The sequence below is a fragment of the Notolepis coatsorum genome (genome assembly GCF_963971535.1).
Source record: "Notolepis coatsorum genome assembly, chromosome: 18".
NCBI classification, from domain to species: domain Eukaryota; kingdom Metazoa; phylum Chordata; class Actinopteri; order Aulopiformes; family Paralepididae; genus Notolepis; species Notolepis coatsorum.
Window position 1 is genome coordinate 47,035,379 of NC_140182.1, and position 72,089 is coordinate 47,107,467.

The following is a 72,089-nucleotide window of genomic DNA, read 5'->3' on the forward strand; positions in this document are numbered from 1 at the left end:
ATGTATGACATATCAACAAACCCTTTGGCACAGAGAAGCAGGATATAGATATGAATAAATGTGGAAAGTTTGGTGTGTGTAGATGGTAGAGAAATTGTACATGTCTACCCTTTGGGAAAACGCCTTCAAAGTTCTGTATTGTAAAATGCCATAATTTTTTTTTTGAAACCGCTATTTACAAACACAACACCCAATCAAACCATTAGTAATAGACAACCTAAACACATGCCTGATAACTGAATAACATAATAACATAATAATAATGATGTAGTAGTAGTAACAGTGTAGTAACAAACAACACAACCGATTACTGTACCGCCTAATAGGAGATTTTTTTTGAATAGATATCACTATGAAACTTCCCCAGTTTGTTATGTACATATAAACTAAGAAAAAATACATTGCATGTTTTCTGAATTTTATGTTTATATATGCAAATGAGGCACTTCCCCATTTGATATGTGCACATTTATGGATGTAATCATGCAAAATGAAGCAAAATAAGCAACTAAATATGTTTTTTAGTTTTCTTGTCACTAGTTTGAAAGAAGACATGTAATGGGGCAACATTATAAAAAAATCTCAAAATTGCCACAAAATCAGGAAAATGGTATTTTAGGTGGGCTGTCTCCCCTTAATTGTGTGCCTACAATACTTTTCTTTTTTAATTTGAACTGAAATGTAGTGGAACTGAAATCTTTGGAACGCTGTGCGCCTGGAGAGAAAAAGCCAAACAATTTTGTTTTTCCTCAATATCTCTGCGACACCTGCAAGTTACAAAACACCGGTTCTCCGTAACTGGACAGGTCTCTCCTGCATAGAAATAATATCTGAATAATTTTTTTTTATAAAAGAATAAATAAATACTCTTAGTACACTTACTTAGTGTCTTTTTACGTACTCTTATGTACCCTAATACTATGCTACTATTCTTATACTACCTATCTTGCTAATATGTCTATAATACTATGCACTCAAGCTCAATACTATTTGATGATCAATGCCACTGACCCTTAGCTGCCAGAGATGTACCTCTCCTGGTGACATGTTGTTCACAATCTGAAAGTCGCTTTGAATAAAAGCGTCAGCTAAATGACTAAGCTAAATGTAAATTGTAAATTGTACATGTACCTTATTCTATTTCTATGGGTAATTTGATGAACCATTATAGACTATTATGGATCACAGACGTTTTTCACCCGCATTTGATTCGATTTTGTCTCTGGGACCCTCATCTGAGAAGATATAACTTGTTGAGATAACGTTTAGAGTTGGTTAGAGTTATCACTCTTATATTATTTCATTAGGTTCATTAAATTCACAATAGTCATTAAAATAATTAAAATCATTGAATTATTGAATTATTATAATTTTTCTGGGGACCCCCTGGAACCTCCTCGGGGACCCCCGGGGTACGTATTGAGAACCACTGCATTTGACTACATTTCATGATAAAGTTGTCTATCAATTCGAGTGCAAATAAATAAAGTCGAAATGTTTTCAACATACAACCAAACGCTTTTACATGATCGGAATGTGCAAAGGTTTCATAGCAACCGTAGGTGGTTATGATCATGATGCGTGTGCGGACCGTTTGTTCAGGACATGTCCTTGTTTCCCGGGGGTGTTTTTAGGGATGGACCCAAACAAGTCGCACGCTTGTCAAACGTTGTTGTCGCTCTCATAGTGATATTATGGAGCTAGTATGGTAAGTATTCATTACTCTACGCTTTTAGAAATAGCACAGATGGCACGCGATGAGGACGGAGCTGAAACGCGGCAGGATTTAATCGTTTTCGGGCGGATTACTAGCATAAACTGTACTTTGAATGTAACGTCTGTAGTGCCGAGAGATGAGAGTCGGAGACGGTGGCTCGAGGCAGAGTGAATAGCATTTATTAAGCACAGAAATACAACATGCTACTGCTACGTTGCTTGCAGTCATGGCATTTAGTTCTGATAGTGAAAATGGAATGGAATGGGCAGCACGTACATCTAGGAAGAAGAAAATGGATACGGAAGGGGGAGATAGAGTCAGTCTGATAGGCAGGTTACTATAGTTGAGAACCAGTCAGTCTGATAGGCAGGCTACTATTAGAACACCAGTTGATGACCAGTGATGAAATTAACAGTGAGATACAAGGAGGCAAAGCCACTCAGATTGATTGATTGATTTTATTGTGGATTAGAGACATCATCCAAGGGATAAAAACATGATCAAATGCAAGCACTTATTTCCATCATGGTCCCTGGTATTAAAAAACAGGACATACATCAACATAAAACAACATCATAAAACATTAAGATACAATATGCATATACAGTTGAAGATAAAAGAATAATAAATAAATATGCTGCCCTCTCTTTCCTATGTCGATAGCCATGATCGTACATGCTTTTTGAAGCCAGTTAACCCGGGGGCCTGTTTTTGCTGGGCAGCCTGTTCCACAGAACTGCAGCTGAGTAAAGAAAGGTCTGCTGGCCGTACGAAATGAGTTTGAATCTAAACGGAACTATGTTTGTCCAGTGGCGGCCGGTGGGTACTTCGCCACTAGGGGCGCTATACCAAATATTTTGCAAACATGTACAGTACAGTACTGTACCACGCAACAGACTCATGGCAAGACGTGAGCGATTCGACTCACGCTCACGGCAATGAATCGGCTCTTATGAACGAGTCGCTCAGCTGTTACTACAACAACACACAACCAGTCAAATAAAGTATAGTCTAGACTCTAATTCACAACTTGAAACACAATATATAAATAGAAAAGTTAGAAACAAAACTCGCCCGTCTCCAAACACAGGCAGATCTCTCCCTCTCTCCTTCTCTCTCTCACACACAGCGCGACGTGGAATCGATCAGACCTATTATATACCAAGAATAACTTCAGTATGAGTACAGGGCTGTACACATATTTTGCATATTGTTAAACGAGCCAAGGCTAGCTATTAAACTATCGATATGAATCGAAAATCTGGGACCCTGATGTAAACAAGACAAACGTCTTTCTCTGGTCTGCATCCCCTTAACAATTGTGTGTATTGAGCCGTACTGTATTGTACCCATTCTGCAATCTGTTAATAAAGTTCTCATTCATTCATTCATTCAAACATAGACGATATTGAACAAGCCATAATCCACGTATTTTCAATCCGAGAGAGCTACAGTAGTTAAATCAATGAGCCATCGACATAGTCAGTGTGGTAAGTAACGTTATTATTGCATCCAAGATTGATACACGGCTGGCTAGGCAGTTGGTAGTCATAGTCTTGTGTTATAAAATAAATAAACAATCAGCAATGTCTTGCTTCATGAATGGCCAGCAGTAGCCTAACAGTACTGCTCCTAAAAAAACTATTTACAAACGTTAACGTTAAGCAGAGAGAGAGAGAGAGAGAGAGAGAGAGAGAGAGAGAGAGAGAGAGAGAGAGAGAGAGAGAGAGAGAGAGAGAGAGAGAGAGAGAGAGAGAGAGAGAGAGAGAGAGACTCACTGTTTAGTTGAAACGTCCAGGGCAGGAGAGCTTGATAAACGTGTATAATCCGCCATATAGCTTGTTAGCCAAGTGTTAGCTCGTTAGCACAACACTCAACAAGTACATTCCTTTTTTTTTTTATATATATTTTTTTTATTATTGCAAAACAAAAATTATTAAAAGTCAGTACTCAACACATAATGCATAATGAAACTTTCAGTCAAGGTGGTTAAAATTACATGCAAGTACAGAAACAAGATAAAACAAAAATAGTCTATAATAACATTTTAACCGTATAAAGTGTATATCCAGCGAAATTACAATTATATAAATGTTAGTATAGAATATACCCCTAATACCTATTTTCTAAAACCCTACACACATATGCTCCAGCTCGAACCCCCCCCTCCCGGACCCCCCCTTGGATAGTACCTCCATTATCCCTCACTCCTAACCAGACACTACCATTATAAGCTAGCTTTTATTCTCTCCACCACTTCTACCCACATTGACATTTTGGATTCATTGAGACCCAGAATTCTTGCTGTAGATATTTCTTGATATATCACATCGAGATATGTAAGAAACCAAACTTTCCGGCAAATTTTTTCCGGTTGAAACCAGCATGATGCGATCAGCTTTTTAGCTACTGTGATACCCGATAAAACCACGAGTGTTTTTTAATTGCGATAATAACGTTATATTGTGCATTGGAAATACAAACATACTTAAAATGAGTAAATATTATTCATTTTAAACATGTTTATATTATTTATAGGGCTATAAAACAAAAAACAAAAAGATACCTTTTCTTGTTCTACTCTCATATAACCAGGCAGGGCCTGAAGGGGGGGCGGCGCCCTAGCGCCCCCCAGTGGCGGCCGCCACTGTGTTTGTGTCTCTACCTCTGGTTTCATGGCTATGATTGTTTTTTACATATTGGAAGTAATTTTGAAGGTAGCTTGGCACCTCCCCTTTATAAATCCTATAGACTAGGGCTAGGCATAGTTTTATGATGGATGCTCTTTTTTTCCACCCTGAGCCACCCTAGGCTGTTGAAGTGGGGCTGGTCTAAGTGAGTATGAGTGGGGATGTTATGCATGCCTAATAATGAGGCACACAGCACAGCAGTGTAAATTAAAGCTGAGGCGTGTGAGAACAACATGAGTGTGGAAAATGTGGAAAGTATGTCAAGGTTAAATGTAACTGCATTTGGAGTTTGTGAAGTGCAGAGAGAAGTCCAGAGAGTTAAGATAATAAACAAAGTTTCATATGCAGAAGCGCTGAAGAAAGTAAAGGTGGCAGCAACAAACATCCTGGTCTTAGTGGAAAGCTCCAAAGAAATGCAGTACAAAGTGTCAGTAGCCCACCAATAAATCAGGCACAAAACCAAGCCCCAGCACTTGCACACAGTGCATGTGTTCACATATGTAAAGTTAACGATCATACACTAACAGTCTAGTAGAGAACATGATACATTATCATTAGTGCTAGGGAGCATGATACACTAACAGTAGTGATTAGTGAACATGATACACTAAGCCCTCAGCTCTGAACTCGGCAGAATCTGCACCTGGCTCGGTGTTAACAAACTATCATTACACCTGGGTAAAACAGAATCCATTCTCTTTGGATCAAATAGCAAACTCAGCAAGGCCAATGGCTTCTCTGTTACAGTGGGTGACAATATTGTCACAATGAAAGATGAAATTACCTACCTGGGTTCCATCCTAGAGGCAAATCGTTCCTGTGATAAAATGGCAACCAATTTAATTAAAAAAAAAAAAACCAACGAACAAGATTCCTGTACCGGATCTCCTCTCTGGTAAACAAGAATACATTGAACGTCACCAATGCAAGAGGCTGCGGTCTCGACTCCCGGAGAGTCAGCACTGCCTAGGCTCGGGCTGATCGCTATACTAACTCGTTTGGCTGAGGCTACGTTTAGACAAGCGTTTTGGGATGGAAGTCTGAACAGAAACCGCAAAAGTCGTCTTGCGGTTTCACTTTGAATTTTGCGTTTAGACGAGCGTTTTGGGGTGGAATTCTCCGTGCAGACGACGCTGTAACAACTCGAGACAACGGAGCCCCGCTGTCACACGATTGGCGCATATGTCACATGACGTGCTGTGAAGACCCGCCCTACTCTGCCTCTGATTCGCAGAGTGTGGGTGGGGAATGTGATTGGACCAAAGCAGAGTCACTCACAGACAGTGGGTCCAGTCATAATAGTTGTGATAGCCGCGGGACAGATTCTTGTGTATTTAAAAGTACTGCCAATGTAGCCTTCAGGTGATCGCCATGGATAGAATCAGACATGCTTTGTTTACGCTTCTAGGCTACTGGCGCATGCCTGTGATGTAAGCAGTAGGCGCGACGAGAGCCTTGACGACCCTTTCGTCATCGTTTTATGCGTTTTGACAGTTTAGACGAGAGCGCAAAGGTTTACCGTTTCTAGGAATTCCACCCTGGAAGGTGGTCTCACTTTTTTACGGTTTCACCCCGTAAAAACGCCGTTTCCGTATAAACGAAAGGCACATCTGAAAAAATATTTTTGCGGATTCACCTGCTAGCGTTTCCGTCTAAACGGGGCCTGAGTTAGGGGGAGGGGAGCCGTGGGTGGGTCCTGGGCAGTTCGGTCGGGGCGCCTGCTCAGCAAGGGTAGGATCTGGAGAGAGGTAGTGCGACCTTCCACACGTTAGACTCCCGGTGAGAATCTGCGCGGCCAGGCTGGCTGCCGGCTGGCTGCACATGCGTCGGAGGAAAGCATGTGACAGTCTCCGGCCTCTCGGACCAACAGTAGGGGAAAGTGCGCAACAACCAGGAAGGGGGTTGGGAATTGGCATAACGACTAACAGTGGGATGGGAGAAAAATCGGAAAAAGAAGGAGGGGGAAAAAGATAATAAAAAAAAAAGAAAAAGAAGAATACATTGAATACTCTTGTAACAGGAGCACTCATTCAAGGGTACTATGACTATGCTTGCACCCAGGGGAGGAAACTAACTTTTTGGCTTACCAGCCAACTGGCGAGTAGCTGATTTTTTTTTACCAGCCAAACAGATTTTTTACCAGCCAAAAATAAATCGCTAATTGTCATAATTACTTCTTTGTATGTCTTCGTCTAAATTGATTTTCAATCATAGTAATAATCACACTGTGTCTCTACTCTTTAAAATATTTATTAGCATAAAACATTAATAATAGTGTCTCTACTCTTCACAATATTAGCATAAAACATATTAACATGAAAGTTAATAAAGTTTTAAATCAATCAATCAATCAATAAATAGCATTTTAGCATTTTTATGAAACTACTGTATATTTGTATGTCTCTAAATGTTTTGATGAATTGAAAATGGAGGACCCTTATGTAAAAAAGCCGAAAGTCTTTTTCTGGTCTTCATCCCCCAGTCCACTGTTGTTGTATTGAGCTGTACTGTATTGTACCCATTCTGCAATCGTTAATAACGTTTTCATTCATTCGATCATTCAACAGACCGGCAACAGAATAATTTTGATTGACAGTCGAGTCTGCCAATTACGTCACACCGATTGAACCCGCCCTGCTGTTCTTAGCACCAATCGGCAAGCTCTATGCGTTTTTTACTTCCGCAATTGATTTTGACGAGAGCTGAGCTCAGCTCAACGACAACAACAGCTCCCTGCGGCAGACGAGTGATTACCAGCGCACCGCAGCATGACTAAACAAGCCATAATGATTTTATTGCAACGAATGTTATAATAAAAGCCTTTCCATACATCTGTCTGATTGAAAACTTTATTAACAGACCGCAGAATGGGCATGCACAACTCCGCACGGGCTGAGATATGAACAGTAACGCTTGCTATCTATGTCGTCATTGGACATTGCTATGTTTGGGTAAATACGCTAATGTTATTGAACGTGTAACTATATAACGTTAATGCCACAAAACGAATGCCTTTGTTAATAATAATTAGTAACTTTGATGCAGTAGTGTGTGTGGGGGCGGCGTTGTTCAAAAGTTTGAACGGGTGTGGACCAGATTGACGCGACACAATCCTCTTGGGCAAAACATCACGATATCCACAATACGTTAAAAAAGTGTATCGTTAATGAACTGTACCCGATATTTATATAATATCGTCATATCGCCCAGCCCTAACCCTGATGTAAACAAGACTAAAGTCTTTCTCTGGTCTGCATCCCCTTAACAATTGTGTGTATTGAGCCGTACTGTATTGTACCCATTCTGCAATCTGTTAATAAAGTTTTCAATCAATCAATCAAGTTAACTTTGAACCTCGGTTGTCAAGCCGCGTCAATGTTGTGTATGTATCTGGGTAGGCATCACAACAGTGTTCACTGTGCCTTTAAGACGGCACGGTGGTCTTACGACAGGGCTGTGAAATACCGTCAAGTGTTGTGGTATCGTCAGTTGGGTTGGTGTGCTGTTGTGCACTGGTTGAGCATGAAATAAAACGTCTAACCTTACGTCGTAGTCCGGTGCGTTTTTGGAAACATTATAGTCAATATAACAGATACACCTAGCTAACATGGGGCTGGCTGCTTTGAGCACATGCGCACACAGGGCTAACGTTAGCTAGCAAGCAGCTATAGCTAAAACGCTAACTAGAAGCTAACCACTGTATACAGTTCCAATAGACTAACATTACACATGTGTCCTTAGTAACTTATACTCTAGGGTTGGATGCAGTTCCCCGTTGGTCAGTCTGTCTGTTTTCCATCTTCTGCTGTGTTTAACTTTATCTGTTTGCGAGTGCTCCCTTGACTGATGGCTAGTTATTACCGCAGGAACTTTTATTAAACATTCTATATGTTCGTGGGTTGGCCAGTACTGCAGGAACTTTTATTAAACATTCTATATGTTCGTGGGTTGGCCAGTACTGCAGGAACTTTTATTAAACATTCTATATGTTCGTGGGTTGGCCAGTACTGCAGGAACTTTTATTAAACATTCTATATGTTCGTGGGTTGGCCAGTACTGCAGGAACTTTTATTAAACATTCTATATGTTCGTGGGTTGGCCAGTACTGCAGGAACTTTTATTAAACATTCTATATGTTCGTGGGTTGGCCAGTACTGCGGGAACTTTTATTAAACATTATATGTCCGAAGACGCGCACCGGTTGCCAGTGCAGTGATTGCAGAATGTCTTTTTTTGTTTTGTTTACTTGCCAGTGTGGCGAGTGGTCTTCATGAATCACTCGCCAAGCTAGGGCTGGGCGATATGGCCAAAAACGTTATCGCGATAAAATAATAAATATTTTCACATCACTCGATATATCGATAATTATCGTCGATATAATTTCTGTCAAGTTTAATTAACTTCTTATGCCCGGCGCCGTTCTTCTACGCAGTAAACACGGCCCAGTGCATAGATTATTATATTCCACCAGGGGGCAACCTACCGCCACTGGATATGCATTATAAGAATGGAACTAACACAGTTAGCCAGAGCAAGCGGTGTATCCCCGACAATGTACTAACTATCACCCTAAAATACTCTGTTCCGCCCCAATACATTGCAACAACGTCCACCGCATACCCCACACTACTCTAACCGTTACCTCAGAATTCACGCCACACACCCACTCCGCACGTAAACTATAAAATAGCGGCGTGCAAGCTAATGATCCTAGCCAGCCTTGTTTCCAATGTACTAACTATCACCCTAAAATACTCCGTTCCGCCCCAATACATTGCAACAACGTCCACCGCGGCGCAGCATACCCCACAGCCCACACTACTCTAACCGTACCCTCAGAATTCACGCCACACACCCACTCCGCACGTAAACTATAAAATAGCGGCGTGAAAGCTAATGATCCTAGCCAGCCTTGTTTACTACTAGAGTCCTACCTCTCTACCCAGAGCCAGAGGTGCACCGCGGGTCTCCTTCGCTGTCGCCATCTCCTTCACTGATTGGTTGTTAGTGCGCATGTGCTGATATCCAAGCTTGGGAAATCGATATATCGAAACTTTGCGATCACGTTTCATGTTTATTTCGAGGAAATAATTTATCGCGATAGTTATCGTTATCGTTTTATCGCCCAGCCCTACGCCAAACATAAAAAATACTCGCATTTGGCGAGCCTAATTTCCTCCCCTGCTTGCACCTCATGGTACCAAAGCACCTCAAATGCCCTAAACAAGGCTACAAACATCACAAAACAAACTGATAAGACTACTGCTTGGCCTTACTCCTAAAACCCAACGTACCCCTGCCCATTTTGACAACCTAGGATGGTTTAAGATCAGATAAGATAAGATATTCCTTTATTGATCCCCTTGGGGAAATTCAGGCATCATAGCAGCATGGGGGGGAGGGGGGGTGGTACAGGTAGTAAAAACAACACAGTGTACAGGTAGTAAAAAACAACACAGGCAGTGTAAACAATTTTGGTCAATATGGTCAATATAATTTACTATCTGACTAGCTGAAGAAATATTCACATTCACAGTGCCACATAAGGTGCAGTATGCCTAAGGTAGTGTTATAATTTACTATCTACTGAGTATACATACTTTATAGTAGTATACTCAGTATATAGTATATATACTATATAGTATATAGACTTTAGAGTAGACGACAGTACAGCAACTTGCAATGGGCCTGGTCTACAAGATACACTACACCACTAAGATACCCATGTTAAGTAAATGGAAGATTGCTCCACTTCTACAAGGTCTATTTGCATGTTCTTTGTATCTATGGACATCTATGGTCCTCAGGAAATGTATTCCCAGTGTCAGAAATATTGTGTCTGTTACTAGCCTTGAGTACATTGTGATGAAACAAAGGAGAATATAAATTATGATTTTTCTTTGCATCTTTGACAGTGAATAACACCATGCTAAAAATGACCAGACATGAAAAACTGCCACTGAGCTCGTTCAGCACCTTCTTGAGATCACATGTACAAAAAATCGAATTCTGCCATCCGGATACATGCAATTTGAAATATTATTATAGTATATAGAATATGAGGCATATAAATTACCTTATTATAGCCAACTCGCACATCTATGGATCGGGCCAAATCTCCTCTTTCAATTTGGATTTAGTATCACCAGGCGTGCACCGAGAATGAAGAATGAAATCTACTGTATGTACAGTTTGATTGTTAGAATGGATATGGCTCCGCCATTTTTGGATCGGATTTCAACACAGATGGTTGCTAAATGTTCACAGAAGGTAGACACACTAACTGCGCTCCAATCTATGCCAATAATGTTCAGTTTTGTGGTATAGAATAATAAGAATAGAATAATATATAAGAGAAATTAAAGAAATTCATACACAAGTAATTTGCTTGCAGGAAGCTAGAATTCGCTGGGTACTGTATTTTTTTTTTTTTTTTCTTTTTTAACGCTCATTGAGAGCTCTGGATGCCCTGTGCTCATATGACTACAAATCATCATCATTCGGTGACGGCCGCTAATAAAAAAAAATGGCGGATTTCCGAGAAAATATTAACACATTTCAAAAACTTTAATCTCACTAATAACACTTTAACCTATTGGTAAACAAACGTATTGCTGAAAATATACAATATGACTGCTGTTGTGACATGGTTAGGATGTTTACTCTTGGATACATTTGAAAAAAATCGCTACCTAATGTCATACAGTCTAGAGAGATTGATTTATGACGTGATGTCATTTGCGGTCCACCGGCAGACCGGACAGGTAGAAGAGGTTAAGCTACAACTAAGGGTCTTATTTGCCACTGATATTACATTTCCTTCACTCAGGGAGGACATTCCTCCACCAGTCCCTGAGGCTTCATTCTTTACCAGCGATCTCTATGACGAATATTCCCTGGCACCTGATCTTAACGAGCTGTGGGCCATCTGTCAAAGGTACAGTAACTCATTAACAGCAGCGAACATATATTACATAATATTCACTAGGCTTTATGCCATTATGTTTTAAACTGACACGTCCACATTGATTTCCTTGAAGTCCCGCAGTGAAGGCTGAGGTGAAGGGGCAACATTCTGGGGACACCAAACGGCATCGTCCTCCCTCGTCAGAGGACTCTGAGGGATATAAAGGCAACATTTACAAAAGGGAGCAGGAGGAGAGTGTGTTCTGTCGGGAGGAGGAGAGTGCCGGTCGGGAGGAGGAGGAGGAGGAGGAGGAGAGTGCCGGTCGGGACAGCTGCCACAGTGACGACTCCTCTGCAGACCGGAAGGACGGCAAGAAGTCTAAAGTAAAGATCACCAACGTCCAGAATCAGACGAGCGACGCTTACCCTGAACCCAGAGTGCCGTTCCCCTGCGCGTCCTCTCTGTCCATCCAGGACCAGAAGAGATACCTGCGCAGCTTTAAAAAGCCCTTGCCACCTCCCCCTGAGGTACAAACAGTGCCATGATGTAGTACACCATCAATGAGCCTGCGGTGTTGCAGTACCTTTGATTTCTGATCCAGTCTATTCTTCACCTTCCAGGATTTAACACTGCGCGTCAACAATGAAGTGGCCCAGTTCACCAGGTACCTGCAGGATGTGTCCAGAATGTGTGCTGAAGATTACAACTACATATCCCAAGGGGCTTTGCGATATTCCGAGGTATTGAACAATGCTAGAAGACATGTACTTTTCATCCCCCAATTTACCATATTCACACGGCGGCCATTTGGCTCTTGTGTCACGCTCAGGTTGGGATTTCTTTCTACCCTGTTCCCCACAAACGGGGCGGAAAGGAATCTAAAATGGCTGCAGTGTGAATATGGTCAATATCCATTGGTAAGGCGATTTCTATGCCATGGGGTTTATCCTCAAAAAGTGGACAGTTTGGTCAACATATGCGAATGGTAGCTACAGATTCCTAACTCTGATGCAAGGAATTAATTTATTAGGCTATAAAAAGTGTTTTGTTTTTTACAGACAAGCGGTCTTCGTCACAGCATCGCATACAGTATAATATGGCCAACATGTCATATTGTGATGTTTTTTCCAGGAGTTCCTCAGCAGCTGCTTAGAGCACATGAGAACCTTCCCGCAGGTCTACAAGATCCATGAGATGACCAGTCTGACAGGCGGAAGCTTCAATCCAGGACTCACTCTCACCTTTGAAAAGCAGCTGCTAGTGATGGTAATGTATATGTGTTATCCACCAATATAATGTTAATGACTGACATATAGTTGTGGGGGGGAGGGGGGTCTATTCACATAATAATTGCGATTCTATAAAAATCATTTCACAAATTCCCCCAAATCTATGAATATTCAAGTTTTTCAGTCTTGGCGGTGGAGGTGGAACTATATAATTCTATGAGGTGGAAAAGTAGCTAAATTAAATTAAACCTGCCCCATCTTCAATGAAGGCAGTGTTCATTTAGTCAACGAAAATTATGACTAAATATGGTTGTCAATGAAGCTTTTCCCCCTGACGACAACGAGACGAGACGTCACGTTAACACATTCCCGGCCTGCCATTAGATGCGCCCCACTCTAGGAAGGCCACCTTTCTAGACAAAAAACAATGGCTAATTTAATATATATTGATGGTGAAAACATTTTAACTCTGTGACAGACCACCTTATAACTAAGACATACATTTGTGGCAGAGGCAGAGAATGGACAAAATAAACGAGCTGCATAGGTGGCATAATAAATTGTAAACGACATACACATTTGCACTGAACATTATACATTTGTCTTTTTGCCATTTTATTATAAAACCAGAGACAAGCGCCCATCTCTTATTGGTCTATCTTACATTACGCGCAACCAATGCGTCTATCTGACAGCCCTTTCTGTGGAGCGCACTGGACTATTGAGAAACAATAGGAATTTTCTATTGGTTCTCCCAGTCCACGTGACCATTTCTAGCATTTCCATTGGCTATAGTGACAGACATAGATATATGATAAATGGATAGATACAGTGGATTAGATGCAGTCCAGGGAAAACAACCAATCTAGATATTTCAAGATTCTATGCTTCACATCCGCGCATTCTCTGAGAGATGCACTCAATTTTGAGATGACAATCGATTCCGATACAATAAAGCAAGTCATTATCACAAACAAATCCAAAGATATTTAATGTTTTACAAAACATGTCTAGTGTTGCGCCCGGCTTTAGAGGGTTAAAAGCCTAATTGTATTTTTTATTTAGTCAATAAGTGTCTCGTTGTAATTCCTTATATACATAATGTAGCGCATCTTCTTGAAGAAGATTCAGCTTTTTTTGCTCTGATTTGACTTCAGTTTAATGTGTGGTGCCGTCACAGTCATATATAAGTAAAGATAAAGTTTGAATGACTTACTGAACTGGTGTTTTAATTTCACACCACACATGTGGTGTGGCTGGTTTGTTATTTCAGCACCAGGCGCTGTCCAATGACTTTTTTCATGTTGAGCAAGCGCTACATTGCACCTCGCTGCCTATACGTATAACGTCAGCATCAATAATAACATAGAACACATTAAATAGCTTACATAAGTCTAACCAGCTAGCACTAAGATTGGACATTTTGATAAATTATATCAAGCGGAGAACTGAGAAATTCGGCACTACTGATGAATGAAGTTATTTCAGAACTGTGCCTATTGAGTAACAGACAAATGTGCAAGCAAAATGCAAAATATTTGCATGAATAGAACAAAGGCTCTGGGCGTTTTTCCGGAAAGGGCTAGCTACATCTGTATATTACCTTCACTACTCACTATATCACCTTCACTACTCACTAGGTGTGATACTGAACCACAAAATCAGCTGGAAACCTCACATAAACTACATAAAAACAGAAATTGCAAGGATCACTGCAGTACTAGGGAAAACCAAACACATCTTGGATCATAAATCACTGTACATTCTATATTGCTCACTAGTACTACCATATCTGAACTACTGTGTGGAGATTTGGGGTAACACTGGAACACACAAACACACTGTTTTTAAAATCACATGCCATGAAACCCAGGGACCTGGCTGAATTTAAGACTGCACAAATCATGTTTAGAGCACTAAACAATTCACTCCCGGGTAACATCCAAAAATGTTTATGTGATAGAGAGGGGGGTTACAATTTAAGAGGAGAGTCTAACTTCAAGAAACAGGCTGTTCATTCAACAATGAAGAGTAGCCTATGTGTATTTCAGTTTGTGGAGTGAATCTGTGGAATGGTTTGAGTGTGGAATTAAAACAAAGCACAAATATAAATTACTTTAAAAAAACATATAAAAGGATTATAACTCAGAGGTATATGGATGAGGAGGCGTTGTGTTGACCGCTTGAGCCCTGGCGTCCCTGTCCAGGGGCTAGTGCTCAGCGGGATTATCACTACTTGCAGATATTTTCTTTTCATAATCTTTTCATAGTGTGGCAATTTGGGTTGTATGAAAATGAGTTAATATGAGTTGCATAAGATAATAGAGTGTGAAGGGGGTAGGAATATATACGTTTACACTTCATTCTACTCCTTTTTGAACATTACTGTTTTTTGCTTGTTTGTTTTTTTATCTGTTTATTACTTTTTTATGTTCTAAATAAACTCGTTAATTCATTCATACTCACTATCACCTTCACTACTCACTATATCACCTCCATTACTCACTATATCACCTCTACTACTCACTATATCACTTTTACTACTCACTATATCACCTACACTACGTACTCACTATATCACCTCCATTACTCACTATAACCTTCATTACTCACTATATCTAGTTAGTGTGTGTGTGTGTGTGTGTGTGTGTGTGTGTGTGTGTGTGTGTGTGTGTGTGTGTGTGTGTGTGTGTGTGTGTGTGTGTGTGTGTGTGTGTGTGTGTGTGTGTGTGTGTGTGTGTGTGTGTGTGTGTGTGTGTGTGTGTGTGTGTGTGTATCTGGCTGCTAATATACCTGGCTGGTAATATAAGTAGTAATATAGCTGGCTGGTAATACAAGTGGTAATATACAGTAAAGTACCTGGCTGGTAATATAAGTAGTTATATGTATTACCTGGTAATATAGCTGGCTGGTAATACAAGTGGTAATATACAGTAAAGTACCTGTCTGGTAATATACCTGGTAATATAGCTGGCTGGTAATATAAGTGGTAATATACCTGTTAATATTCTCAGTATCGGGTCCCCCCAGGGCTGTGTTCTGAGCCCCCTGCTGTATTCACTCTACATACATGACTGTGTGGCCAAGTTCAGCTCCAACTCCATAGTGAAGTTTGCGGACGACACAGTGGTGGTGGGGCTGATCTCTGACAACGGCGAGAAGGCCTACCGGGAGGAGGTTGATGCACTGGCACGGTGGTGTCAGGACAACAGCCTGCTCCTGAACATTGGTAGAAAAACCAAGGAGCTGATTGTGGATTTTAGGAGAACACAGCAGGGGACACACCACTGTGGATAAACGGGGCTACCGTGGACAGGGTGAGCAGCTTTAAGTAACTGGGGGTCCACATCTCAGAAGACCTGACATGGACAACACACATAGACTCAGTCGTAAAGAAGGCGAAGCAGCGCCTCTACCACCTGAGACAGTTAACACTTTCAGTGCCAACGACGGGAAATCTCGTTAGTTCATGCCAACCGTTGAGTGCCAACGACGAGAAATCTCGTCGTTTAATCGTTATTTTTGTTATTAGCGATTTCCATTCATATTTCATCAATCTAGCCTCACGTTACCAGTGGGGATCTGTCTGAGCTCGAACAGGGAAAATACCGCCCTCTATCGTCTCTCCGGATGGTACTGCACCCCATTGGATTGGATTGAATGAAACGCATGGGGAAAAAAATAGTCCGGAATCCACATTTTACTTGTCAGGCAAGTAACCGGAGACGATCCAAGTCATTGCCCACCATCAGAACAGTGTGGAATCGGTATTTCCAGTACCCAGCATTGGATCAATAAACGCGATCGATATTTGGAATGGCGTTCAGGAATTGGAATAATCTTTTTGGAGAACATCTGATCTGAGGTAAGGAATCTATTTTACCAGTATTGGGATAATCAGATCTGTTTTCACCTATATATCAACGTGTCCCCTATGTGTGTATGTGGCTTTGAGTGTGTGTAGCTGATCAGGAAATAAGATAATGGATTTTTCAGCCCGCTTCTATAGCGTGCATAAGTACACATATACTATCGATAATCTAGCATTTATTTGAAAACGATTAATAAATAGGCCGAAAAATGACAACGTGTTTTGTGTATTACAGTAAAGCGCGATTCCTGCAGAATCTGTTTTTTTCTGAAAGTTTAAAAAAGCGAGCGTTTTTCAAAATGGTATAAAACGGAAATGAACAGATTAAAAAAAAACAATCCGTTTCGACAATGTTGACTGCAAACAAGTCATTGATAAGCGACGGCCGTATTAGACACATAGCCATAATTTAAGATATAGTTTATGCGTTCGCAAATATGAGAGCTCTGTCATTGAATAGAGCGGTGGCATTCAACGGGGTAAATAGGACACGGAGGCTATTAAGGAAGTTCAGAGTATCAGGGAAGATACTCCAGTCCTTCTACTCCGGAGCTGTGGAGAGCATCTTGACTGGAAACATCACTGCCTGGTATGGAAACAGCAAGGCACAGGACAAGAAGGCCCTACAGAGAGTGGTGCGCTCAGCTGAGCGTACTACGGGTATCGCACTACCACCCCTGCAGGTCTTATATAACAAGAGGTGCAAATCCAGAGCCTGCAGAATAATGAAAGACCCTCACCACCCCAACAGCCTGTTCAAGCTGCTGCGGTCAGGCAAACGCCTGCGCACACCAGCAACTAGGACAGAGAGACTTCGGCTCAGCTTCTTCCCCCAGGCCATCAGAGTCTTGAACACTGAACTCTCCACACACAAGCACACATGAGCACACACACAACACACACACTGTATACGCTCACACACTAACAGTCACTTTAGCATGAACACACACACATGCTGCACACGCTCACACTCAACGGTCACTTTACACAATGAAAAGGTCACTTAAAAAAAAGAAGAAAAAAAGAACGGGAGTGGTTCTTGTATAGTAGATGGATACAGCAAGATAGCATAAGGATATATAGTATAACTGTAGACTGTATAGTATAGTAGTGTACATAAGACCCAGTGCCTCATCTGTAGCTAACATTGTATTGCACTATCGCAGGACCTTAGCATGTCTTTACCATGCTTTTTGTAAACTTTATGTACATTATACCTGTTATGTCTTATTCTTATTACTTGTATTATTGCACAAATGTCTTATTCTTATTACTTGTATTATTGCACAATCGCTGCAGGCATGACCTCCCGCATTTCACTGTATGCTTGTATGCCGTGACAAATAAAACTCTTGACTTGATAATGAATGAATTCTTGAGCAGAAATAAAGACCACAAGCACAGATGTGGCGACAACATGGAACAACATTTGATTCTGTGTAATCTTAAACTGTCTGCCGCAGTCAGATTGGAAAAGTAACTCAAAACCAGCAATCCAAAATTTTATCGAGAATACATTTTTTTTATAGAATCGTGACCCCAAGAATCTAAAACGAATTGCGAGATTTCCAAAGATCACCACCCCTACTGATAGTATACTTGAGTACTGAATGGAATACTGTGGTTTATTTTGTGGACTTGAAACAGTTGGAATTTCAAAACTTCTCCCTGTGTTATTGAATCACTTCCTTCGTCTCCTTATTTGCACCCTTTATGTCTCCAGGGCAAGATGGATATCACACCCGGCTACAACATAGTGCCTATTGATGCACAGCTTGCATCGGATTATGAGACTGTTTCATCAGAGAATCCCCCAGCAAAGAAAGCTAAGGACGAGCACGCTGTAAGCAATTGTTTCTCTCTTTTTAATTACCCTAACGAAGTAAGTCACAAAGATGTATAGTTTCACTGGTAGAATAGGATCCATAACTCATGCAGTTCCCACAAACGGACACCAGAGGGTGCTCAAGTATTACTGTATGCTAAAGTCTGACCAACAAAGCAGTGCTCATTTTGTTTAAGCATGATGGCCAGGGCATTGTTATTGTCCAAGTCCTTTTAGTAGTAAAAAAAAACATTTATACTTTTTGAGTATCACTGTAGTGACACAATTAGCAACCTTATACGATGAATAGGATCCACCTAACTTCATGCGCTATGTGCTTTACCCAGGGGTGTAAAAAGTACCCAGAAATTATACTTACCGTCGGTAGTGTGATAGTAAAGGGTTAACCTTCTGTAGTGTGGCAGTGAAAGGGTTAACATGCTGTCATGTGGCAGTGAAAGGGTTAACCTGTGTATTGTTGCAGTGAAAGGGTTAACCGTTTGGTAGTGTGGCAGTGAAAGGGTTAAGTGAAAGTATGGGTACCGTCTCAAAATCTTACTCCGGTAAAAGTCAAAGTATCTGGCTAAAAACACACTTGAGTAAAAGTAAAAAAGTGTCTACTTTTAAATGTACTTAAAGGATAACTCCACTATTTTGGGAAATTAGCTTATTTAACATCTTCCCTGGAGTTAGACAAGAAGATGCATACCTTTTTTGTCTCTGTGCGTGCATTTTAGCTTTGGGAATAGATGCTCCGTTAGCATAGCTTAGCTTCATCACTGGAAGTGAGGCAGGACAGTAGCCTTACAGTGCCTTACAGTGTATTGCAAGGTCTGACATTGACCAAACTTGATATGCATGACCTTGGTGGGCTCTAGGTCAACTCCTGAAAAGGGGGTCAATGTCAGACTTTGCAATCAAAAGTTAGGGGGCTAATAACCCTTGCCATAATTTCAGTGCACCCCTAACTTTTGATTGCAAGGTCTGACATTGACCCCCTTTTCAGGAGTTGACCTAGAGCCCACCAAGGTCATGCATATCAAGTTTGGTCAATGTCAGACCTTGCAATACACTGTAAGGCACTGTAAGGCTACTGTCCTGCCTCACTTCCAGTGATGAAGCTAAGCTATGCTAACGGAGCATCTATTCCCAAAGCTAAAATGCACGCACAGAGACAAAAAAGGTATGCATCTTCTTGTCTAACTCCAGGGAAGATGTTAAATAAGCTAATTTCCCAAAATAGTGGAGTTATCCTTTAAGTACTCAAAAGTAAAAACGTTGACTCTATTTGGACATTATAGCTAACATATAGCCTAGCCTAGTTTGTCTGATTAAAAAAATAAATAAAAATTAAATAAAAAATAATTGTTGATTTTTTTAAAAATAATCTGAGGGGCCAGATATTATTGCTGGCGGGCCAATCTGACTGTCTATTCTTAAAAGATCCCCGCTTTCTAGTCTTGCTAGTCTTGTTTTTTCGTCTCTGAAATGTAATTGAGTAAAAGTACACAAGTATACAAACCTAATAATACTCGAGTAAAGTACAAATCCCCCAAAACATAAGTATTATAACGAAGTACAATTACTCAAGTACTTTACACCCCTGGCTTTACCCATCGTCATCTTGTTGCTTCGTGCAGACGATCAGCGGTGACAGTAATGCTGAGAGGCTCTGTGCTCATTACGAGCCCCATGTCTGTCTGACCCACGACGCCCTGGTCAGACTGCTGGACAACCATGGCCCTGAGTTCAGCGAGCCATGGGAGCTACCTGTTTGGGTCAAAATAAACCCAGGAAAAGGTATTTGATCATGAACACAAGTCGACACAATTCAATACAACACAACACAACGCATACCATTTAGTGGATGCTTTTATCCTTGTAAGTGCCTTACAGTACCATGAGTGCATTATTTCAAGTTTCAAGTTTGTTTATTAATTATCACAATTAAATACACATACTTTACGATGAAATGCTTGGTTCTGTATGAGCCCCTGAGAGTGTGCTTCATACAGTAAAAAAAAAAGTAAGTAAAGAGGAATATACAATATACATACAATACACAATACAATAAATGTTCCTTTTAGTATGTGTGGCGCCAGTAGGAATCGCCTCTGTTAGTGCCACGCTCTACCCACTGAGCTACAGTACCGCTCATGACACCCACCACCATGTTGTGTTTAAAGGATTACTTTCACTTCCAGTCAATGGAATCGCATGGAATCTCTGCACTTTAGATCCTTGAAACTAAGGTGTGTAGTGTCATATAACGACCACATGATGGTACTGTTTCCCCTGCTCCCCCTGTCTGTACTTTCCCAGGTAGTAGTCCGAGGAAGACTGTCCTTATCGACTCTCCCCTGCTGAAGACAGAGATGACCCTGAGAGAGAGGAGTCATATCTACCACGAGGAGAGTCTGAAACTCTCGATCATCAAGAAAGACAACAGAAAGGTGAAATATCTCAAGGCTGAGGTCCCTGCTGCTGAGAAACAAGTCCAGCTGGTAAGTAAAGCTCATCATAGAGCTTGATCGGCTGATATCTCATTTTATCAAAATACTGACATCAATCTTTTTTTCTTTTTTTTTATTAACAGGAGAGCTCGCAGAGATGCTTGGTGTCATTAGAAAGCACTGGCCTCGACTTCAACACAGACGTGGACCTCACAGACCTGGAGACGTTTGGAGAGACGACAACCGTTAAACCCCCCAAGACAAGGAGTGAGAAAGAGCAGAAGAAATCTGTTACAAGTGAAAAGACATTAACTTCCCTGCCAAGGAAGAGATCCACAAGGTCCAGTGGTGCTCTTGGTTCTAAAAAGACAGACAGTAGTTTGAAAGAGGAGGAGAACTCCTCATCGACAGGCATGGAGGATTCTGTAAAGGAGGAACCAACCGTCATTAGTGAACTCAGTACCCCACAGAGCCCTTCTGAGCCACAGGCCAAACGGTTGAAACAAAAATCTACACAGGGGTCTGAGAAGTATGCCACATCCCTGGGAGACTCAGAGGATGAGAGGCTGGTCATCGATGACCCTGTGTCCCCAGCTGTACCAGCAGCGACTCCACCCAAGCCTGAGACACCGGCAAGCTCTCAGGATGCCCCGGCGATCCCCTCCTCTGAGTCCATCCCAGATTCTCCCCAGTCCCCTCCCCCCAAGAGTGCCACAGGGCCCAGGAAAGTAACGAGACGGGCTAAAGTACCTGGGGACCAGCTGGGAGAGATCCTGCGCATGCAGAAAGCCATGCTCAAACCTGCCAAGGGCCCAGCCAAATGCGTCACCCTAACCCTGGAGCCCCTCTCTCCCGCGCGACCTGTGGGCGACTCAGGACACGCCCGCCCAACATCCCTGGTCAAGCCTTGTGTGTCCTCGTATCTAGAGAGCCACCAGGGCCGGGATGGGGACGGGGAGACCTACACCGTGGCTCACGCTGGACCCGCTTCAGCAGTCAACCTCACTCCTGTAGAACACAAAAGTTAGTGTCATCGTGATTATACTACTTCACAGATTTGAACACGTGACGTGTTGTCTGTTGACTTGCACCTATAGTAAAAACGTGTCTCCGTCTCTAGAACTCCTCTCCCAGGAGCTGCAGGGGAGTGTGGAGGACGAGCAGGACTACGAGGCTCCGGAGGAGGGCAACCTACTCTACAAGCTGTACGGCCTGCAGGACGTCCTGCTCATGGTGCGCAGCTCCATACCCCGGGGCCACAACAGGAAGATGTTGAACGGCACCACCCAGGTACAAGGTCATACGACCAACACCCACCACCAAAAGCTTTAATGGGGAACATTAAAAATTTGAATGTTATTTCCATGGCCTAAGGCGGCTCGATCAATATTCGTGAACATGAGCCAATCTCTCTCCCAGATGTCAAGTGTATACAATTCTTTTTTTCTTCTTTTTTTTTTTCTTCTTTTTTCCTTTTTTCTCCCATCCCAATGTTAGTCGTTATGCCATTATGCCGTTATGGTGGTTAGACAGGCGCATAGTCCACTGCACTACCCGGCCGCCCCAAGTGTATACAATTCTGAGCAACATATATATATATTGGTGCTGTCAGGCGATTACATTTTTTTATCTAATTAATTACAGGATTTGTAATTAATTAATCTAATTAATCGCATTTTAATCGCATAACCATTTTATGCCTGATATTCTATATTCTATAATCATATTTCAAATTGCATGTGTCCGGATGGCAGAATTCAGTACTGTATCTACAAAACCTTCTGTTTAATCATCTTCCATCTATTAATTTGCTTAGATTTTTCAGGTCTGGTCAATTTGAGCATAGTGTTATTCACAGTCAAAGATACAAAAATATGTATTGATATTCTCATTTGGTTCATTACAATTTACTCAAAATAAAATGTTCATTCAATCAATCACCGTGCAGATTGATTGATTGAATGAAAATGTTATTAACAGATTGCAGAATGGGTACAATACAGTACGGCTCAATACACACGATTGTTAACTCTTTCAGTGCCACTCACGAGATTTCTCGTGTTTTTTTATAGGTGGTTGCTAGCCACTCACGAGATTTCTCGGACTTTTTTTATTTTTTTTATTTTTTGCGATCTGAAAAATTATTGCATCACCCGAGCCTACCTGAGTATAGCCGAGGGGCGCCGACGATCACTGTGGAAAAAAGCGCCCCCTGTCGTCTCCCAGATGACATAAGTGATTTTGGAATGGACTCAATGAAAATGAATGGGGAAAAAAATCCGGTACTCCACATTTTCCAGTTCACTGATCCAGCCGGGGTTACCAGAGTTCATTCTGGAGCCTCAGATCCCCGCGGATCATAGAGATCTACTGTGTCGCGTTGGATCCATACACGTATCGATTTTTTCGAATGGTGATCAGGAATTGGAATATACCAGTTGGATACCATCTGATGTCAGGTAAGGACTCTATGTTATCAGTGGTAGGATAATCGGAGTAAGTTTGATGAAGTTATAAGCTGTTTTGTGAAATGTCTTCTTTCGGTTTCACTGTAAAACTCCGTGAGGTAATCAACGGATCGATTATCAGTGCGCGGCCGTAATGTGCTTGCGTGCACGTATAATATTGATCATCTAGCGTTTATTTGAAAACGATTCATAAAAAGGCCGACGAATATCAACGTTGTGGAATATTCCACTAAAAGACGATTTTCATAGAATGCTCCAGAATGAGCTGTTTTTTTATATCAAAACGGGGGCTTTTCTAACTGCTCTGAAATGGAAACGACGCGATAAAAAAACAATCCGTCTTCACAGCACTGACTGGAAAATAGTCTTTGATAATGCGATGGGCAGATTAGACACATAGCCATAATTTAAAACATAGATTAGGCGATATTAACGTTAACATTGGCGCCGATGGTGGCATTCAAGCGGTAAAACGGAAAACCAGGCGTGGCATTGAAAGAGTTAAGGGGATGCAGACCGGAGAAAGACTTTCGTCTTGTTTACATCAGGGTCCTCCATTTTCAATTCATAATGAATTGTAAGTAAGGGTGCAACTTGCACCGTGCAATCCATTCTTTGTGGATCTAGCCCACAGTATTTCTGACACTGGGAATACATTCCCTGAGATTCAGATGTCCCTAGAATCAGATACCAAGAACATGCAAATGGACCATATTAAAAAAAAAACTTCTGTAAATGTGTATTCTACATTCTTATGGAATGAATGAGATACAAAAAAAACATTATTAAAAAAATAAATTTGAGTAAATTTTCATAACGCGATAATTTGCTGTGTAATTAATTAATCTAATTAACGCGATAAACTGACAGCCCTAATATATATATATATATATATATATATATATATATATATATATATATATATATATATATATATATATATATATAAATACTCTCTTGCAAAACCAGAGAAGTAAGAATCAAACTTGTGATGTCATTTTATTTATTTTATGTATTTCTTTATTTCGCACCATTTCAGCAAAACAGTAAAAAAAACATTGACCATGACAGAAAGTGTATAAAGGTGCTGAGTAGAGGCAAGAGACCCAGATGGGCCTATATGGGGCCTCAACTCATTACATCATTGGATTAAAAAATAAATAAACACAAAAACGAAAGTAAAGTGAAATAAGTTCATAAAACTATTTAAATAATATTAAGATAATAATAATGATAACAATAATAATCAAAGTAATAATAATAATAACAAAAACAACGCCAGTCACGATGATAGTCGGGTTAACTCGCCGACGCTTGAGCGCCAATCACGACGATAGTCGGGTTTTAATCGTTATTTCTTTTATTAGTGATATCCATTCATTTTCATCCATCCAACCTGATGTTATCTTTGGGAATGGGTCTGAGCTCGCAAAAGGGCAAATACCGCCGCCTATCGTCTCCTGGATGGTATTGCACATCATTGGATTGGATTGGCTGGGGATGTGCATCAAAAAAAAATTCCGGTCCAGGTTTTCCTTCTCGGGCATGCAGTATCGTTATACCACATTGACTGGGGAGACTGGGAGCAGCGTGGATTATGTGTTTTGGATATATAACGTTGGATCAATAAACGCGATCAATATTTGGAATGGCGATCAGGAATTGGATTAATCTTTTTGCAGGACATCAGATGTGAGGTAAGGAATTTATGTTACGAATCTTGGGTTAATCAGATGTTCCTTTCACCGCCATCGGAGCGTGTGTGCGTGCGTGCCGTTGGCGCTGACCAATGCACGGATAAGCGATTTTTCAGCCCGCTTCTGTATCGTGCATGAGGACACATACTATCGATAATCTAGCATTTATTTGAAAACTATTCATAAATCAGCTGAAAAATGACAACGTGTTTTGTGTATTCCACTAAAGGGCTATTATCGCGTCTTTATCTGGAATTACTAGAAATCACCAAAACTATACTCTTATTCAAAACGGTATAAAACGGAAATGTACTGATGAAAAAACAATCCGTTTTGTACATGTTGACTGCAAGCAACTCATTGATAAGCGACGTGTGTATTAGACCCATAGCCATAATTTAAGATATATCTTAAGCACTCGCAAATATCCCCGTCCTCCCATTGATTAAAGCGGTGGCCATCTAGCCATAATTTCCCAGAAGGGGCGTGGCGCTCAATGAGTTAATAATTAGTCTAAACAAATTAACATGAAACTGTGAAACAAAGTGACATTAACACTTTCAGTGCCCACCACGTGATAACACGTGTTATCAGCCCGACACCTGAATGCCCACCACGACAATTAGCGTGTTATTTAGCGATCTGAATTCATATTTCATCAACCGAGTCTCTCGTTGGTAAACCAGCCCCATCAGGAGCTCAGATGTGAAAAAAGCGCCCCCTATCGTCTCCCAGATGGTAATGCACCCTTTTGGAATGGACTCAATGAAAATGGATGAGAAAAGAAAAATTCGGAATCCACATTTTACTTCTCAGGCATGTAACCCGAGCCGATTGCAGTCATTCTGGTCCCTCAGAACAGCGTGGAATATGTGTTTCCAGTACCCAGTGTTGGATCAATAAAAGCGATCGATTTTTGGAATGGCGATCAGGAATTGGAATGATCTTTTTGGAGAACATCTGATCTGAGGTAAGGAATCTATTTTACAAGTCTTGGGATAATCAGAGTTGTATTCGCTGAGCTCTCAGCGTTCGCCCTATGAGTGTGTGTGTGTGGGCGATGGCTTTGAGGAAATCAGAGAATCGATTTTTCAGATCGCCTATATAGCGTGCATACGTACACATATACTATCGATAATCTAGCGTTTATTTGAAAACGATTCATAAATAAGCCGAAAAATTACAACGTTTTTGTGTATTCTAGAATATTCCAGTACAGGGCGTTTATTATGGAATCTTTTTATTTTCCTTGAAAACGAGGGCTTTTCTAAGGCTACGTTTAGATGAGCGTTTTGTGAACAGAAACCGCAAAAGTCGTCTTGCGGTTTCACTTTTAATTTTGCGTTTAGACAAGCGTTTTGGGGTGGAATTCTCCGTGCAGACGACGCTGTAACAACTCGAGACAACGGAGCCCCGCTGTCACACGATTGGCGCATATGTCACATGACGTGCTGTGAAGACCCGCCCTACTCTGCCTCTGATTCGCAGAGTGTGGGTGGGGAATGTGATTGGACCAAAGCAGAGTCACTCACCGACAGTGGGTCCAGTCATAATAGTTGTGATAGCCGTGGGACAGATTCTTGTGTCTTTAAAAGTACTGCCAATGTAGCCTTCAAGTGATCTCCGTTGATATAGTCAGACATACTTGCTTTGTTTACGTCTCGGCTACTGGCGCTTACCTGCTACCTGTGACGTAAGCAGTACGCGCGACCAGAGCCATGACAACCCTTTCGTCATCGTTTTAACAGATTTATAAGCTTTGACAGTTTAGACCAGAGCGCAAAGGTTTTGCGTTTCTAGGAATTCCACCCTGGAAGGTAGTCTCACTTTTTTGCGGTTTCACCCCGTAAAAACGCCGTTTCCGTATAAACGAAAGGCACATCCGAACAAATATTTTTGCGGATTCACCTGCTAGCGTTTCCGTCTAAACGGGGCCTAAATGCTATAAAACTAAAATGAACCGATAAAAAAACAATCCGCTTCGACAATGTTGACTGGAAAACGAGTCATTGATAAGCGACGGGGAGATTAGACACATAGCCATAATTTAAAACATAGATTAGGCATTATTAACGCTAACATTGAAGTGGATGGTGGGCATTCAAGCACTAAATCGTGCGCCCCCTGCTGGCACTGAAAGTGTTAATGGTTTTATGAGATTGAAACTATTCATTTAATAATAAAGTATAAAGTCTGGAGCTGCTCCATTGATAATCAATGGGTGATTTTTGTACTCGCAGAAAGTTTTTTTTCTTTTTTTATATATCCAAATTAGCTTTATTCTATAGTAGTGTTCTCGGTTCTCACTCAGAACATTCCCCTGGATGCTCTGTGTCACCTATAGACCTGTTCGCCACCGACGTCATGACACGCAGACCCGAAGCAGAAAGGAAAGTAATCCTGGTCAGAATAACGGGGCAGACTACAATATATTTGCATTTGTTAGCCATGCTAGCAATCTAAACAATCAATCCATGCCAAAGCTAGATTATGTAAAGGGTGAAAGACTCACACTCACAGCCATGCTGATTTGGCTAAATGACAGGGGAGTGTCATAGTTTCTCCATAGAGCCCCGTTGTACTTCTTTTTGCGCAGCAGCTCGAGCAGTTCCGGGGTAACTTAGTCACGTGACTCAGTCGGTATTGCTGATTGGCATTGCTGATTGGCTCGAAGATGGTATGTTTGTAAACAGCGAACAGGTCTATATAAGACTTTATTCTTGATGACAACACAAATTTGAGTTTTAGGACTAGTTTTTGGATTTGGGAGAGAGTTGCTCATTTTCACTAATATTCTTGTCAAGATTAATAATGAATGCATTCTGAAATTGGGCGTAGTTCCTCTTTTAACACATTGACTGCCACGCTGTTTTCCCATCTTTGTACTTAGTGTGCTAGCGCTGTAAAGTATAGGGATTTTCACTGTACGTTGCGGTGTTTGCAGGGCTATATCTATATTCTATATTATAGCTATTGAGACAATACTATGGCTCATTTGACATTAACAATCCATCGTTCAACATGTGAAAAAGAATAAATATTTTCATGTATACGTTCGCGTCTTATACCATGGTGAAATATTGTATAGTTTCAGAATGATCCTGGCTAATTCCTGAAAACGGCGCTATGGAGCAATACGTGAATTTAGCTAAAAGCGTTGGCGTTGCTCGCCTATACACGCTACTATTTCCAATTCAAAGGTATATAATAGGTATTATGTTTCATCATGAATGCATGAAAGGGAGGGGGGGGGGTGCTTTGATCGCCAGTAACGGCATTCGTTTTGAATACTACATACGTTGATCGGCCGGATCTATATGAAATTATTGTAGGATCAAGGTGGAATTGATGTCATATAGTCCTTACCTTTACTAGGAGGTATCCCAAAAAGAATATTCCAATTGTCTGATCGCGATTTCCATTATTGATGTCGATCGGGTCCCTGACACAAAGTGACATGGGATATGCCTCAAGTGTGCTGAACGCGTTTCGAAGTGGTCAGATGAAGTGATTCACTTGGCTTGGTCTAAATTCTGCGCCCAGACCATATACGATGTAACGCAGAGTGTGAAATAAGGTTTCAAAGGGTGGGCGATACTGCCACCTAGCAGGATGCGGCCGGTATTGCGCTTTTGTGATTTCAGAATGATTTCCTATGGTAACACTGAGGTCCGTGAACCTGTAATGAATAAAAAAAATCGAATAAAAGAAAAAACTACCAAAACCAGAGAAATCTCTGTTCTGGCACTCAATGTGTTAAGGGAATGTTCAGGACTTTTGAAAACCTATGCCAAGCATCACTAACAACACAGTGTTTTTGTTCAGAATAAATTGGCACTAGCATGTTTTAGCATCAGCATTAACACTTTGGCTGCCTAAGGTTAAATTCATGATATACCATAGATTGCCAGCGCTATTTGTCTATGGAGAAAGTCCCCTTCTTTGCAGGGCTATAACTTTTTAAATTCTATTGCTACATTGCCATTATTAGGGCCCATTCAAAGTCCTATATGTATTGTTCATTGTGTAGCAACGTTAAACTTTTTCATTCACATATTCATAGTAAAGTATGGTCTAATGTATAAGTATGTTTTCATCTCTTTCTGCAGCTTTCTCCAGAACGTGATATATAGCCCCAAATGCATTATATTGATGATGAAATACAGTTTGATGGCAATCAGCGCGATATAAAAAATTCCAACTAGACGTACTTCTAGAAGTTACTACACGTCATCTGATGTTGACCGGATGGGCGAGGGGGCGTTTATAATTCCGTGGGCAGCGTTATACCAATCATCTAATGTGGGTCAAATGTTGATAATAGCAGTTAGTATCGAAGACGGTAACGTTACACGCTGAAACTCACCCCAGTCTCCGCGCGCCGTTGGGCGATCATCGTCGAGTAGAAATCTTATCATTATGGGATATATTTTTACCCGGTCCATCTCCAGCTTGTATAATGGTATATACGTCCAAATCATGTTGTTTATCGAGTTATTGCCAATCGATCACCGTGTAGCGTGACGAGCCAGAGTCCCATGAACTATAGCGAGCGCCCGGAAGTACTACGGTCGTCATGACAACCTCTATTCAACATCCTGTTTGGCGATTGCGCCGATCGGCCACCAGATGGCGCTCCTGAACCGCCAGAGAGCTCAGTGGGTCCTGCTGGTGGATCTCAGGCCAGCGGAGGGGACATATGAATCCGATCGCAGATTTTTGAAATATTGATATAAGGACGACGTAACGCGTCCTCCGGCAACTTTAGCATGGCCAGCAAAGACGTCTAAAGACGGGTCCCGGCACTCAAAGTGTTAACATTCATTAGCACAAATTCAGCAACAACTCCATGGCAAACGAAGACTCACATACAAATCAACTCAATTTACTTTCATAAGCTGTAGCTATTGTAAGAATAATGATAGAATTGTTTGAAAACGGGCGGCTAAGTGGCGCAGTGGGTAAGGCGCTCGCCACTAACGCAGGAGATGCTGGGTTCGAGCCCAGCTCTCGGCGTTGCTACCAGCTTGGCTGGTCGTTCATACTAACACAATTGGCAGTGTTAGGCTTTGTGTCCACCGGGGAAGTTTTTTCCAAGGCGGACCGCTTTGAAAAGCAAAAATATGCATGCTCAGAGCGTTTTCCTGAGTCTCGCGGCTCCGCCACTTGCTCGATGTTGATTGGTCGGTCGAAAAAAGTTACCTTGATGAGCGCCGCTCCTCTCCAAAAGTTGAACTAGTTTCAACTTTAGGCGCTGGGAGCGCTCCGCCCAAAAACGCTGGCCGTATTCTTGTTTATGAAGAATAGGAAAGACTTCTAAACACCTTGAACATCCCCTTTATAATCACAGCCTTGCTAACTTTGTATCTAACCATTTAAAAGCACAGACTTGCTAACTTTGTCTTGAAGCATTTAAAAGCACAGCCTTGCTAACTTTGTCCTCTTAAACCAGTGAGTTGTTGACTGAACCATGTGTTTTCTGTCCTACCTAGCAGATTGCGCCAATCCATGTCCTGCCTAAACTGGAGTACCAGCTGTGTTACGGTGTAGAGCGTCTGACCAGTAGTGAGTCCTGCCAGCTGTGGGTTGAGACAGCACTGCACTCCAGCACGGTCTCCTACATAGGTAATACTTTACTGTCTCTTACATACATTACTGTCTCATACATAGGTAATACATTACTGTCTCATACATAGGTAAGACATTACTATCTCATATATAGGTAATATATTACTGTCTCCTACATACATTAGTCTCATACATAGGTAAGACATTACTATCTCATATATAGGTAATACATTACTGTCTCCTACATACATTACTGTCTCATACATAGGTAAGCCATTACTGTCTCATACATAGGTAATACATTACTATCTCATACATAGGTAATACATTACTGTCCCATACATAGGTAATACATTACTGTCTCATACATAGGTAATACATTACTGTCTCATATATAGGTAATACATTACTGTCTCATATATAGGTAATACATTACTGTCTCATACATAGGTAAGACATTACTGCCTCATACATAGGTAATGCATTACTGTCCCCTACATGGGTAAAACATTATTGTCCCCTACGTACAGTAGGAAAGACATTACTGTCTCCTATAGGTAAGACATTACTGTCTCCTACATAGTTAAGACATTATTTTCTCTTACATAGGCAAAACATTACTGCCTCATACATAAATAAGACAACACTGTGTCCTACATGGGGAAGATAGCACTGTCTCCACCCTACCCTCCAGTCAGAATCAAGGCAGACGAAGTTCTCTCAAATGTCCTAAAACCTAGTGGGATTTACACTACCCTCCTATCATCTCATGTTTCAAGATGAATGGCAAGAAGCCAGACAGCGTAAACACGTGTGTAGGCTTCAGAGAGAGTTCCTCCTGAGGGAGAAGTGGGGGAGGCGGGCAGATCCTCCCACAGACCACTAGAACGTTCTCAAGATGACTCATCGGCCAACGTGACTCATGTTTGGTGATTTAGTTTGCCGTGTTGCCATAACTACAGCCACTTTTGGTTACGGGGGCTAACAAAGAATGTCCTGTGCAGCTCAGCTAAATATTGGTTTCAGCCTCAGTTTAGTGTAAATACCATCACAGCTTGATGTCATTACCTAGTGCTGAGAGGGCTGGGCTGGGTGTGTACTGTACGGGCTCTAGACCCTGGTTGTTACCGGTCGGATTGATTGGTTTGTTTAATAATGTGGCCTCACGGCTAACAATAGTAACCTTGAATCTTTGTGTAGGTGTGGTGTTGGAATGTAGGCTACTGAATGTCCCTCTGCCTCCTATAGAGCTCCTACAGGTAGAGGAGACACTCGTTAGACAATAATTATACACACACATCACAGTACCTTCCCTTGTATTCACGTGAAGCTTGCAGTGGCCTGTGTTAAGCCCCTGTGGTTCTCTGTCGAGGATTCTTCAACATGACACCATTCCTGTCTTCACAGGTTAAGAAAACAAACGTCAGTTATTCATTCATTCAGTCTGTGCAGTGTCGGGGTGGAATCCTCCGACATGCCGTCCGCCGTCCTCATACAGTATGTAGCAGAGGACCTGGCAAACAATGTTTATATGTCCATAATGTTTTGAAGAGACGAGCATTGCGATGTGCAAAACAACTGTTACTATGTTTTAATGTTACTATGTTTTAAACATTTTAATGAATCTGTGTCTTATTACTGGATCTGGTAAACAAGTCACAGAGGAACAGTAATATGCTTTCCCAACGTTGCACCTGCTCTGCCTCTTCATGATCTGGTATAGGGAATCTCCTACTTGATGACACCATTCAGCATGTCGCAACTGGTATTTTCAACAGTCGGTCCAATCGAAGACTTCCACTTTTGCTGCTTCCAGTCACATGGTGTATATCATATGATACTTCCCACCGTTTCTGATTGAAGGCTGTGATCTCGGGCACTGTTTAAGACGTGTATATTCCTTTATTGATCCCCTTGGGGGGTCACAAACAACGTGTTTGTGTTACAAGTTGTTACAACAAGCTTGAGTGGGAGTTTGAAATAAATAGACTACTGTTGAGACTGTTGCTACAGGGGGGTGGGGGGACGGAATGCAGACGCTGTGTCTGGATAGGCTAATCACCCCTGCATGCACACTGGCATTGATGATGAAGCTTTTGATATGCTAGCTCATTAGCTCTTGCTCCTTTCCCTGTGTATGTCTGTCTCTCTCTCTCTCTTTCTCTCTCTCTCTCTCTCTCTCTCTCTCTCTCTCTCTCTCTCTCTCTCTATCTCTATCTCTATCTCTCTCTCTCTCTCTCTCTCTCTCTCTCTCTCTCTCCCTCTCTCCCCAGCCCACATCAATGCTCACACATCAAAGCTAGCTCTGCTAAGAAAGCTACCCGACGACTGGCAACAGAAGATCTCCTGTGGCTTCAAGTGGGTATCCCTTTTAAAGCAGGCGTGCAGATTTGTATCCGTTATCGCTAACCTATATATATCCCTTATACACACACCCCTGTGTTTACACAACAGATCTAGTCGATGTCGGGGGTAAGCTAAAATCTGCCCTGTCCTCATCACCAGTAGCAGCTATCATCCACTCTGCTTTTGTCCTCTTGTTAGTCAGCTTGAGAGTCATATGCCTGTGTAATCGAGATTCATATTAAATTGTTTCTTTCCCGCCCACAGGCCGTCCAAGTCCTTGAACATACTGCATCACTTACTCAAAAAGATTACTGGGTGAGTGGTTAAAGGTCTCTATTGACCCATCTCAAACCATGCCCTCTTTTCCTGATCCTCCAATCACAACAGTTTGTCTGAGGGAAGCAACTGTTTTGATTTGGAGGATCAAGAAAAGAGGGCAGGGTTTGAGACAGGTCAGTTATCTCAGCCTCTGACAGTAGTGTTTAGTTCAGTGAGCCTGGTCCTCATGACTGCACCGTGCTTCTGTCCCGGCGTGTCGTGGCTTATTCGCTTATCGTCCTCTCCAGAGAGAGACAAGAAGATAAATACCAGTTTCCTCTCTGTGTGTTTAGTAGAAAGCTATCTAGCTGCATGTTAGCCTAGCTTAGCACAATGAATGGAAGCGGACAGTGCCGGTTAGCCTTCAGGAGAGGTGTTAGTTGGACAATGCCTCGGCTAACCGGCACTGTCCGCTTCCATTCATTGTGCTAAGCTAGGCTAATGTGCAGCCAGATAGATTTCTACTGAACGCACAGAGAGGAACCTGTATCTATCTTCGTGTCTCTCTCTGGAGAAGACGGTAAGCTAATTTCCCAAAATGTTGGCGTGTTCCTTTAAGGCATGTCATGGCCTGTCATCACTCTCTCCTTAAGGCGTTGGTCTCTGTTGCGACACCGTCTCGTCATGCAGCCCCGGCTCAAAGCGGGCTGAAGTCTGTGTTCATGTCTGTGTTGGAGTGTTAACACAATCTCCTCTTCAATTGCCACACACAATAGAACTGTCTGCTCGGCTCTGCCCGTCTGCATTCCCCCTCTTCATAACCCCTCCATTCCTCTGGCTTGAGATCAGGGAGGGCTGGGTGTGCCGTGGCATGTTACGATGTGGCGTTGGCATTACACTCCAGTGACTTCATTCCGTGGGTCTGCCCTGCAGGTTAGAGGAGGGGCGATACCTGATTGGCCACAAGGCAGGGGAGCCCTTTGTGACCATATTGAAAACAGCTGATGGGAGCCAGGTGGGGCGGGGCGGGGCGTACGACCTGCAGCAGGTCCACAGCGCGGTGCCCAGGCCCCCAACCTCTGGCCCCGTGCCCTGGGTACCTGTCGACCCGAACGTGGTCCTGCCCTTCCACCAGAGACACGGCCGCCTGCCCTGCGCCTTCCCACCGCAACAACTCCAGAAGGTACGTTTCCGGTCTGTATTTGATAGTTATCGGTGGCCTTCTCAAATGCCTCCCAGAGTAGGAGTGCTGATCTGGGGTCAGTGACTGGCAACACTTGTCTCCGTGCCCTCATTCAAACGGACTGATACTGACTCTAGATCAGTACTGACACTTTTAAGAGCCTTTTGTGCATATAGACCATAGTATTTTCTAATGGCACGGTGGTCTGGTTATAACGATAATGACAGCAGTGTGATGAAGCTCATAGGTGTGGTCATGGAATAGGTAGCCACTGGTTAAAAGGTCAGTGTTGTCTGAGAAGTCCACATCCTCTCTCAGTCACACACACACACACACACACACACACACACACACACACACACACACACACACATACACATACACACGAGAGAGCGTGTCACAGACAGCCAAGTTAAATGCTTCCAAGGTAAAAAAAAACTCTCCTAACAGTCTTGACAAACCCCCCGGCTGTTCTCTTATCAGATGGGCTGAGCCAGTGTTCCGTGACACAGTTTCCCAGTGCATGTAGCCCAAAACTAACAGCAGGGACAATGGGGAACATAAACTGAGCGTAGATGCATGTCTGAACTATCAACAGCATGTCTGAACTATCAACAGCAAGAAAAACACCAAGATTCTTTATTGTGGAACGAGACACTCTTTGGAGATCTGTCTGAAATTGCAGAAGCTAAAAGTCCAAGCTAACACTTCATAACATGTCTTATTATCATATTACCTACCTGTGATGGGCATTAATGCTCTAATGTGCAGGTGTGACCGGTGTGATTAGACTGCGTTGTGTTTAAGTTGGTGATCGACAGACAGGGACACTGTTGGTTGTCTTTAGCCGAATGATGACGTATTTATTTGGCAGGCCTGTTAGGTTATAAAGACAGACAATGCAGCAGCATTAGGGGTACAGTTATGGCGTCTGCAGCACATGAGCTGTCTCATACCAGGGAGACACTCAATTATTAGAATTAGACATTAGAATACAGCATTAGAAAAATAAACAATTCAAAACAAAACGGACCAAAACATGAGAGCTACAAACATACCTGTTAGGTTATAAGGACACAATGCAGCAGCATTAGGGGTACAGTTATGGCGTCTGCAGCACATGAGCTGCAGTTGGGAAAAGACGTCCATTAGCATGTTACCAGTGCACGTGCTGTGTGTGAGCCCCCCACATGCTAGCTACTAAACAATGCCCTTATCAAAAGTTCCTAACACGGTCAAACCTCCCGCAAAACAACTGCACAGGTACACATTATCAACATGAGTTACATTACAAACTCGTTTCACAGTTTAGGAATATAATATACAATATTTAACAACTTTTAGATGGAAATTACCCATGAACATGGAGCAAGCTCTTACCTGTCTCATACCAGGGAGACACTAACGTACCTATCAAAAACACGTGCTACGTGATACGTGCTGCGGGAGGAAGTGCCAATTTAAAAATAAAAGACTTAGCTCCCAAAAGTGCCAATAAATAATAACAAAGCAATAAAATAAAAACAAAGCAATGAAATAAAACGTTATGGATTATTGGTGGAGTGTATTTTGTGATGGGGTGTAATTATCCATACAAGGCAACAAGGCACTTGTTACACAGGTAATAACAATACAAATATTGACTCACACAGTTTAAAACCTGAGTCTTCCCCATTAAATGGTCATAAAACATTTTAGTTTGAAGGTACCTGATTTGATTTGTCCATTTGGTTGGTTATCCAGTCCTTCATTTAGTTCCATTGTATATTACCCTGTTTTGTCATTGCTTTTTATTTTTTATTTTATTTTTTTATATATATTGTTAATCCTAGTTTATGGTCATCCACACTATTTTGCGCTGTGCTACATCGACCCTCCCTTTGGGATACGTCAACCCTTTTTTCAACAGACTATAACTTAAAATTATACTCGTCAGTATAAGTCCATGTTTCTTGTCTTTCTCAAAAACCTTGGTTAAAAAACAGGGTCCCTGATATTGTGAACATCTATCTGCCAAGATCACAACTATACACATTATTTCAACTGTTGTCTTTTGGATCTTGAATTTGAGTTTGCACAATACAATTAATGTGATCATTAGAGGGTATACTGTGTGATGCTTCTGACTTCAGCAACCCAGCAGTACAGTTGAGCTGTTCTCCTTTCAACCCAGCAGTACAGTTGAGCTGTTCTCCTTTCCTTTCTACCGACCACCGCCACCAAGCCTCTTCAACTCATCCAGAACGCAGCCGCCCATTTGATCTCCAGCCTACCAAAATCAGCCCACGTTACCCCACTTCTCAGGGACCTGCACTGGCTCCCCATCGCCGCACGAATCCCCTTCAAGGTCCTCGACCTGGCATATCGTGTGGCGAAGGGAACGGCTACCTCCGGTCAATGGTCTCTAATTACACACCCTCAAGACCCCTCCGCTCTACATTCTCTGGCCGCCTCAGACCCACTCCTATCCGAGCTCCGGGAGGGTCATCATAGAGAAGCCGCCTATTCTCTGTCCTCACTCCACAATAGTGGAATGAACTTCCAACCACAGTTAGGACAGCCGAATCCTGACCACTCTTTCACCGTCGACTAAAAACACACTTCTTCAATCAATATCTGAAATGAAAAAAAAAATGAAAAAAAACGTACTGTCCTATACTACAGTACCATGCACTCCTCCTACTATACTATTATGTCTTATGTCTATGCACTCAATACTGCAGCACCCAAGTTTCAGCACTGTTTGATCATTGTTACTCAGCTGAAAGTAGAAGTCTTTATTTGTCATCAGATTACCACACACACACACACACACACACACACACACACACACACACACACACACACACACACACACACACACACACACACACACACACACACACACACACACACACACACACACACACACACACACACACACACACACACACACACACACACACACACACACACACACACGTGATGGGTGACCCACAGGAACACACACACATCCACTGAGTCGCTGACGAAATGTTCTCTGCACCTCCCATCCCGTCATCCTTCCCCCCAAGGGCAGCCGGGAGCAGACCAGGGCTGAAGCATGCACTGCGCCCGGGGACCAATCCAAGTGCTCCTGTCCGTCTTCGTCAGGGATGCAACAGCGTTAGCGATCTGTTGTGCATGTTTTTCCATTGGGTTTATCTTATCGGGAGGGGAAACCCTTGCGAGCACAGGGGGGAACATGCAAACTCCACACAGAAAGGCCCGGGAGATACCCCACCTGGGTAACTGGTAGGGATGGGTACAGATTCCGGTACTTTTAAGGGTATCGACCGAATCACGTCGGTACCGATTCATGTGAGATCCACCGGTGCCACATTTTAAATTTTCTTCGTTTCGTTTACAGCTAAACGAAACCTATGAAGTGTGCCGCACATTCACGTCAACGTTCACGCGCACAATACAACTTACCTAGGATTTTACTTAATTCAACAACAACAAAGCAGTCGGCGGCAATGGCAAGCCGAAAAACGGTTGCTAGTGTGGTTACTGGTTACGGATTCTGATTCTGATTGTAGTTATTTATATTGTCTTGCATGGTTTGTTTAATTGTTTTATACTTGTTATCTTGTCAAATACAATACCTTTATTTATTTATTTATTTATTTATTTATTTATTTATTTATTTATTTATTTATTTATTTATTTATTTATTTAAATAATATATATATATATATATATATATATATATATATATATATATATATATATATATATATATATATATTAATATAGATGTGTACCTTTTAGTTCCGCAGAATAGTTCATTGCTGCTAGACCGGTTTGTTTAATTGTTTTATACTTGTTATTTTGTAAAACATTATTTTTTTATTTAAAGATGTGTGTGTGTAATGTATATATATTATTATATATATATTAACAAATTGTTCTAAATAAATAATAACGATAATAAATCATTTAAAGTTTGGACACATTTATTACAACTGAGGTAGGTAAATAAATTTTTTAGAGAGTACCGGTATCGATTCACAGGTACCGGTATTGGTTCAAATGTGAACGGTACCCAACCGTAATAACTGGCAACACGGCAAGAGTTGTACCCTTCCTGTTGACTTGTCGTACAGAACTTGTAAGTCGCTTTGGATAAAAGCATCAGCTAGATGACTAAATGTTAATGTAGAGTTGAGCAGTTCTCCTTTCAACACAGTAGTACAGTTGAGCTGTTCTCTTTTCGACCTTTTCGTACCGGTACTTTTTTTCCCACTGCAGATTAACGGGGCGGGGTTTGCGGGGATGACCATCACTGATTGGTCTAACATGAACACAGCGCTATTGCTTATGTGTTTGTGTGTCTGTGTACCACTTTGTTAGACAATGGTGGTTTCAGTCGTTGATCGTTATCAGCCTTCATCGCCTCTCCTGGCCATGTCTCCGTTGTGTTGATTTAATTCATGGAGGCAACAAACTTCCAACAAGGTTATTTTAACACTTTGAGCGCCGGACCCGAGTATAGTCGGGTTAACTTGCCGAACGTTCAGTGCCAGACCCGAGTATAGTCGGGTTTTGGTTGTTATTTCTTTTATTCGCTATTTCCATTCATAATCCATCGAGGGAGCCTGATGTTTTCATTGGGAATGGGTCTGAGATCGCAAACGTCCAAAACCGCCGCCTGCCGCCTTGCAGCCGGTATTGCACATCCTTGGAAACTCTCTGGCTTGGTCTGTACGTCGATCTAAAAAGTCCGGTCCGGGTTTTCCTAGTGGGGCATGGCGAGCGCTTATAACACATGGATTGAGGATAATCAAGCACTCCCGATTCATGTTCTTTGGTGGATTATGTTGACAACACGATTGACATCAATACTTGGAATGGCGATCAGATAATTGGAATATTTATTTTGGAGCTCATCCTAGTCAAGGTAAGGGCTATATGGTATCAATCTTGCGTTGATCGAAGAATCCCTTCCCCGCGATCGGAGCGTATGTGTGTAATGTACTGTGTAACGTATTCCGTTGGTGACGATCGAAGCATAGAAACCCCCCCCCCACCCTTTCATGCATGCATGATAAAACATAATACCGATAATATAGCGTTGATTTCAGATTGATTGTTGATCCAGGCGAGGAACGCCACAGTTTCTAGTGAAATGCATTAAACGCTGCATAGCAGCGTTTCCTGAGATTACACAGAATTACTCTAAAACTATACTCATATTCACCACGGTATAAAACGGGAATGTATGGATAAAAAAATATTTTCTTTTTCAAACTTGTTGCAGAGTTGCTGAATGAGGTCCAATGGCCATTAGACCAGCAATGTCACTCATGGTTAGCCACTCTGCCCCTAGTTGTGGCTCGCAGGCATGACGCTGAATGCTCGCCCTCTTTCACACCTTGTGTCCTTGTTGTCTCAACAGACGGTGAAGGGTGGACCGACACAGCCCAGCAACCAGAGAGCCAAGGGAGCCAAGGGAGCCAAGGGAGGGCCGCCACAGAGCAATTCTAATGCAGGAGGCTCAAAGACGAAGAAAAATAATAAAATCTCGGGACGCACCGCTAGACGTAAGAAGTGGATGAAAAAGTCTATTCAAATGTCCATTTGAAAATCCCCAACTGTAGACTTATCATTGGAAACACAAGAAGAGCTGATTTTGAAGGCGAGAAGAAGAATGGCCATTAAAAAGGTGTGATTAACCCTTTATCTGCCAGGGATTATTCTGATCTTAATCCACTGTCTGCCAGCACTGTAAATCTATGGAGATGTTCCCCTTCTTTGCAGGGCTATAACTTTTTAAATTGTATTGCTAAATTGACATTACTATGGCCCATTCCACGTCAAGTATCTATCGTTTAGGATGTAGCAACATTCTACTTTTTCATTCACATATTCATACTAAAATACGGTCTAAAGTATAAATATGTTTTTATCGTTTTCTGCAGCATTCTGCAGAACGCAAGTTATAGCTATAAATACATATATTACATCATCAAATGTAGTTTGATACCGATTGACGTCATATTAAAACGTTCAATTGTACAAGGTCCTAAACGTCTTGCCTCATCATCTGCTGGTGACCGGAGGGGGGGGTTTATAAGTCCGTGGCCGACGTTAAATCATTCATGTAGTATGGGCGATACATAGATCACAGCAGTTTATATGGATCATAATATTCAAACACCGTTGGGTGGTCAGCGTGGAGCAGAAAGTTCGCGATTATGGGATGTTGATCTATGCGATCCATTTCCAGGTTGTATAATAATATATACGTCCAAATCATGTTGTTTATCGAGTTATTGGCAACGGATCGCTGTCCAGTGTGTCGAGCTGGAGTCCCGCTAACGATAGCGAGTGCCCGGACCGAATATGGATGAGCACCACTTCCGGCGCGTCACTTCCTGTTTGGGCGATCCGCCGAGCGGCCACCAGATGGCGCTCTTGAACTGTTGGAGAGTTGAGAGGAGATCAACAGGAGATCTCAAGTCTCCGTGGGTGAAATATGATTGCCATCACAGATTTTTGAAATATTGATCTCAAAGACGCCTTACGCCGTCATTGGCAGATTACGCATGGCGGAGAATAAAGGGTTAATAAGCACTTGTATAGTATTTATACTTCTATAGGTTGAGCCTTGTCTTGTTTTTGTACCGTTTTTGTACTTGATTTATCTGCAATTGTTTGTTTTACACAAATGTAGCAAAAATAAATTATTTTGACAAGTGCTTATTGCCGTTTGATGATGTGCCGCATGGATATTCTTAAAGGTAAGGACAACATTGAAGATCACGATGAACGTCTCCAGATTGTGTGATGACATGGAGACACAAGGATCACACACACCATTGACTTTTGACAGCATCTCAGAGACGACGTCAACAAACAGCTGATATTGTGCAATGTTGTCCACTGGCAAGACATGTTCCTGATACATCAGTAATAATATTCCATCCAGTGTATTTGTCGACCAGACCAGACAAGACCCACACTGCCGCATTATGTTATAGTCATAAGTAGTATATGTACATATTTAAAAAAATTACTTAAATATATGACTTATGGCTATAACATAATGCACAGTGTGTACCTTTTTTTCCTGTGGTCGATTAGTACTTTATTTACATTTTCTGACGAGACCTTGTTGGTCAGGACAGGTGCACTAGAGGCTGCTGGTAATGTGCTCAGACATTGGATACTGGCCCATTTTCTACAGGCAGGGAAGGGACGCTGTCATCAATTACGTTCCTCTTGTACAAACGCGACTGCAACTGCGGAAACCCCTTGTCTAACCTGCTGATACCAAAGTTAGACTTTATACTGTTTTTGATTGGACTACACCCATAGCATCCGCAGTGCCTGTGCGCTGGGTAACCTAGTCTAGACCTAACTAACTCCACAGTACCACTGGTGCTGTGCATTCGTCTGACTCCCCAGACTGTTTTCCATGAGATATGTAAAGTTGTCTTTAGAGTTCACCTTCATATAAAGCAATAATTCAAAAGTTTTGTCTCGTATTTTTCCATTGACTGGCATAACTGCTGCATTAATCAGCCATGTTGAAGTCAGCAGTGGCTGTTGCCCCTGGGATGGAAGGCAGGGGCCAGGCCTGCTAGTGGAACAGGGGTGGAGTCTGAGCCACCGGTCTGATCACAGGACACATGTGGGAAGGAAAGAGGAGGAGTTTGCGGGTTAGAGGCTGGAGAAAACGTCACAGACACACCCTGCGCTATTTAAACACCACACCCAGTCCACTCCATGTAGCCGGGACTATTCTGCATCATCTCATCTCTGTCAAGTCAGTCGGGTAAGCTTCTGTACTAAAGCTTTATAGGTCTCAGGTTTCCAGTAAGTGCTCTTAGTTATCTTGCTAGATGGCTGACTTCACACGAGACAATTTGTATTGATTTTCCTGGTTTCCTGTAGTTTTCATTCATTGCAGCCAAGTACTATGTTTTCGGTTCCCTTTACAAAATAAATAAGTTATATGAATAAAGTGTGTTTCTCTTACAAAGTATTGCTGTCTTAAGTGTCCACCGCACCAGTAGAGTAGCATGTTAGTGTAATGACACCCTTTCTAGGGCGTGTCTCTGGGGTTTCTGCACAAGGTGTGTGTCTGACTGAACTAAGCTCCTTATCCTTGATTATTTAATGCAATGATTAAATGATGATACATTTTCACTCAATGAAAACAATTGTGAATGTCCTTGGTAATTGTCAGTTAAAATCATTGTTTTCGAATAGGTCGACACTTGAGTAAGGAGATAAGCCTTTGCTGAATATAAAGTTTATATTTTAACTTTTTTAACTTTTAACTGTTGCGCTAGCCTACACCACAGTATACTAGAAGTAGTGAAAACACAAGGGAGCTATTCCCGTGATGAGAACGGTTGGTAATTTACTCATTATGCCTCATGACTCAGTCTTACCAGGAGCAGAGAGCAGTTAACTCTTCACCTCCTCTGCTCTTGTTTAGAAGACTTAATGTGATCGCATGTTCACACTCGCAAAAACAAACGTGACCCTCGCATGGGTCAACAGTTTAAATGGTTACAATGAGTCTTTTGACATGAGATTTATATGTTTTGATTCTGTACTTGTCAATCTCTAACGTTGCCCCCCCCCCCCACACCCCAGGACAAATATCAACATGGCTATGGTATCAGAGTTTCTGGGTCAGCTCGCTCTCAATACTGGGGTAATTTCATACATTTGAGTTATTTCAGCAATGGAATTACAATGCATGATGGGCAATGAATGGTTGGTATAATGTTTGTTTCATCACAAGTTTGCCTCCACCCACTCAGACCTGTGAGCCCCTCTACCCAACTGTAGTCCCTGCCAAGGACTTTGACCCTGAGAAAGATGCTTCCAGAATAGAGACTGCTGTCAAAACCAAGGGTAAGGATTATGTAGCTAATGTTAACTGCAGGAAATCAGTGTGTTTTGGGGTTGCAGCTCTTCTGTGATATTGTTCTGGGTGAAAGAGGCTGGTATTTGTGAGTCAGCTTCCTGGCTTTGAACCCTTTGAGCTGGGAACATCCCCAAGGCAACGCCTCTGTGCTGGCAGCAGTCTGCTATCCAGCGATGACTGCTGTACTGACTGGGGCGCTGGCACTGCGACAGCCAACTGCAGTCACATGAGAAGTCTATCATTCTGCTACTTTGCTATGTTGACAAATCAACATAGGTAAAGGTGCTATAGATAAACGTTTTATGTAGAGTGATTTCCCCTCCCAAAATATTATTGATTAATGAATTTATGGTTTTAAAAGATTTGTGGAGGTCCAAAATTAATGCTGTTTACATGTTGCGCGCATATATCCCTTCCCTACTTCCCATTGCCACGCATGCTTTTTTTCCGTAGCCTCTGTGAGCGAAGACGCTCTTTGATTGCAGCGAAGAAGAAAAAGACTCCGATTGGCTAACCCTAACTCTAAGCATAACCACGTCGAAAGAGGGCAAGCATAAGCAGAGAATATATGTACAAGGCGGAAGAGACCCTTCGGAGCTAAACCAGTCTTAGAGGGTCTTTTCTTCTTCACTGTACACGGCCTAGCCAATCAGAGAGTGTCTTCGCAAACAGAGGCTATGGAAAAAAATCACGCCATTGCCACACATGGAATTCACCTGATTGGATAAAGGACATTCTGGCGCTCTAGTGCGACATCTAGTGGCTGAATGTTATCTATTGATTGATTGAAAACTTAGTGGAACTATCTTATACATTTTCTTTTCCAGTGTTTAGCATTGTTTTCTAGGGTTGTACCAACACTGTCTATGTCTCAAATTCTCATGTTGGTGCATTCTTCCAGTTCAGATGAGACAAGATCCTCCCCCACTGAACCAAGCCATTCTGAATTTTGGTCCCCTGTGACGGAAGCAGAATTATTTGCATAATGCTATGCGTACCTCCGCCCCTTCTGTGGTTTAGTTCCACCACTCACAATCAACAATTCGGTTTCCCTGTCACTGACGCTTCCTCAAAAGAGAGAGAGGGAGAGAGAGGCTCTCATACGGTGCGACTCGTCTCGGAGCGATCTCTCCTCTGTCTCTCCCACTCGCTGTCTCTCCCACTCACTGTATCACGTCAACCTGTTGCAAAATATCATAGCGCACGCTCCCACGCGCATTCCGATCCGTGCAATAATATTCACGGGGGTATATATTGTCATTTGAAACAAGTTACCAATGCATTGTCCCGTGCGGCGAAATTAATTAGTCGCTCTCTATCTCTCTCTCTCCCCCAAAAGGTATGCCAGTGCAGTGCAGTGCAGTGGGTGACTGACAGCTTGGAATCTTGAAGGGCAGAAACTGCTGCTCTACAGTACTTGATTAGAAATACAAAACAATGATTTTTTTTTCTTGATCTACTTTTTCTCCCATTTTAAATTTTTCTCCCATCCCAATTTCGTATCGTCCAATTCTACCCTCCCCTGTCTCGAACGCTGTTTGGCCATGCCTCCCACAAGCCGGCCGTAATGTGGACGAAGCCATACATTGCACGAGTCCCCTCCGGTACTCGAGGTAGCAGCCGTCGCATCTTTTCACCTGCACAGCGCGATCTTTCAGCGTCGGGGGTCTGCGTTTGGAGGGCATGCCGCCCCTGTCGCTTCCTGATTCTACTGTGCAGGCGCACCAACCGACCTGTAGGAGTCGCTGTCCACAACGTCCGATCCCCACCCATCAGCTTCCCACCCCCTAATACTGCCAAATGTATTAGTATGAACGACCAGCAAAGCTGAATGCAATGCGGAGAGCTGGGCTCGAACCCAGTGTCTCCAGCATTGGTGGTGAGCGCCTTGGCCACTGCACCACCTAGCCGCCCTAACAATGATTTTTTTTTTTAAACGTACAGATGTGTTCCATACACTCACAGGATTTGTGTAAAATTGACCAAATAGTGAAAGAAATAGTAAGATAGTTCCCCTTTAACACTTTGATTGCCACGCAGTATGCCCATCCTTATGCCCAGTCTGCCAGCGCTGTAACCCTATGGAGATGTTTACCATCTTTGCAGGGCTATAACTTTTTAAATATTATAGCTATATCGACATTACTATGGCCCATTCAACATCGGGTATCTATTGTTCCGGATGTGGGAACGTTATATTCTTTCATTCATACATTGTTGTGTTAATACCGTCGAGAATATAAGTATGTTTTTAAGGTTTTCTGCAGTAATTCCTAAAACGCGAGTTATAGGCCATATGATGGATTATCGATTGGCGTTTCTTTCCTATACACGCTATATTAAAAAATCCAAATGTATATGATCGGTATACATTATGCTTCATCATGCGTGAAGGAAAGGGGGGGGGTCGTTTATAATTCCTTGATCGTCAGTAACGGCTTTATTTAGTATGGGTTGATATGTTGAGCAGATGGATTGCCGTGAAATGAATAAACAATCAGGCTGAAAATAATGTTCTATTCCTCTTACCGTTTGCCGATGAGACTGGAGGAAAAATATTCCAATTATTTGACGTCGATCTGCTAGATCCATTTCCCGTTTGTATGACGCAATAAATGCCGAAATCATATTGATTATTGCGTTTCGAAAGCGATCCCATGCCCTCGAGTGTTTGTCTGGATCCACGTAACAAGATATTACTGCCGGAGGGATTTCCTCGATGCACCGAGCGCCACTTCCGGTTTGGCTTGGAGTGTAACTCGCCGGACATCCACCAGGCGGCGGTATTGAGGCGTTGCAATATCAGACAGGGTCCAGCTGCAGTCCCGGAGGGAGGCTGGATGAATTATGAATGCCATGTCGAAAAAATGAAATATTGATCCCAAAAACAAGTTAACTCGTTTCTGGCGCACAACGCATGGCGGGCAATAACGAGTATACTCGTTTTTGCCGTCCAATGTGTTAACAGATTGCAGAATGGGTACAATACAGTACGGCTCAATACACACAATTGTTAAGGGGATTCAGACCAGAGAAAATCAAATCAAATCAAATCAAATTTATTTATAGGGCCCGACAACACACGTTAATGTCCCCATGGGCCGTACAGGTCTTTTTTAAACAAGTCAAGAAGACAACATAACAATAAGTCAAGAACAGAACAAGAACACCATAGGGTCCAAACATTTTTTAGATGAATGCAAATAAATGAAAGAATGCAAGCACTCCCAGACATACCCCACGCGAAGGTAAGGAAAAACTCACTAAAACCTAACAATAGGGAAAAAAGCTCCACAGGCAATGTGGAGGAGAGAAACCTTAGAAGGGCCGTTCAAGGGGGGATCTCCCTTCTTAGATGTCGGTGATAGTAGTGTTGCAGACGGACAGTTGGTAAGCATGCACTCATGTGTGTAGTGAAACACAGATGAGTGCATGCAATAGCAACTGTACATTTTGAAAAATTAAAGATAGAGTTGATAGCGGATCTATTTGAAGCACAGGGGCGGCGCAAGAGGGTCACGTCCTCCCCGTCTTAGTCACGGGACATTCAGCACTCCGGTCGTTGCTCAGGGACAGCCGGAGACAGGGGGAAGGGGGGGTGGCACAGAGAGGGTCGCGAACTCCCCGACATCATCGCGGGACATCCAGAAAGACTTTCGTCTTGTTTACATCAGGGTCCCCCATTTTCAATAGCATCTATAGCACCCTTTAATTCAGTACCTCTATTTTGCCTGGGAAATGGGGATGCATCAATACTGGTGTTGGACATCGGGTCGATACCAGGCTAGAATGGGGTGTAGGAAATGGGTTTCAAAATTGGTATCGGCAGTGAAAGGTGTGAACTGACTGCATCCCTCCTGGAAAAGCTGTGAGATTTCAGAATTGATTCATCGTAATAGGCATCCATTTGCTATTGTGACGTAAACTATTTTGTACCATAACATCAGGAGTGGATGAGCAGACCATCATTGATGTCCTAACCAACCGCACCTACGCCCAGAGGAGGGAGATCGCCTTCTCGTATGAAAGGAGGACCAAGAAGGTAAGAGTTGGACCACAAGTAAAACCAGATTCAACTCAGCGTTGAATTCATACTGCATTTCTATAGGGCTCTTCTAGTACTGACACGAAACGCTTTGCAAGGGAACGACTGCATACATTTTTCAGTATGGGTGCCGCAGCGGGAATTGAACCCCTAACCATGACGATGCTAAAGTGCTGCTCAGAGTGTCAGGCACTCACACATAGAGCTACACAGGAGCACAGCATCTAACTACATTCATGATGTAGGCTCTTCCATAATGTCAAACCCCAGCAGGGGGCTTTCTGTGTGGAGTTTGCATGTTCTCCTCGTGTTTGCATGGGTTTCCTCCAGGTACTCTGGTTTCCTCCTACACCAAATGCACGCTTTCCTGCCATTAGGTTGGAGTTGGTCCCCAGGCTCTGCACTATGTGGGTCTGCCCACTGCTCCTTTGGATGGGTCAAATGCAGAGAACAAATTTCCCCAAGGTGATTAATAAAGATTCAACTCAACATTTTAATGTGCTGTAATTTCAGGACATGATCTCGGCCCTGAAGGGGGCGCTGTCTGGCTCATTGGAAACTGTGATCCTGGGACTGATGAAGAGCACGGCCCAGTATGATGCATCAGAGATCAGAGCATCTATTAAGGTTAGGAGAGACGTTATCTGTCCCCATTGGCAGTGGCTGGTGTTGCAATGTTACACTGCCCTCTTCTGGTGAAATTACTGTAGTTATGATTGATTTGAGCCAGGGATGGGAGAGCTATCAAATATGTACTAAAGATTTTTAATAATTTGGATTGAGGGCCACGTAGACTCAACACACAGCCTGATGAAATGAGGACAGTTTAGACCCGACCACTAAATTACATGCTTCCTCCATGTGATTGAATCTACACAATCCTCATTTCAAATGATTGACAATTCTTGTCCATCTCTTACATCCTATCCTATGTAATATAATAGTCAATAGTTAATTAGTTATGTGTTTTTGTCATATGAATGGAAGTTGTTTCTCTCTTAAAAAACACATAATACTTTATGAATGTCTGTTTTTCAGGGATTAGGGACAGATGAAGCGTCGTTGATTGAGATTGTGTGCTCACGTAGCAACAGTGAGCTGGTAGAGATCAAGAAAGTCTACAAGGAATGTGAGTCTTAAGACGTGCCTTTTTTACGGGGATCTCGGCTGTTAAACCTGCGCTGGGATGAGTTGGTCTGAACAAGAGAAAACATTCCCAGCAGCAACGTGTGAAACACTGAAATGTGTCCAAACCTCAGTCGGGCACAACCAGCGTTGCACAATCTCACATTCACATTTACATGTCACAGCTTTTCTAAATGTACATACATTCAGATAAACTGAGATGCTTGTTTTTCCCAGCTCCTCAACTGTAGTAGATTTGTAAACATAATACACAATGTATAATCTATCTATACAAACTATAAACTATAACTATACTATAACTATAATTAGAAACTATAAACTATAAATGTAAACTATAAACTAAACATAATACACAACATATATTTACAAGGTAAACAACAGCGGATAAATTAAAAAGATAAATTATACTACAGTGTCATTTTTAGAGCATAAAATGTGAACAACGCATATAAAACGGTGCCCAAAGATACTTAAAGAAATTTTATATTGTAGTTTGATCTTCTGCATATGATGTTCTGTTCCTTCCACAGTGTTCAAGCATGACTTGGAGAAGGATGTGGCTGGGGACACCTCAGGGAACTTTGCCAAGCTCCTACTGGCACTTGTGCAGGTCAGATCCACTATACACTCTAAAGCCCTACATAGAACCATTTTGGTTATTTTTTGTACCTTATACAAGCCTTTTTCTAAAGAAAAGTTCTTTATAGAACCAACAATTTGCCAAAACAGCTCTCAATTACCAAAAAGATTCCACCATGATTTCAGCCAAAGAACCATGTATTGTGTATGTCTCCGTGATTAATTTGGAATTGTGCTATTCTTCATTGACCCGAACCACGCCTTTCTTCTTTGCAGACTAAGAGGGCAGACCCAACCAGTATTGTAGATTATGACAAAATCGATGAAGACGCCAGGGTAAGTACTGTACAGTAGCCGCCTATACTAATAGTCACAGCCAATATTATGTGAATATAATGTTAATATAGTGATAAGAACACCATGAGGCCACGAGAGTACATTCCTCACACTATAGGTATTGATTCTCCTCAGGCTCTCTACGAGGCTGGAGTCAAGGTTAAGGGAACCGATGTGCCCACCTGGATCTCCATCCTGTCGGAGAGAAGTGTGCCTCACCTGCAGAAAGGTACCAGAGCCTGTTGCCCTGAACCCTTATCATCCTCCACGTCTAGAGTTCCTGTGAAAGATCCTGTTGCCCTGAACCCTTATCATCCTCCACGTCTAGAGTTCCTGTGAAAGATCCTGTTGTCCTGAACCCTTATCATCCTCTATGTCTAGAGTTCCTGTGAAAGATCCTGTTGTCCTGAACCCTTATCATCCTCCACGTCTAGAGTTCCTGTGAAAGATCCTGTTGCCCTGAACCCTTATCATCCTCCACGTCTAGAGTTCCTGTGAAAGATCCTGTTGCCCTGAACCCTTATCATCCTCCACGTCTAGAGTTCCTGTGAAAGATCCTGTTGCCCTGAACCCTTATCATCCTCCACATCTAGAGTTCCTGTGAAAGATCCTGTTGCCCTGAACCCTTATCATCCTCCACGTCTAGAGTTCCTGTGAAAGATCCTGTTGCCCTGAACCCTTATCATCCTCCACGTCTAGAGTTCCTGTGAAAGATCCTGTTGCCCTGAACCCTTATCATCCTCCATGTCTAGAGTTCCTGTGAAAAATAGTCATTTCTGACATTAAAATATAGGCTCTTATCACTCAGTGGACGACTAGTTTATTTATATGTCTTTCTTCTCTTTAACACAGTGTTTAACAGGTACAAGAATTACAGTCCTTATGATATGCAGGAGAGCGTCCAGAAGGAGGTGAAAGGAGACCTGCAGGCATCTTTCCTCACACTGGGTATGTCATCATGGTCATCACTCATTAAGACATTTACTGTTGGCATTTTAGGCTTTTAGTAGATGCTGTTATCCAGAGCAACTTACAATGAGTGCAACAAAAAGACTATGCTCAAATTGTGGAATCACTGACATAGCAAGCAAGAAGCCACAGAAGACTATATAGAGGAGAAACATATACAGTTGAGAATAAATAAATTCAGTCATTCAATCTTTATTTATTATCAAAGGATCATTGAGCGTAAACTCTCATGTACAATGATGTAGAGAAAAATACAACACACAATAAATATAAAATTAAAACAAGAAAGTCAACACAAACAATTAATAACAGCTGCAGACTGGGGTGAAATGGTTGGTCATTAAAGATTTAAACTGTTTAGGATACTAATTTATTGAGTTTCAAGGTACATTGCGATATATTCTACATGCCGGGGGCACAGGAGGTAAAAGCAGATTTTCAAAGTTCAGTGCGAGCTCTAGGGTTTGGAAGTGTAGGCCAATCACTGGAGTGAATATGATGAGGTCCAAGATAAGATGGATCTTTATTAATCACAGTGTCATAGATTCAAAGCATAACCATGGACAGGACTTTTACTCGTCTTTGCAGCAAAGATAATGGACTAGGGGGGCAACGTTAGCTTTATTAGTAGAGAGGTGGACCTCCTAGCCTTTGGTGGATGCTAGCTGCTAACGTTAGCACCAACAGGACGCACAATTCTGTAACACAAGCATGAATATAGGACAGGCATATATAAGCATTATGCTTCAGTCTGTACCTTTTCAGTCACTGTAAAATCAAATATTGTTAAATGATTGTGTATATTGTATTGTGTGAGACGATGACTGAATAAACTACTACTACATTCATAAACGTGTATCAATTAATCATCAATTATAGCTTTCTTTTTTTATATATATTATAGCTTGGCTTTCTTTTGCATTTTTACTTAGTATAGCAGCAAATCACACAGGCGCTTTAGTGGCTTAACCAGATGGCTAGCGATAGCTCTGTGATGACATTGTGTGTGTGGAAGTGTAACTTACGTTGCATAGCAGCGTGAGCTGTGATTGGTCGACTTTTGTGGGGACAGACAGACAGACATACAGACAAACCCTGCTCTAGGCAGCAGTGGCCCCTTCGTTGCCACACCATAAATATATATATATATATATTATGTCTGTCTGCCAGAGAGGACCACCCAACCTTATTGTATAGGATACAATGGTGAGCACTATCACCGTTGATAATACAGTGATATACAGAATCCAAGGGCATGGAATCCATAATCCAAGGCTGATCTGGAAAAAAAACGCTTCAATGACCCTCTTTCTGCTAATCATTGGGACGCTGGTTTTGTTTGCTGGCAAAATTGTCTATGGTATTTAAATGTAATTTTCTCATCAAGCCAGATGCCAAGATATTTGTATTCTGTAACTTTCTATGTCAGACCCATTCACAGTAAATATATGCAAATTATTGTGCTAGCTCTAGAGAACATCATGAAGTTAGTTTTATTTGCATTTAGTACAAGTTTAAGATTAATAATCTTGCAGAGCATTAAATGAGAGTTGCAGGTTCTCAATGTCTAGTTGTACAGAGTCAGCAGTACAATAGACATAATAGTAGTGTCATACACATAAAGATTAACGTGACAGCCACTCAAAGATGAAGCATCATTATTAATATAAATGGTAAATGATACAGGACCCAGGATTGATCCCTGCAGGATGCCTTTTATAATGGGTAAGAACTTTGACTGGGCATTCCCAGTTTCACACACTGAAGTCTCTCAGACAAATAGCTCTGAAACCAACTGCAAGTATGTGCATCAAAGCCAACCCTGTATAGTCTTTGTAAATGAAGAGAACGGTATCAAATGTTTTTGACAGATCTACAGTACAAATAGGGCAGCACAATGCTTTCTTTCGTCTAGGGTGGATACTATATCATCCACAACTAAAAGAGAGACTGCGATCTAAATGGACTAAATAAAAGGATGTTGTAAAGTGCATACCGGTACAAGAGAAAATGATGCATCAAATGCAATTTATCTTTCTTTTCTCTGCTCTCTTCCTGTTCCAGTTCAGTGCTTTGAAAACAAGCAGCTGTACTTTGCCAACATACTGGCTGAAGCCATGAAGGTAATTACAACATGTTTTTTTTTCTTTTTCTGGCTGAGATTCGGTTATTTTAGAGCCTATCCTTGTTGGTGAACAGATGTAAGACACCAGGATTGTATCATCTAGTTGTATTGTACTCGCTTACTAAAGTGCTTACCCTCTCCTCTCTGCTCAGTCTAAGTGCTTACTAAAGTGCTTACTCTCTCCTCTCTGCTCAATTTAAGTGTTTAGTCTGCTTACTAAAGTGCTTCCTCTCTGCTCAGTCCAGTGTTGTACAATAATTTTACCCTCTGTATGTCTATTTGTTCTCTTGGTTATTATGACTTGCAAACAATAATTTCCCTCAAAAAACGACAACTGGGACGATAATTGAACATTTCCCATCTGGCAACACTGACTACGTTTAAGGGATTTGCTAAAGTGCTTACTCTCTCCTCTGCTCAGTCTAAGTGCTTAATAAAGTGCTTACTCTCTCCTCTCTGCTCAGTCTAAGTGCTTAATAAAGTGCTTACTCTACTATCTGCTCAGTCTAAGTGCTTAATAAAGTGCTTACTCTCTCCTCTCTGCTCAGTCTAAGTGTTACTCTCCTCTCTGCTCAGTCTAAGTGCTTACTCTCTCCTCTCTGCTCAGTCTAAGTGTTACTCTCTCCTCTCTGCTCAGTCTAAGTGCTTACTCTCTCCTCTCTGCTCAGTCTAAGTGCTTACTCTCTCCTCTCTGTTCAGTCTAAGTGCTTACTCTCTCCTCTCTGCTCAGTCTAAGTGCTTACTCTCTCCTCTCTGCTCAGTCTAAGTGTTACTCTCTCCTCTCTGCTCAGTCTAAGTGCTTACTCTCTCCTCTCTGCTCAGTCTAAGTGCTTACTCTCTCCTCTCTGCTCAGTCTAAGTGCTTACTCTCTCCTCTCTGTTCAGTCTAAGGGAGCCAAGGAGAAGGTGGTTACCAGAATCATGATTTCACGCTGTGAGGTGGACCTCATGAAAATCCGTACAGAGTTCAAGACCCAATATGGCCAGTCTCTGTACAAGACCATCGCCGTAAGTGTCGACATCATTAATTAATACAATAGACCTGTTCGCTGTTTACAAACATACTGTGTTCGAGCCAATCAGCAATACCAACTGAGTCACGTGACTAAGTTGCCCACTACTTGCGCATACAGCTCTATGGAGAAACCATGACACTCCCCTGACTAAAAGTGGTTTAAAACGAAAACGGCTGGATGTAATTTTGCCAAATAAGCATGGCTGTGAGTGAGTCTTTCACCTTTTACATATCTAGCTTTGACATGGATTGATTGTTTAGATCGCTAGCATGGCAAATAAATGCAAATATATTGTAGTCTGCCCTGTTGTTTTGACCAGGAGTACGTTCCTTTTGCCCCACTGATGCATGCGCACACTGAGTCTGACGTAGACAGCGAACAGGTCTATACACCCAACCCAAGGCTGGTGGCTGGGGGGCCACTAGGCGCGTGGTTTCAGGGGATCCCCAGCTAAATAAGATGTTTTACTTGAACTATTATTTAATTCACCAGACACAATGTGAGAATGTATGAGAAGGACATGTTGATCAGAGGTCTCACTCTCCTCCCGATTATCCCCACACATTATACATACATAGATAGTTATGTACTGCAATTCTGTACTAAATCCTATCCAACTAGAAGAAAATGTCAGATCAGGGTCTCTGGCTGGAAACTAAATGTTTATCTACTGGACATGACATGGTTTGGAAACGTTTGACTTACAAATACAGAATGTTGTGCCTCCACTGTGCTGGTCGTGACTCGACTCCTGTGTTGTTGCTACCTGTGCAGGAACACACTAAAGGGGACTACCAGAGGGCTCTGCTGGGCCTGTGCGCCGGAGACGACTAGAGACGAGCCCTTTACCCAGAGGTCCTCGCTTCTAGAAGCCACTTCCATGTCCACTTCCTAGAAGCCAGAGCGCCCTACTGGATCACAAAACCACGCCCAATATTGTCAAACTCCGGTGCGAAGGTACCGTCATATCATTACGTCTGGTGTTTACAGGGATGTTTACATCCCAGGATGTTCAATTTTAGCTTCCTGAAGACCCGGAAGTGCTTCTTACTTTTGTAATGCTGATCAATTGGCAATAAAGTAACTTTTTTGTTTATGTGTTCATTTTACTTTGCAACATTTCATCTTGACCTATTTTAGTGGAGGCTTGGTCGTCCTTACAGTTGCTGTGGATGTCCACTAGAGAGCGCTAGAGTAGTGTGATAAGTGTTTTCATGGCCTCCAACTATGTGATGCCTGCTGAGGCTCCTCTTTCATCTCCTCCTTATTTTTTAATAAAATGAAATATTTGATCACAGATAACTTTTTTCTCCCCCATCTTATTTCCTAATTATTGTCGGGGGGAGGGGAGGGGGGTAGGGGTGAATTAACTGGAGGAAAACGCAAGTTAGATCCAGGTTTAATCTTTTTTTTGCACAAAGCACAAAAAGGGAGTTTTATTTTTGTAAGTGGTTCAAGTACAATTTTCATCAATCTTAAATATGTACTATAATTTACTAACCTTAAACTTTTGCAAGTTCATAGACCTTTAACTATTATCCATCACATCTGTTCGATAACAGTGTTATCGCAGTGATACACGGGATGTCTGTTTTTAAGACGGCTTCCTAAATTTCTTTTTTATTTTAGTAAGGAGTTTTTTTTTATCAAGATGATTTAATCATTAGTGTGTTTTTCTGTGTTTGTTTGGTGCTAATATTTTAATTAAAAATGTTAATTTAACCTCCGGCGAAGATGATTTGCATACCACTAAACAAGCTTCTATACCGTGTGTTTCTGCTGTTTAGTTTGTGGTCTCTCAGGATGAAGCATCCGCCACAGTGTTGACAAGGCATTTCTACTGGAGTATAAGCAACAAAAAAAACGTCCCCAAAAGACAAGCTCTGTTGCTACTGAACACACTGACGAGGAAAAGGAATGTGATGGTAAATTAAATACTTACACTCTTGTGTTGAAAATGAAAGACGTAACGTCGCTCAATGACAACGCAGTAGCTTAAACCAGGGTTGGAAAACCTTCCATGTCACATGAATGATATTGCTGCTGTCTGAAGCCATTTGGCTGAATAACTGTGGGAGAAACGGCCTCAAATCGTAACAAGGATTTATGATCATTTAGTAATAATATTGATGAGAACATTAGCCCTTTGTGATGGTTTATGTTTATTGGCAATAAAAAAAATAGGATATAGTGTAAAGTCAGGTAAAACATTATTTTGCAAAGCAGGTGAGATTTATGTGTGGATACGCTGACAGATTAATCTGCATCATAAAGACTAGACTACCTCCATATTTTCCCCCTTTTTTATGTGGATGTACAACATGCTGCTCAGGGCCCATGGGGACCTCCACCAAACCCAAGGGGAACTCTCTCCTCAATTGAAACGATGCAATTTACTGTCCCAAACGCTGGCACTTCATCATTCAGAGGATTTTAACCCCATGAATGTCAAACACGGAGCGTGCGGGCCGAGGGGACTGTCGACGCCTGCTATTACCATAACAACTAGAGTCAAATGGCTAGCGCACTAAAAACTGAAAGGAGAAGAGTATTCTAATGTGATCGCTTCATGACAACTGCGTTTGGGAATTGTTCTTTTTTTATGTTGTGGTGTTTAGGAAAAGCTTTTGGAGGCCAGTAGTGGCTCAGATTTGTCTGGTATCCTTCTGAGAAAATGCTAAAATGTTTGCCTCATTCATTCAATCAATCATCTGTTCATTGCCATGTGATTCTGTCGGCAAAATGACACCACCCCCCATCCTCCCCTGGATAAAAAGCGTCTAATGTCTCAGGCCAGGGTGTAGTGATGTTTAGTTTCAGGGGAGGGCATTTGTTTACATTCACAGAGCCTGCAATTTAGTTTACAAAACACATTCACTATACATTTGATTCTCAGACTTATTCTATCACCATGAATCAAAACAAAGCAAGGCACCGTAAACCAAACAGCCGAACGTAAGCCGAGAATTATGTTTTCAAACGAAATGGCAGACCCTGCCTTTGTGAACAAAAACAGTGAAACTTTTCAGGTAAGCTTTCTAGATTCCAGGTGTGTTCCGGTATGAAAATATACAATAGAATTGTTACACTGCTCCCGAAAAAAACTTTACGGGCCAGAAGAATAGTCCCTCTACCGACACCTGTCCCAGCTAGATCCAGCTTCTAGGACCCCCCCCCACACACACACACACACGGAGGCAAGGCCCAGGCAGTGCTGCAGGCTGCCACCAGCATTAAAGTTGCACAGCACAGCTGTATAGCTGCTGCCCCCCGCCAGACATACCAACTGTACATCAGGAAGGTATTAGTTTGTGCTGTTCATTTATTCATCGCCGCTGTCTTGAGCGGAGCTCACGATCGGCTTCTCCGTGTCTCTCCGTGCCCTCATCTGTTTGTCACGTCTGAACCCAGACTCATTTGTTGTGCAGAGTACCAAAATGTGTTTAATTATGGAGTACTAGGCCGCAAAGGTCCTCGTTTGATTGTGTGTGCGTGCGTGCGCCCTGCAGCCCTACGGGTGGCTGCCATGCTGGAAATGAGAACTCCTACAGGCTAAGCTGGAAGACCTTCTCCCCCAACACAACTACAGAGGGGAGGAAAAGTGCCAGAGTTTGATTAATATTTTCTTAATTATCATTATTTAATTCAGCGAAACCACGGCTACTTTCTGTGTGAAAGCATGGCCTCTTGTCTCTGCAACGCATGAATATCCTGGCTCATTAGGGGCAGAGATCCTGTATATGGTAAATAAGAGGCTGTGTCTTTCACCCGCTGCCCCAGGGAGAGCTGGCACCTCTGTGAAGGACAACTCCTTCTATAGACTGGAGCCGCGGCTGCTTGTTTCTTCTCCACCCGACCGCGCGAGCCGGATCCCGCGCCCCTGGCACTGTCAGGCCCGCTTCCTTTCATGAGGCTCAAACGGGGACGGCAGAGGAGCGCAGTGCTCGTCACGCCGCCTCCTTTGTACAGTAGACCGCCGGTTGAAACCACATGAGACGCCAGAACGAGGCTCCGTCTTCCTCGTCGGCTCCACAAGCTGCAGTCGGGCATCTGTCTGCGGACAAAGACGCGTGTAGAGAAGTTTATAAAAGAGCATTGCTTACAAGCCTTGGCATTTTTGGCTCTTTGAAGAGTTCGACTTCAGTCGTTCTCGAAGGCCAAACATATTCTCTGAAACATGTAGATTTTCAGAACTTTGACGGTGTGGAAGTTGCTGTAAAACCAACTCCACCCGGCCCGCGTCTCCTGAATTCGGTCGCCCAATAGACAAAAAAATTACAATTCTACAACCAAGTTCCTGCCCTTTGTCAGTGCTGTCATCACGCTGCACTAAAACGATTGCATCTGACACTTAATGTAATCCCCGTTTGTTGAAAAGCGTGCCCAGAGACATAGCCAGACTTTTCTCTAGTTTATCAGATCAGCAGTTATTGGACGCTCTGGGCTGGGCGTGATGCTGAGTGTTCTCTTTGCTAGAAGCTTCCTCTTCATCTCGTGTTCTGAGGGGACGAGAGTAGCCTGTGGCTGCTGATAACCTCTCCTGTATGGATATATCTATATAGGCTTCAATCCACCGGCCCCTCTCTCTCTGTCCGGGAGGCCCAGTGAGACAGCCCTCTCTCTCTCCGGGAGGCCCGCTGAGACGGCCCTCCTCCCCTGTGGCCACTTTGCCCCCTTGCTGCCCCAGCAGTGTGCCGGACGGGAATTCCCATTCAAAGGGGAATTACTCTGGTGAAGAACCGACTCTTCCTGTACCAGGTCTGTCTACTGTCGGCTGCACGTGTGTAATGGGGCTGTCCTTTATCGACTGATCGACTTGTTGATTTCCATCATGCAGACATTTTCAAATGTGACGCTTACCGGAGGCGTGTATATTTTCCCTAACGCACTTTCACTTCCGCGTTCGGGTTCTGCGATCTGATTGGCCACTAACGTTTCTCTCAGCGCCAATCGCGTTACGCCTAGTTATGCCTCTAACAGCCAGCCTGCTAGCTAGCTAACGCGTAGTTCTATCACTGGTTACGCTTGGCGACTCTTTCGAAGTTGGTTAAGGTTAGAGTTTGGAATCAGGGCTGGTGGTCTATCGCCCTGCTCTAAACCAAACTCTAACCTTAACCAACTTCGAAAGAGTCGCCAAGCTTAACCAGTGATCGAACTAGGCGTAACGCGATTGGCGCTGAGAGAAACGTCAGTGGCCAATCAGATCGCGGAACCCGAACACGGAAGTGAAAGTGCGTTAGGGAAAATATACACTCTTACCGGAGAAGTGCTCATCGTGTCAGGAAACGACTCATTCAGCTTGGGCTAGCCCCAGGCATAGGAAAAATAGGCCGGGGCCTAGGGCGCCGTCAAATGGCCAATTGGCGCTTGGCACCTAAAATTATTTTTTTGCCCTTTGGCGACGTCTAGCAGCTCGGGTGTGCCCTATTTGTTGCCTGTCGATTGCCGTTTCAGGCGACAAAATCCGTTTAGCGGTTCTTGAGTTACATGCCGATATGTGAGGCGTGCACCGAAGTAGATGTACTACAAGACTTCAGGCTTTTTTTAGCCTATCCAAATTGTTTGGAAATACTACTTCTAGACTACCTACTAACTACTACAGAAAAACGTGAGTAACAAGTTTTTCTACTGTGGCGAATATTCATGGGAGCCAAGCTTCCCCAAAAATATCACCAGTAAAAAAATATGATATATTTACTTTTTCATTTTTTTATAGTTTACAATAATAAGAAAATCATTATTTTATCTCTGTTATAATAATTTTCTCCCTCTTGGATAAATGAACCGAAAGAGCGAAACTGCGCCCACTCGCTAGAACACTGAGGCAGCCCAGGTACACTGCTGGTAGCATTATTTTGATTGACAATTGAAGCCAGGATTGCATGTCATTTTCTAGCGTCCCTTATGTTAATCAGATTCAATGGGGTTGGTCTTAACGGCGCACCAGCCTGGTGACCTGGGGCGTGACCACTAGGATCTGGAAGCCTCAGCCTTTGGCGGCTTTGCCAGAAGTTCAAGACCAATCAAATCACATTAAAAGCTAAACGTGACAACGTCATCGCCTCGTTCGAAGTTTCTACTGCTAGCCAGTTGAACAACCAAGTTAATAATAATGGAAGGTGACGGAGATCTTGTCGAGTATCTATTAGTAAATTATTTCACAAAATGTAAATTTGAACAACAATTGCTAATCCAAAGCAAAAGGAAGTCAGACACCAAAACTATGCATTGTTCAGGCAAGAGCCGGGAATAAGGGACAACGTACTTTTAATGTCGACAACAAAGAGGGCTGAATGGCTAACTGGTTCGAACCGGATAACAGAGGACAATTATTTTGCTGCAGATGTTTTGATAAAGCGGCTGCGGGACTAAACAAATCCCTGGACACCACTTGATATTCAGATCTACTGTTTTATGACAGAGTTATTGACTGTTTTGCCAACATGAAAGAGAGAATATAGGATGGGGTGAGTGATTCCTTTTTTAATTTAAAAAACACACACACACACACCTGTTGAGCCATCTTCGCTCATGCAAGATGATAATATTGTGTTGTGTTCTCATCAATATGATAAGATTGTGTTGTGTGCCTGAATGTCAACAATATTTATTCTAGCTAGCTATGCTAACGTTAGAAATCTATTAGCCAACAATGTGACCAAAATCAGACAATCACCGGTGCTAGCTGGCTAACTAGCTAACGTTAGTTGGGAATGGGGGATGTTATAAACTTAAGCTATCAGTTATGATGCTCATCAGGTTTGCACAGTTGACACACGCTCTAGTCTCCTGGCTTGTTATTTCATGTACCGCCGGCGCCTACCGTCTGAACGTAATATTAGTGGTTTTGACCGCACTGCAACGTTTAACGCATTATCAAAACATAGGTTGTGAAAAAAATAATCTCACTGGAATCCCCGCTCATTTAGAGCACGAGCCGCCACTGTCTACAACTCAAGTTCAGACCTACCGGTATGTTATTCTATTTCATTAGCACTACAAGTGAATTTTCTTTATTGTATCAGAAACTTCTGAATGTCATCTTTCAAAAGAGACCAGGCTCATGCGTGTGATTTTTTTCCGTAGCCTCTGTTTGCGAAGACGCTCTCTGATTGGCTAGCTCGCGTACAGCGAAGACCCTCTCTGATTGGTTTAGCTCCGAAGGGCTCTGGGATAGAAATGTCTGCCTTGTACATAATTATTCTCTGCTTCGAAGTGGTTATGCTTTGGCCCTCTTTCGAAGTGGGTTATGCTTAGAGTTAGGGTTAGCCCTAACCCTAACTCTAAGCATAACCCACTTTGAAAGAGGGCCAAAGCATAACCACTTCGAAGCAGAGAATAATTATGTACAAGGCCGAAGAGACCCTTCGGATCTAAACCAATCAGAGATGGTCTTTTCTTCTTCGCTGTACGCGGGCTAACCAATCAGAGAGCGTCTTCGCAAACAGAGGCTACGGGAAAAAATCATGCGGCTCATGCATGTGCTATACGTTTTTGCTGCAAGCTGTTCTCCCAGAATGGGTTCAACTTAATCAATGCAGGACTAAATGATTGGAAAAATTGCCACCAATTACTGAGAACACACAAGAGGAATCCAGAACATACTAAACACATGAAATTATGGAAAGAGTTAGTCTCGCTTATCAAACTATTGATAGGATTGAGATGAGACTGATCGACACAGAAAGGAAGAGATGGCGTGAGGTGTTAACCAGGTTGGTCACCATCATTCAGTCATTAGCTGAGAGAAACTTGAGCCTTAGGGGAACATCTGATATGCTCAACAAACCAGACAATGGCAACTTCCTTGAACAGGTGCAGTTGATGGCAATGTACGGTCCTGTAATGAAAGACCACAAAAACCCTGCTTTACGCTGAACTAAATAATAAATATACAATACTGTACTTATTGCTGTGTGACCGTGCTTAAGACTTTTTCAGCAGCCGCGCGCAAGGGGCACTTTTCAGAATCTCCCCTAGAGCTGCTGAAATGCTAAGGCCCATCAGTCGACTAAGACCAATCCAACCAATACGTTGTCTTAGAGGGGGGGCATCCCTGCTATTAGATATCTATGTGTGTGTGTGTCTATTTAGTCTATGAATGGGGCTGTGTGGCTTCCAGCCAGCCACACACTAATGATGATTTTGTGTGAAGTGGTTGTAATGATCTGGTCGTGGCTTCAGTAGCTCTTTGCACACACCACTGGATCAGTGTGTGTGTGTGTGTTTTGCAGATTAGCTGTGATGATGATAATACAGAAGGAACCAAGGGAAGATAAACAGTATCAGGGTTTGCATATTAATGTTTATTTACAGCACGGTTAATAAGGGATGTGCTCTTTAGATACGGCAGAGTAACAGTGGGTAATTAAAGGGGCACTTCACCCAATAAAAACTGCAGATTTATTTTGCACATATTCTGACATGCATTCAAAACAAGTTTTGTGCACATTCATTTACTTTGACAGTTATTGGGAGTAAATGAGTTTGAACATGACCACAAGTCATTGGGAAGATTGAATCCTTGTGTTAATTACAGCTCAATGAAATGATAAGGTAGTAGTTCCTTGTGAGGAACATGATATTGCTATTTTTCATCTACATCATTTCACAGAGCTGTAATCAACACAACAAGAGGATTCAAACCCATTTACTCTCAATAACTAAATGAATGTGTGCAAAACTGTTTGGAGGTTCTGGATGTGTGTGATATGTGCAAAGTAAATCAGCATTGTCTTTTGGTGAAGTGCCCCTTTAAACTACTTTGTCATAGATACGTCCATTATCCATACTGCTTGTTGCAACAGCACAGGCTATCAATCCAAGTCGTTTCCACCTTCAGAACAGGTCGTTGGCAAAACAGACAGATCAGATAGTGTGATGAATATCAGAAAATACTGTTAAAATATTGGAATGAGTGTGATGTGACCTTCTACATAAAGACACACGTACACTGCTTGTACTCTGGTGCTGGTAGAGCATTTGGGGCGTCGAGCCCCTAACATGTGAGGAGCTCTGGGACTGACTGAGGCTCTAATCTCCACTGTCATGCTGCTCTAATCCCATCTCCTGCAGGCGTCCTCCCCATCTCCCAACGCCCTTGTCAGGATGGCCACTGGACCATATACTCTCTCTCTCTCTCTCTCTCTCTCTCTCTCTCTCTCTCTCTCTCTCTCTCTCTCTCTCTCTCTCTCTCTCTCTCTCTCTCCCTCTGTCTCTTCTGTCTCTCTCTCTCCCTCTGTCTCTCCTCTGTCTCTATCTCTCTGTCTCTCTCCCTCTGTATCTCCTCTCTCTCCCTCTGTCTCTCCTCTGTCTCTCTCTCTCTCTGTCTCTCTCCCTCTGTATCTCCTCTCTCTCTCTCTGTCTCTATCTCTGTCTCTCTCTCTTACACATACAGAGAGAAACACATGCACACACACACACACACACACACACACACACACACACACACACACACACAGAAACACATGCACACACACACACACACACATACAGAGAGAAACACATGCACACACACACACACACACACACACACACACACACACACACACACAGAAACATACACACACACACAGAATCACATACACACACACATAATCACATACACACACACACACACACACACAGAAACACACGCACACACACACACATACAGAGAGAAACACATGCACACACACACACACACACACAGAAACACATGCACACAGAAACACATACACACACAGAATCACATACACACACACACACACACACACACACACAAACATACTCACCTTCATGCAAGAGATGGAAATCAGCCAGGCAGACACTCAAGCATGAACCAAATGTCAGCGACAAGCCACAGGGAGAGAAGAGGAGCCCATGTTAATTATTAGAGGGAGAAATCATCCCATTTCACACGAGGAAGACATGAGTCCAGGATATCTGTGGATCACGGGTAATTTTCATTTTTCCCTCAGGGGGATATACTACCGGGAAGAAACACGTTTCCCTGTTTGAAAACAATGATTAACTTTGTGATGGATGTTTTTTTTTAATAGTTATTTAGCTTGGTGCGTGGAATCTGTATTAAGTTCTCCACTGTGAGAAATGACACAAAAAAAAGTGATCCTTCAAAAAACAAATCACCAGCTTATTGAAAACTGTACAGTTATGTTCGTTTGAAATGAGAGAACTTGGTTGAATCCGAACTGCAAAACTCTTGTCTTATTCTGACAGTATGAATGCCGTTTTGGAAAGGTGTCTAGCAAACTCCTCCATTTCCTGCTGTTTTCTCATTTGACTTTGAATGAGAAAAAAAAAGCCTTCCACTTCTGACAACACGTTTCCCATGTGACTCTTAACCTTTGGAGATTTCCCCTTCTCTCTCTCTCTCTCTCTCTCTCTCTCTCTCTCTCTCTCTCTCTCTCTTTCTCTCTCCCTCCCTCTCTTTCTTCCTCTCTCTCCGGTTCTGATCATTTGCCGTTTGGTTCATGTTAATTAACCCCGGGGCGCCGCAAGAGAGACGTGGGCTTTGAAGAGTGAGAAAACGGCGATGAAGAAAGAGAGGTAGGAATAAAAAGGATCTTTATTGTTTTTCTGTTTCTCTTCACACCGATTCATCTCCCTGCCGGTCCGTGTGAGAGGCTTGGCGGCGCCACGAAGGACCTGAATGGTGTGGGTGTTGGAGAGCATGGAAGAGGAGGTGGTGCAGAGGAGGCGGAGGGCTGGATGGTGTGGGTGTTGGGAGAGGAGGAGGAGGAGGGCCGGATGGGTTTGTGTCCCTGTCACCCTTGTGAGGAAGTTGGCCAGAGCAGGCTGATGACCTCCCTCAGGTCGCCATGGATATGGAAATGAGTTCTTAAATAGCACACAAGATGGTTTTCATAGCCCTCGGCTCTTTTCGTGTATAAGAAAAAAAGAGGGGAAGGATTTTTTTTTCTCCTCCGTCTATTTCTTTTCATTCTTTTTGTCTCCTGGCGGAAATGGTCTCCTCTGTAGTCGCTTGACAAACACAAAGCGCGTTTCTTAGTCAGGAAAGTGCCATCGGTGGCAGGCAGAGTTATATCGCCTGAGCCCATGGAATATGCTGCGCGTGTGCAATTATTTTGTTAACCAGTTCAGCGCTTGGTTCTATAGACTCCTGGTTAGCCAGGCACCAGGGCTGAGTACACCTAGAAGTACATCATTCACCCAGTCAAGGTGACATGCGGTACATTTTACACACATCTTAAACTCGTCATGGCTCCTTTCAAAAGCACCTATTGTATTGTATTGTTTCACATCTCAAACTCGTCATGGCTCCTTTCAAAAGCACCAGTGGAGGCTGCTGACCACATTTTTAGGTGAAGCACAAATTATTATATTATATATTAAATTATATTTTTTAAACATCCCCAACGCTGCAACACCCCCATTTCTCCCAGGTGTCAGGCTCCTCATTCGCTTCCATTCATTTTGGGGACCATGTTTAAATATCATCCTTCTGAAGTATAAACAAACTATACTGCTGTGACGATTTCAATAAAACAGACCTTTCTGAGTCAATGGTATGCAGTGGCGTTGCGCAATATGTCGGGGCCCCCCCGCAGGGCAGACCACTCCCCTAAATCAAACCAAGCAGACCATGGCTCGGCGGCCCGATCAAACCAAGCAGACCATGGCTCGGCGGCCCGATCAAACCAAGCAGACCATGGCTCGGCGGCCCGATCAAACCAAGCAGACCATGTACAGTATACAGTGGCTAATATACTATCAATACTACTATTGAATATACATACACTATTCATTTAATTTACACTATACATTTCATCAAACCAGCATGTCATGTCTCCTTTAACTGTGGGTGAAAAGAGGGAGAACTACAATGACCAGAATGCCTGGCAATGTTTACTTCCTCCTCCACAGAGGCACTAGATCAGCCGTGCATCGGCAACGTACGCTAGCCTAGCCACAAGCTAGCGGCAAACATGAATGAATGAAAACTTTATTTAACAGATTGCAGAATGGGTACAATACAGTACGGCTCAATACACACAATTGTTAAGGGGATGCAGACCTGAGAAAGACGTTTGTCTTGTTTACATCAGGGTCCCCCATTTTCAATTCATATAGACATTTATGACATACACAACATACATGACATTTATGGCATAGGGACATATAGGTATTTAGTACTGATACATTTGTGACATAAACGGTATTCAAATATATAGTACTGTTACCCCTAGATCCTGACATACAATACTGTTACCCCTAGATCCTTACCCCTAGATCCTGACATACAAGGCTTCAGTCTACACTCTGCGCAAGGCTGTTAAACTTGCTAAGAGGACATATGCTGAGAAACTGGAGACACAAATGGCACAAAACGACACAAGAGGCTTGTGGAGGGGACTGAAGACAATAACTGACTACAAAGTCAGCGCCCCCTCAATGGGGAGCGACGACGCCTCTCTCGCGGACAAGCTCAACTCCTTCTACGCTCGGTTCGGTGTAGACAGTGTCGCCGCTAGCCCTCTGGCTAGTGACGTCACTGGCGCACCGGCTGTTGTGGAGGGGGGGGGGGGACCGCGGGGGCGCTCTCTCGTTGTCGGAACACAGTGTGAGAAGAGCATTTATGCAGGTGAACACCAGGAAGGCTGCTGGCCCAGATGGTATAACAGGACGCTTACTTAAGTCCTGTGCAAACCAGCTTGCCCCGGTGTTCACCGCCATATTTAATCAATCCCTGGCGGAGTCAGTGGTCCCTGCCTGCTTCAAGATGTCTACCATCATCCCTGTACCGAAGAAACCCTCCCCAACATGTCCAAATGACTACAGACCGGTGGCACTCACCTCTGTGGTCATGAAATGTTTCGAGAGGCTGGTCAAGGACCACATTTGTGCCTCCCTCCCCAGTGATATGGACCCTATGCAATTTGCATACAATACACAATACACAATACAACGGCCCATGTCACCCCACTTCTTAGGGACCTGCACTGGCTCCCCATTGCTGCACGAATCCGCTTCAAGGCCCTTGACCTAGCATACCGTGCGGCAAAGGGAACTGCTCCCGCCTACCTCCGGTCAATGGTCTCTAACTACACACCCTCAAGACCCCTACGCTCTGCATCTTCTGGCCGCCTCAGACCTACTCCTATCCAAGCTCCGGGAGGGTCATCAAAGAGAAGTCGCCTATTCTCAGTCCTTGCCCCACAATGGTGGAATGAACTACCCATCCCAGTTAGGACAGCCGAAACACGTCCAATCTTTCGCCGTCGACTAAAGACTCACTTCTTCAACCATTATCTGAATTAAAAAAAAAAAAAAAAAAAATCTAACCCTAACTAACCATACTGTCATGCACTTGTCCTAATAAACTAACCTACACTGTAGCACTCAACACTTTGATGAACATTGTTACTCAGCTGATAGAGTTGTGCTCTTCCTGATGGCTTGTCGTACAGAACTTGTAAGTCGCTTTGGATAAAAGCGTCAGCTAAATGACTAAATGTAAATGTAAATGTAAGACAAACAGGTCCACTGACGACGCGGTCTCCCAGGTACTGCACAGCACTCTCTCCCACCTTGACCGTCAGAAGGGGGGCTATGTGAGACTGTTGTTCATTGACTACAGCTCAGCGTTCAACACCATAGTCCCCACCAGACTGGTGGACAAGCTGATCGAGCTAGGTCTGAGCTCCGCCCTGAGCGCCTGGGTACTGGACTTTCTGAGTGAAAGACCCCAGGCGGTCAGGGTGGGGGGTCAGACCTCCAACACCATCACCCTGAGCATCGGGTCCCCCCAGGGCTGTGTTCTAAGCCCCCTGCTGTACTCACTCTACACACACGATTGTGTGGCCAAGTTCAGCTCCAACTCCATAGTGAAGTTCGCAGACGACACGGTGGTGGTGGGGCTGATCTTGGACAACGACGAGAAGGCCTACCGGGAGGAGGTTGAGGTACTGGAACGTTGGTGCCAGGACAACAGCCTGCTCCTGAACATTGGTAAAACCAAGGAGCTGATCGTGGATTATAGGAGAGGACAGCAGGAGACACACACACCACTGATGATTAACGGGGCTACCGTGGACAGGGTGAGAAGCTTCAAGTACCTGGGGGTCCACATCTCAGAGGATCTGACATGGTCAACACACATAGACACAGTAGTAAAGAAAGCGAAGCAGCGCCTCTACCACCTGAGACAGTTAAGGAAGTTCAGAGTATCGGGGAAGATACTCCAGTCCTTCTACTCAGGAGCTGTAGAGAGCATCTTGACCGGAAACATCACTGCCTGGTATGGAAACAGCACGGCACAGGACAAGAAGGCCCTACAGAGAGTGGTGCGCTCAGCCGAGCGTACCACGGGTATTGCGCTACCTACCCTGCAGGTTCTATACAACAAGAGGTGCAAATCCAGAGCCTGCAGAATAATGAAAGACCCCCACCACCCCAATAACAGCCTGTTCCAGCTGCTGAGGTCAGGCAGACGCCTGCGAACCCCAGCTACTAGGACGGAGAGGCTTAGGCTCAGCTTCTTCCCCCAGGCCATCAGAGCCTTGAACAATGAACATTGAGAGCCACAGAAACTGAACTATCCACACACAAGCACACACACGACACGCACGCTGAGCACGCTCACACACTAGCAGCCACTTTAACACTCATGCCGCACACACGCACACTTATGGCCAAGAGGAAAGGCCACTTTAAAGTAGTATAACAACAGGAACAGTGTATTGCACTACTAAAGCTACCTAGCATGTCCTATATGCTCTGTAAATACTATGTACAGATACCGAGATGTCACACCATGTTACCTGTTTATTGCACTGTTGTTTTTATTGGATTCTACTATATGTTGTACCACTGTATTTTTATTGGATTCTATTATATGTTGTACCACTGTATTGCACATCGTCGCGGGCAAGACCACCCGCATTTCATTGTATACCTGTATGCCGTGACAATTAAAACTCTTGACTTGACTTGACTTGACTTGACAGAGTATATACATATGATGGGGAGGGGACTGTACATTAGGAGGGGGTGGGTGGGTGGGAGAGAAATATACATACGGCAGGGAGGGAATATATACATGCGGTGGGGAGGAGACTGTCTATTAGGAGGTGGTGGGGGTTTTGGGCTTTTACGGTGGCCAGTTTTGAATTGCAGCTTCCCGTAGGTGCTCTTTAAGAGCGGTTTTGAATGTGGGTAGGGATTCACATTCCTTTACAGCTTTGGGTAGGGCGTTCCACATTGATGTGGCATAATTGCGAAACGTGTTTAGCCCCTTGTTTGAGCCGAATCTGGGTTTAACATGATTTGTTGAGCTTCCTCTGGTGTAGTGGTTGTGGTATTCACTGACCTTTGGGAAGTATTTTGACATGTACATGGGTACCTTAGTCGTATAGTGTATCTTGTAGACCAGGCCCATTGCAAGTTGCTGTACTCTGTCGTCTACTCTAAGCCATCCTAGGTTGTCAAAGTGGGCAGGGGTGAGGTGGGTTCTGGGGGTAAGGTCAAGTAGTAGTCTGACCAGTTTTAAGCGCCTTTGAGGTGCTTTGGTACCATGAGGTGCACGCATAGTCGTAGTACCTTTGAATGAGTGCTCCTGCCAGAGTCTTCAGGGTATTCTTGTTTACCAGAGAGGAGATCCGGTACAAGAATCTAGTTCGTTGGTTGACTTTTTTTATTACATTGGATGCCATTTTGTCACAGGAAAGATTTGCCTCTAGGATGGAACCCAGGTAGGTAATTTCGTCTTTCCTTGTGACAATATTGTCACCCACTGTAACTGAGAAGCCGTCGGTCTTGCTGAGTTTGTTATTTGAGCCGAAGAGAATGGACTCTGTTTTGCCCATGTGTAATGATAGTTTGTTATCAGCGAGCCATATGCAGATTTTGCCTAGTTCCGAGCTGAGGGTTTTTTCAACCTGCAACTTGTTCTTGTCAGAGACCAGCAGGGCTGAGTCGTCCGCAAACAGGAACAAGTTGCAGTCACAGGCTGACGACATTCCATTTGCATAAATTAGGAAGAGTAGCGGTCCTAGTATGCTTCCTTGTGGAACACCACAGCTCACTGTGAGGGGGGGGATAGAGTACCGTTTACCTCTACCATCTGTTCCCTCCCCTCCAGGTAGGATTGCATCCAGCTCACTGATAAACTATCAAAACCAATTGCGTTTAGCTTGTCAATCAGAATGGAGTGATTGACAGTGTCGAAGGCCTTTTGTAGGTCCAGCATGACCATGCCGCAGTATTTGCCCGCGTCCACCTCTTGTTTGATGTGGTCGTTCAAATAGAGGAGGCATGTGTCAGTGGAGTGGGACGTTCTGAAGCCAGATTGGAATTCGTAGATTAGATTTTTTTCCGCCAGGTACTTTTCGACCTGTTCGTAGACTATTTTCTCCATGACTTTCGAGATGGAGGTAAGAATAGAAACAGGGCGGTAGTTGCCTGGGTCTAATTTGCTGCCCTTTTTGTGCAGAGGGGTCACTCTCGCAATTTTGAAGTCCTTGGGGACGTGTCCCTGTTTTATAGAGAGGTTTATTATGTGTGCGATGACTGGGGTGATGGCGGCTGCTGAGTCTCTGAGGAATTTGGAGGGGATGTTGTCATGGCCAGTGGCCTTGTTAGGTTGGAGGGCGCTAAATTTTTTGAGTACCTCATCGGTTGTTACCATTTCATTCATTCATTTAGGCAGCACCACTAACACAGTGCACATGCAAATATTATCTGCAGGCTGCATTAGCAGCCAGCAGCCAACCTGATACATTACATTGTGTTTATATGTGACATAGCCAAGTTAACAACGTTTCAATCCCTTAAGTCTCTAAACAATTCGGCTAGCTAACGTTAGCCATTAGCAAAGAACGCTAGCCTAGCCACAAGCTAGCGGCAACATTCATTCATTTACACTAACACAGTGCACATGCAAATATTATCTGCAGGCTGCATTAGCAGCCAGCAGCCAACGTGATACATTACATTGTGTTTATATGTGACATAGCCAAGTTAACAACGTTTCATTCAATCCCTTAATCAAGTCTAAACAATTCGGCTAGCTAACGTTAGCCATTAGCAAAGAACGCTAGCCTAGCCACAAGCTAGCGGCAACATTCATTCATTTACACTAACACAGTGCACATGCAAATATTATCTGCAGGCTGCATTAGCAGCCAGCAGCCAACGTGATACATTACATTGTGTTTATGTGTGACATAAAGTTAACAACGTTTCAATCCCTTAATCAAGTCTACTACAAGTATTGTTCTCTAAACAGTTAGCTAACGTTAGCATCCAGGCTAATCAGGCTTTCGTTTTACAAACACTACAACTTACTTTTTTCTGATCCAGGTGCATAAGTCCACTTCTTCATGTTGCTCAGTTGCTGGTTTATACTTCGGTCCTAATGTTGGCGCAAAGTTTAATTTAGCCTACTGTGTGTTGTTACAGCTGTACTGTAAACTACTAGCTACAAGTTAGCTTGCCTTCACAGTCCAAGATGGCACGTTCACGTCAACTACAACTACACTAGTCTTCAACTGAGATAAAAAAATATATATATATCATCCAGTGCACAACAATAACAATAACAAGTGAATAAAGATCTTAAAATATGAATGATTATATTAGGCAAATTAATGTTCTTCTTCAGGCAAAATGCACACATGAGATGATGGAACACAACTTTGACTAGAACACTGACGCCAGTCCAGCTGCAGTTCTGCATGTATTTTACCAGGCAGACTCTGATTGGATTTCAAAGGCTGCCAATCATTCATCCTCCGTGTATTATTGGATTGTCAAGGCTGTCAATCATTCAATCCTCCATTCAATGGCAAGAGTTTAACTGCACAGTCCGTGCTTAGATGAAGTTAATAGCCTATTTTGATTGGCTATTATTTATTTAAAATGGGTCAACCTGTGCAGATATTCTGCACGAATATTACTGCAGTTATTACTGCAGTGCAGGCCTGCTCAGAGCTGGCAATTTTGGCAATTTTTGAAAAAAGAAAAATTCACTGGCATTTTTATTTACAGAGGAAACCTTTTCTAAAAAATTTAAAATTAAAAAAATATATATATATATGTAAATTAATAATAATTATGAATTATGAGTGAATTTGTGTTTCACGTGTTGTCATAGAGAAACCTCCACTGAAAAGCACCTATTGTATTGTTTCACATCTCAAACTCGTCATGGCTCCTTTCAAAAGCACCTATAACATGGCAGCAGCGGGTGTTGAACTCCAGTAGTTACTCCAAAGCATTGGAAATATTCATGAGCACATCCGCTGAGAGAAGACATGCAGCAGCGCGACCAGAGGCTGTATTCTCCACGTTCTGCGGGGCAAACGTGTTCCTCCTCTGACGCTCGTCTAAAGCACACAAAGACAGAGACAGGAAGTGTGTGAGTAGCCACGGAGAACAGGAGCGCGGTGCGGCGCTTCCTCCAGGAACACTTGAGGTGGAACTGATCAAAGCGATGCCCAGAGACAGAGGCAGACTGAACCAGCACTTTTCCCACTTCTTCCAGTGGCCATCTCTGCTTTAAGACAGGGGGAGGAGGAGGAGGAAGGGAAATATACATATTTCCCTTTCAGCGTCTTTGGCAGAAAAGTTAGTAACAGAGAAACAATAGTGTCTTAGCGCTGTGTGGATTCAACAACGTTATGGCCCCCGCGTTATACGTGTTTAAGTGTCAATGTTGGTTTGTGAAATGTTAATACATAAATGAAAAGGTGTTGGCTGAAACGTTGAATTAAACATACTGCGATGCATAGCA

General features: G+C 42.8%; 2 protein-coding genes across 3 annotated transcripts; both read left to right on the forward strand.

Annotated features, from left to right (window-relative positions):
- The first annotated feature begins 1,647 nt into the window (after positions 1–1,647).
- On the forward strand, positions 1,648–41,717 carry ice2 (interactor of little elongator complex ELL subunit 2). 2 transcript variants are annotated; one of them, XM_084335486.1, is made up of 15 exons: positions 1,648–1,708; positions 11,237–11,344; positions 11,448–11,841; positions 11,935–12,054; positions 12,446–12,580; positions 18,138–18,257; positions 19,880–20,039; positions 20,562–20,743; positions 20,836–21,715; positions 21,813–21,982; positions 30,350–30,482; positions 32,699–32,783; positions 33,036–33,086; positions 33,963–34,212; positions 39,632–41,717. In XM_084335486.1, the coding sequence occupies exons 1-15, from the start codon at positions 1,695–1,697 to the stop codon at positions 39,815–39,817; spliced, it is 2,988 nt and encodes a 995-aa protein (XP_084191612.1). In that variant the 5' UTR covers positions 1,648–1,694; the 3' UTR covers positions 39,818–41,717. The 2 variants fall into 2 exon arrangements, with proteins under 2 accessions (XP_084191612.1, XP_084191613.1); XM_084335487.1 differs by having other exon boundaries at positions 30,353–30,482.
- A 135-nt stretch (positions 41,718–41,852) lies between these two features.
- On the forward strand, positions 41,853–54,429 carry LOC311245586 (annexin A2-like). The gene is made up of 13 exons (XM_084335488.1): positions 41,853–42,013; positions 42,844–42,904; positions 43,014–43,107; positions 47,068–47,162; positions 47,679–47,792; positions 48,204–48,294; positions 48,842–48,921; positions 49,167–49,226; positions 49,362–49,455; positions 50,079–50,174; positions 52,260–52,318; positions 53,205–53,327; positions 54,110–54,429. The coding sequence occupies exons 1-13, from the start codon at positions 41,868–41,870 to the stop codon at positions 54,167–54,169; spliced, it is 1,173 nt and encodes a 390-aa protein (XP_084191614.1). The 5' UTR covers positions 41,853–41,867; the 3' UTR covers positions 54,170–54,429.
- Positions 54,430–72,089: the final 17,660 nt, after the last annotated feature.

Bases quoted from the DNA above. Each gene is read 5' to 3' on its own strand.
- ice2 (XM_084335486.1), top strand. The intron at 11,345-11,447 runs GTACAGTAACTC...ATTTCCTTGAAG, and splicing joins CTGTGGGCCATCTGTCAAAG to TCCCGCAGTGAAGGCTGAGG. The intron at 32,784-33,035 runs GTGGGTATCCCT...TCCCGCCCACAG, and splicing joins AAGATCTCCTGTGGCTTCAA to GCCGTCCAAGTCCTTGAACA.
- LOC311245586 (XM_084335488.1), top strand. From the start codon at position 41,868: ATGTGGGAAGGAAAGAGGAGGAGTTTGCGGGTTAGAGGCTGGAGAAAA. The intron at 42,014-42,843 runs GTAAGCTTCTGT...CCCACACCCCAG, and splicing joins ATCTCTGTCAAGTCAGTCGG to GACAAATATCAACATGGCTA. The intron at 47,793-48,203 runs GTTAGGAGAGAC...TCTGTTTTTCAG, and splicing joins AGATCAGAGCATCTATTAAG to GGATTAGGGACAGATGAAGC.